At 44.1% G+C, this 55,274-nt stretch overlaps 6 protein-coding genes across 6 annotated transcripts; 1 reads left to right on the top strand and 5 right to left on the bottom strand.

Moving 5' to 3' along the window:
- Positions 1-7,058: 7,058 nt before the first annotated feature.
- On the bottom strand, positions 7,059-7,430 carry LOC308533745 (uncharacterized protein; the record flags this gene model as incomplete). The annotated part of the gene is made up of 1 exon (XM_081111844.1): positions 7,059-7,430. One exon carries the CDS (start codon positions 7,428-7,430, stop codon positions 7,059-7,061), a length of 372 nt encoding a protein of 123 aa, XP_080967970.1.
- A 9,659-nt stretch (positions 7,431-17,089) lies between these two features.
- On the bottom strand, positions 17,090-17,461 carry LOC308533744 (uncharacterized protein; the record flags this gene model as incomplete). The annotated part of the gene is made up of 1 exon (XM_081111843.1): positions 17,090-17,461. One exon carries the CDS (start codon positions 17,459-17,461, stop codon positions 17,090-17,092), a length of 372 nt encoding a protein of 123 aa, XP_080967969.1.
- Positions 17,462-25,834: 8,373 nt separating this feature from the next.
- On the top strand, positions 25,835-26,230 carry LOC308533743 (uncharacterized protein; the record flags this gene model as incomplete). Its single annotated transcript, XM_081111842.1, has 1 exon — positions 25,835-26,230. One exon carries the CDS (start codon positions 25,835-25,837, stop codon positions 26,228-26,230), a length of 396 nt encoding a protein of 131 aa, XP_080967968.1.
- A 6,632-nt stretch (positions 26,231-32,862) lies between these two features.
- On the bottom strand, positions 32,863-33,270 carry LOC308533742 (uncharacterized protein; the record flags this gene model as incomplete). The annotated part of the gene is made up of 1 exon (XM_081111841.1): positions 32,863-33,270. The coding sequence occupies one exon, from the start codon at positions 33,268-33,270 to the stop codon at positions 32,863-32,865; it is 408 nt and encodes a 135-aa protein (XP_080967967.1).
- Positions 33,271-41,593: 8,323 nt separating this feature from the next.
- LOC308534697 (uncharacterized protein) lies at positions 41,594-42,367 on the bottom strand (the record flags this gene model as incomplete). The annotated part of the gene is made up of 1 exon (XM_081113264.1): positions 41,594-42,367. The coding sequence occupies one exon, from the start codon at positions 42,365-42,367 to the stop codon at positions 41,594-41,596; it is 774 nt and encodes a 257-aa protein (XP_080969390.1).
- A 10,700-nt stretch (positions 42,368-53,067) lies between these two features.
- On the bottom strand, positions 53,068-54,774 carry KPRP (keratinocyte proline rich protein; the record flags this gene model as incomplete). Its single annotated transcript, XM_081111838.1, has 1 exon — positions 53,068-54,774. One exon carries the CDS (start codon positions 54,772-54,774, stop codon positions 53,068-53,070), a length of 1,707 nt encoding a protein of 568 aa, XP_080967964.1.
- Between the last annotated feature and the right edge of the window lie 500 nt (positions 54,775-55,274).

Raw genomic sequence — 55,274 nt, forward strand, 5'->3', positions numbered from 1 at the left:
GAGAAGCAGAAAGGAGAAGAGTCAGAGGGTCAAGCCTGCCGACATGTGGGGAGGATCCTGTGGAAATGATCCCCCACCGTGAGTGGAGGAGTCAGGAAGACCTTTCAGAATATGGAGCAGGTGGGAATTCACAGGAATCTCTAGGGTTACTGCTTTGTTACTACATGGCCACGGGGATCCAGAAGACTTTTTTTTATTTGAACATTTTTAGGAGATCAAGATAAAGACTAATATTAATTTGATATGGAGCAGGTACTTCTGCCATGTTGGCAGGGCAACATGGGGAGAAAAGAAGAACCCAAGTACTTAGAAGGAGGCTAATCACACCTAAGGGTAATTATGGGAAGAAAGTCTCCCTCCAGAAGTGTCCAGAATAATTTTACAGAGTCTGGAATAAGATATGGATTGACTCAATAATATCTCTATCTAAGTCATATGGGCAAGGAGGACCAATACCTTGTGAATGTATATCTGTGTGCCATGTGTGTTTTTTAGACTGATTACATTTGAAAGGTTATGAGTCTGTATAAATGCATGTAAACATAGACAGATATATAGATATACAAATACACACACATACACAGATATAGAATCCAGCTTTTTACTATTGGCTGCATCAGATCTCTCAAGGTGCATGGCCTTCCCTTAAGTTCCACTGCCTTCCATCTGTGTATTTTCCCTTTGATTCTCATCTTCATTGGGATCCAAACGTGTTCTCTCACCACCGTTGCCCCTTCCAGAAATCATCAGTCTTGACCTTTAAGGAATCCCCACCCAGGATTTCACAGTGCATTCAGAGTCAAGGACAGCATTTTTGGGCGACATTCAGAGTTCTGTGTGGTATGACTCTGAACAATTTCTGTTTTGCTTTCCAAGAGGAACTGACATATTAGCTGCATGGCAAACATGTCTCTCCCTACCCTACTCCCATGCCTTGTTGCCTGATATTTCCTTTCTGAGACAATTCAAGTCCCACTTGCTCCATTATACTTTATGTGACACGTGTTGCAAATGAGATATTAATAAACACTTTAACAACACATCTTGTGCCCTCTTCTTATTCCCCATCACCAACTACTGCAAGGCTGTGCACATATGGGTAGTTAATAGATTTTTTAAAATCCTTTCACTGCGTTAGCATTGACTTTACAGTTTACAAATAGTTATTCCTTATGAGCTATGTCATCCTCCTCAGGGACCACATTGTGAGACAGGCACAGAGAGGTATGATGGACACATCACCCTGAAGAAGCAGATCTGTCACTCTCTCAGCAGGCATTGCATTAGCTCAGGTTGTACCAATGGGTTCAGTTATGTGGGTGTGGCCAGGACACACATGCCTAGGCTCACACAGGAGCCCAGCTTCTGATTCCTAGAATGATGGGGTGAAGAGGTCATCTGGTCCATGCCTCTGCCTTCAGGCAAAGCAGCACCGAACTATCAATCTGCTTGGACTTAAGTGATGAATCAGCAGTGTGGCTATACCCATAGGATTTGGACTGAAATCTCATACATTTTCATTTAAGATGGGTGTTGGACTGACCTTTGGCCTTGGATATTAGTTATCAATTTCTTTGAAACCATTTAAGAAATATTTTTGACTATCAAAGGCTTTCTAAGGTCAACTATTCATCCTAGGGGTCCGTCTCTACATTGTCATTTTCTCATCTCAGGAGACTGGGGTGGGGGAGGCACAGCTGAGATCTTATAAGAAGTAACTCAGACCAAATTAATTTTCTTCTGTGTGTTTCCACTCTCCTTTCTGAGCTAAAAATTAACCCTCTTACAAATTTTAGGGTTATTTTTCTTCCCAGCAAATCTTTCTTTTAATTATGAAATATGAAAAATTACCCTAAAATAAATAGGAAATATAAATGAATGTTGACTAATAATTAAGTAGGAGAAAGTATTTTAAGAATGGTACAAACCCCATAGTATATAGAGAAATGAATTGATAAATTAAACTACATATGAATTAAATTTTATGTAGTATAAAGTATCACATATAAAGCAAAAAGACAAATCAACTAGAGAAAAACAAACACATGCTTATTAAGGAAATGCCATATCTAGTACATAAAGCTATCTTACAAATCCAAAAATAAATAATCATACAAAAAACATAATGGACAAAGGACATGGGTCTCTCTCTCTCTGTCTCTCTCTCTCTTTTCTTCTCTATCTCTTCCCCTCACATACACACACATTCACACCATGTTTTAGAGTTCTTCAGAGAAACAGAGCCAATAAGACATATGCCCATATAGGCAGATGTCTATTTTAAGGATTTGTTTCACACAGTTGTGGGAGGGGGCACGTTCAAAACCTACAGAGCGAGCTGGCAGGCTGGAGACTCAGGGGAGAGTTGATGTTACACCTTCACTCCCACGGCAGGCTGGAGGCAGAATTCCTTCTTCTTCAGTGCCTCAGTCTTCACTTAAAGTTTCAACTCATTGAATGGTGCCCACCCACATTTGGAGTATGTTTGCTTTGCTCAAAGTCTACTGGCTTAAATGTTAACCATATCTGAAAATATATTTTCACAGCTACAAGTAGGCTGGTGTTTAACTTAAAATCCTTCCTTCTTTTCAGTTGGGTCAAGTTTCTTAGCTTTCAAAATCTCCGTTTTCCAGCTAATGAAAAGAAAATGGGATTCTACCAAGTCTCCTATCTACCTACTCCAGGACTTCTGTGAGGAACAAATGAGATGAGGCATGGGAAAATGCTTTAAGTTAACACATAAAATTTACCATCACAGTTCACCTTTTGTCAGTTTGATACCAATAAGCCTTAAAATCACATTTAATCTCCAAATAAAAACTGACAAGGTCACACTTCCAGTTACCATGATAAAATTATCCTGAGTATAATTTTATACTCAGAAGAGGTTGTGAAGTCCTTAAACCTAGTGGCCTGTTGCACGTATTTGTGCACATTGAAAGGAAATTAATTAGAAGAAATATTTTAATATTTCTATTCACCCTTTCTCTATAATAGAAGTGTGTCAACCAAATTCACGATTGACAATGACAGATCGAAACACATACGTGTGATTGGCACCAGTGAGAGCTTTATATGTATCACACATGCATGAGTCAACTTAACCTTTTTATAGATATAGAATAAACTTGCTTCATTAGACCTGCTTTCTGATTTAGCTAAACTTTTCCTGCCCAGTGAAGCAGCACCCCAATCTCTCTTTCAGGTAATTGTCAGCAGCACAGGAGTAAATATCAACACAAAGCAGATTATTATTGTAGATCGCGCAGGGAGAACAAAGAGTAAAATTTTTAACTGCAGCAGTGTTTGACTATATTCTGAGCAGTGAGAAAACCTGAAGTCATTTTCAAGGTCCACCATTTCTTCCTTCTTTTCAGTTGGGTCAAGTTTCTTAGCTTTCAAAATCTCCGTTTTCCAGCTAATGAAAAGAAAATGGGATTCTACCAAGTCTCCTACCTACCTACTCCAGGACTTCTGTGAGGAACAAATGAGATGAGGCATGGGAAAATGCTTCACAGACATTTGGATAAAGTGTGAAATGTTTGTACCTGGCTATAAAGCAAGTGGTGTTCCTTGGCTGAAGTAACTGCAAGGAGGCTAGTTGCTAGGGAGAGGAAGCTGGACGTCGCTATGTGATGTCATTACCTGGATAGACACTTAGCATATTAAGCTTTTTATATATATAGATACCCTGTAAATTGTACACTTTGATGTAAAGTTGAATAATACGTCAGTTCATCAGACAATGCAGCTTATGTTATATGATAAGAGAATAGGAATAGGGGGAAAAACAAATATACTTGAGATAAAAATACATACATATTCATAACAAAACAAGAAAGAGATTCTCATATTAATAACAGTCTTGGTTGTGGTTCTTTTTACCTGGCAGGTTGACCCAACATTCATTCCTAAAAGTTCTTGACAATTAATATTGGATTTGAGTTATAGTTTTCCATTGATTTTAATCACAGAACATGGTACTACTAAGAGGCATCTTAAGGATTCTTCTGTATTTCAGACATACTATTCCTCACCCACATTGTGAAATAGAAGTCCAATTTCCCCTTAGTAATCAAGATCAATTACTCCATCATGCACAGTAACTTCCTTCTTTGCCTGTTGATTCAGGCAAAGTGGCTTGTGGAGGATGCCAAAGTGGCCTGGTGGCAGTCTTAACTTCCAGTTCAATGGAATCATGTCTCCTGGTGGAAGCATTCCTCCCTTTAAACTAAGACCTTTAGACTAGCAGAGTGTAAGTTCACAGGGGTACAAAGCAAACATTTTGCTAGTAGATCACTAGGAGTAATAGTGAGTGGTGTTATTCCCATTTCCAGCTTCTGATTCCTAGACCTATACATTCTAGCTATAGAAGAAACAAAACCATATATTGGATGCTGATATAGGGTATATACAGGCTTCTGAAGAGCCTTGCCCAAACCCGGCATGATATTAGGACCTAGCAGAGCTTGTAACTAGATCTTTAAAACATCATTCCACTGTTTCATCAAGCCAGCTGCTTGAAGATGATGGGGAACATGGAAAAAACAGTGCCTGCCATGAGCAGGGACCCTTGCCACGCTTTATTTTTCAGAGAAACACAAAACTATCATCTATTTATCTACCTATCTATCTATAATCTATCTGAAAGGAATTGGTTCATAAAACTAAGAAGCCTGAGAAATGTCAAGTTGGAGAACCAGGAAATCTGGTGGTATGATTCGGTTCAAATCTGAACGCCTGAGAACAAGAGGAGCCAATGGAGTAGATTCTAGGTTTTGCATTCCAGATCTGGGGAAAGAACCACAGGGTGCAGTCAGCAGCTCTGGGGCCCACTCTGAGATGCACCTGAGGCAAAAGTCCATTGATTACCTGACCTCCATAACCGCCTATCTGACCAAATTGGGGACAAAAGTGACCAAAATTATGTTCTAGGACTTCTGGAATCAGTATCAATTCAAACCCAGTTATTCCCCCAAGTCTGATTATTTCCTTTGCCCCCCTGGATTGTTACCCTGGGAAAAAAACATACACAAAAAACAGAAAAAACAAACAAACAAATGAAATACCTGTAGGTCCCTTTGGAGAAGGCTGGGGGGAGGGGAATTAACAGCATAACTTTTTTTGGCAGTGTACTTGTGTCCTTCCTCACGGGAACCAGGACTCCCCTTCACTCGAGGAGTTCTGAGTCTGTAAACTGACTCAAGTCTGACACTTGATTGAGGGACCATAATTATCTCTTTTTATGATTCAGAGTTTTGTTCACTTGACTTAGAACTCTTCTATTTATACGTATCAAATAAGAACTTAGCAGACTTGCCATCTATTTCACTTCTACGAGAAACATGATCAACTAGCCAGAACCATAGCTCTCTCTCTGTCAGAATATTGAGATTAGTGCTTTGACTCTGCTGTTCATTGTAGTAGCCACGCCCACTTAGCTTTTGGTGATTAAGCACTACCACTTGCCCCAGCCATCCTGGGATCTAATTATCCTTATTGCATTAGGTTTCCCAATTCTATGACAACATATCTCAATGTAATTTCTGACTGCAGGGGAAAACAATCACAGAGCTCTTTGAGCTTTCTGGGGTACCCTCAAAAATAGAGTCCTCATGGTCATGGTAAAAGATGAGTCCTCTGAACCCTCTCAAGGTCAGGTGAGCAGATCTTAAATGACAACTCCACTCAAACATTTCAATAACCCTAATCCTTTTCGTGGCTCTTCCTATAGCATACCAAGGCAGTTCTGGCATTTCATCTTCATTTGGTGTAAGTCATCTCTGATCCATGGTTCAGCCAACCAACCAAACTGTTAGAGCCTTGTCTAAGCTGCAAGTTATACCATTAAGTTTAGAATACATGCATACTGGATCTATCTCAATGAATTTGGCCTGATCCAACATTATGTCTTCTCCAAAATTATACCACACACTTAATATCCATTCCACATGTATTATGGAATTCCTGGTTTTATGTCTGTATAAATTAGAAAAAGACATGCAGTTCTTTTGGAGTGTAATGCATCTATTCATGGATTACACTGTGTACCTCATTTTTAGGAACATACTGAGATTTGAGTACATTTATAAGTACAGAAGAAAAGACAGATGGAGAATTGGGTCCTGAAGAGAAACTGCTGTGTCATGCAACACAAATATTTCAGGAAAGGTCATTATCGTTTCCTGGGTTAATCTCCTCAAATGGGGGTGGAATGGATGCTTATTCTGGCAAAAAAAGATTTGGCAGAGCTTAGAAATTCAGCATCCCACCTTTGTCAAAATCTTTTCAAACATCTTGATTCTAATTTTCAGGATCCCAGGAATGGCACAACTAGACACCATATGAAGTTTCACATTGGGCTCTAAGGACACAGCACCACTTCTGTGGGGTCCCTACACACATGCATAACTGAATCCGGGCAAGAAGAAACATCAGACAAACACAAATTGGATATTCTACAGAAACAAACCACTCTTTAAAAATGTTAAGGGCTGGAAAGCAAAGAAAGCCTGGAGGACTTATACAGATATGAGGACACCAATGAATCATAGCAACTAAATGAACTATTGGATCCTGAATTAGATTCTGAACCAAAGAAAATGTGCTTTGCTATAAAGGACTTAGTGGCACAAGTGGCAACTTTGAACAAGGTCTGTAGATACTGAGGCCTAAAGGGAAGCAGGAATTGAGGACAGAGTAAGAGAAAAACAATGTAGGAATAAAACTCAGGCAAGGCAAGTGCAAATTCAGAATTCTCCTTTTATTGTTTCACATCAGGCTGTGTGCACACACATAGCTGCACAGGGGCACATGTCTGTGCTCTGGAGTTCCCAGAGCAGGCACACATATGAGCATACATCGAAAGAAGCTGGAAGGTGGGTTTGGGGGAGAGGTTTGGCTCCAGGAGGTCTGGGTACAGGGATCCTCTTCAGCAAAATTCAGAGGCTTCACCCAGACATCACAGGAGCAGGGCAGGCCCATCAGGAGGAACAGGAGAAGGAGGTGAGTGGCCATTGGCTACATCCCAGTCAGCTCTTCTTGGCTCAGAGTCCACTTCAGCAGCAGCCTCCAGAGGACTGACTACTGCCCCCTCCGCAGCAGCTGGAGCCCCCTCCAGAGCCCCCTCCGCAGCAGCTGGAGCCCCCTCCAGAGCCCCCTCCGCAGCAGCTGGAGCCCCCTGAGCTGCAGCAGTCAGAGCTTCTGTGTCTGAAGTGGTGAGACCTGCGGTGCCTGTGGTGGCTCAGGCAGCAGCCCCCACCCCCAGAGCTACAACAACCACCACCCCCAGAGCCACAGCATCCCCCAGAGCTGACACTGCAGCAGGAAGACACTGGAGGGCACTTGGGGGGACACTTAGGAGGGCATTTTGGGGTGCAGCACTTGGGAGGGCACTTGGGGACACACTGCTGGCTCTGTTGGCAGGACATCTCGGTGGGCAGGCAAGCGGGTGTTCAGGAGCTGAGGGAGAGTCAGACAGCAATCAGTCCCACATCAGAGACCACCCCTGCCCCTTCCTGTCCTTTCAACATCATTTCTACCAATCACATTGAAATACCCTGCTTCTGATCAATCTGGGAAAACAAATCCCTTCCTCTTTTATCATTTTCTACCTCAGCTCACCCTTTTAGAGTAGGAAGGGATCATCATCTGTTTTATCATTTGGAAAATTGAGTCCAAATGATGTTAAAAAGTGAAAAGCAATTTTTTCACTTATGCCATCCAAACACTGAAATTGAGTACAGAGACTAAGTTAGAACTGAAATATTTCCTTCATGAAGAAAAATGCCCTGTAAAAATAACCATAAAAGTCATTTCATATTGTAGACACTTGCCTGATCAACATAGAAACCGATCGCGGCGATTTCCTGGCTGGTTCACTTTATTCAACAGGAAGCTGATAGGTCCCTGGACTCACAGCCTAGGGCTCTGTTCTTTTCAGAAATACCACCTCCTACCTTATAGCTTAGCCTGGAGATTATTCAACTTCTGTGTTTCTTTCAACTCTGGAGTTTTAACATGCATTCCAAGCCCTGTCCTAAACCCGCATGTGTAATAATCCCCCCAAGTGCCTCTGATCTGCTCCTTGTTTTGAGAATCGCTGTCCCCAAATCATGCCTTGCAGAGGTTACAGTGATATCTTAAAGATACACTTTTATTCTGAAACCTCTCAGGGACCTCAGAGCAGCCAGAGATCTCCATCTCTCCTCCTGGGATTCTCACACAGCTGCAGGCCAGTTGGCCCCTCAGAGCATCTGGAGTCTTTGCTAGAACCTGTTGCTCTTGCAGTATTCCTGTCTGCTCCTGGCTCCATCCTTCCATGCCTGGTCTCTCTCTACTAATATAAACCCCAACCCCCAGGCCCTGCCTTGCCCTCCTGCTCTGGACTGAGCGACCCTCTGTGGAAGGACCTGGTCCATTCCCAATGGACACTTACCGAGTTCACAAGCAGCACAGGGTCTATCACCACCTCAGGAGGAAGTGAATGAAGGTTCCCTGGTCCAGAGGCCCTTTTATCTTGGCCTTGGGCTCTGCCCTAGCAAGTGAGACAGGGCCTGAGCATGATAGGATTGCCCCCTGCCGCCCACATGGTCCTGTGACAGGTGATCCTTGGCAGCTCCTCCATCACCTCCCTCCATGAAACTCAGGACATCCTCAACATCAATGCTTCCTTCTCCTTACAGCTGCCTGGCTGTCACACCTCATTCTTCGACTCTGGCCTCCGAAGCCCTCCTGTCCTATTACCTGGATGGCTTTGAACTAAGACTTAAAGAAGCTTCTAAATGCCCAGCTTGTGAAAATCACCTCACTTTTCTCATTCTCAGTTTCTTCAACTTTAAAAATCACTCTCAAAGGTGCCCTGAGGGTCAGCAGAATCATGGAAGGAAAATGTCTAGAGGAGGTCCTGTAACAAAGTAGACCTTCATAAGTGGATTATCCATCCATCCTAAATGGGGACACGTCTTTTTAATTCACAGCGATTTTCCAGGATAGGCGCATCTGATCTATAAACAGCCATTTTTTCAACTGAGATGTTTATGTATTTTCATATACCAGCATCACTGTAGAGAAGCTAGAGAGAGAACCAGCATGGACTTGTACAGTAGAAGAATTGGTTTCCCAAGGCTCTTACACAGGGGAAGAGCGTGAGCCTTGGATGAGAAGCAGAAAGGAGAAGAGTCAGAGGGTCAAGCCTGGAGCACATGTGGGGAGGATCCTGTGGAAATGATCCCCCACCTTGAGTGCAGGAGCCAGGAAGACCTTTCAGAACATGGGGCGGGTGGGAATCCGCAGGAATCTCTAGGGTTACTGCTTTGTTCCTACATGGACACGGGGAGCCTGAAGTCTTTTTATTATTTGAACATTTTTAGGAGATGAAGATAAAGACTAATGTTAATTTGTTATGGAGTAGGTACTTGTTCTATGTTTGGAGGGCAATAAGAAAACAAAACAAAACAAAAACTAACCCAATTACTTAAAAGGAGGCTAATCATACCTAAGGGTAATTATGGGAAGAAAGTCTCCCTCCAGAAGTGTCCAGAATAATTTTACAGAGTCTGGAATAAGATATGGATTGACTCAATAATACCTCTATCTAAGTCATATGGGCAAGGAGGACCTATATCTTGTGAATGTATATTTGTGTGCCATGTGAGTTTTTTTAACTGATTACATTTGAAAGATTATGAGTCTGTATAAATGCATATAAACATAGACAGATATATAGATATACAAATACACACACATACACAGATATAGAATCCAGCTTTTTACTATTGGCTGCATCAGATCTCTCAAGGTGCATGGCCTTCCCTTAAGTTCCACTGCCTTCCATCTGTGTATTTTCCCTTGGAGTCTCATCTTCATTGTGATGCAAACATGTTTTCTCTCCACTGTTGCCCCCTCCAGAAATCATAAGTCCTGACCTTTGAGGACTTCACAGTGCATTCAGAGTCAAGGCCAGCATTTTGGGGCGACATTCAGAGTTCTGTGCAGTATGACCCTGAACAATTTCTGTTTTGCTTCCCAAGAGGAACTGACATATTAGCTGTACTGCAAACATGGCTCTCCCTACCCTACTCCTATGCCTTATTGCCTGATGTTGCCTTTCTGAGACAATTCAAGTCCCACTTGCTCCATTATGCTTTATGTGAAATATTTTACAAATCAGATATTAATAACACTTTAACAACACAACTTGTGCCCTATTCTTATTTTCCATCAGCAACTACTGCAGACTATGCACATATGGGTAATTAATAGATTTTTAAAAATCCTTTCACTACATTAGCATTGACTTTAGAGTTTACAAATAGTTATTCCTTAGGAGCTATGTCATCCTCCACAGGGACCACATTGTGAGACAGGCACAGAGAGGTATGATGGACACATCACCCTGAAGAAGCAGATCTGTCACTCTCTCAGCAGGCATTGCATTAGCTCAGGTTGTACCAATGGGTTCAGTTATGTGGGTGTGGCCAGGACACACATGCTTAGGCTCACACAGGAGCGCAGCTTCTGATTCCTAGAATGATGGGGTGAAGAGGTCATCTGGTCCATGCCTCTGCCTTCAGGCAAAGCAGCACCCGAACTATCAATCTGCTTGGACTTAAGTGATGAATCAGCAGTGTGGCTATACCCATAGGATTTGGACTGAAATCTCATACATTTTCATTTAAGATGGGTGTTGGACTGACCTTTGGCCTTGGATATTGTTTATCAATGACTTTGAAACCATTTAAGAAATATTTTTGACTATCAAAGGCTTTCTAAGGTCAACTATTCATCCTAGGGGTCTATCTCTACATTGTCATTTTCTTATCTCAGGAAACTGGCGTGGGGGAGGCACAGCTGAGATCTTATATGAAGTAATTCAGACCAAATTAATTTTCTTCTGTGTGTTTCCACTCTCCTTTTCTGAGCTACAAAGTAACACTTCTACAAATTTTAGGGTTTTTTTCCTCCCAGCAAATCTTTTAATTATAAAATATGAAAAATTACCCTAAAATAAATAGAAAATATAAATGATTGTTTATTGATAATTAAGTAAAGTATTTTCAAATGGTACAAATCCCATGGTATATAGAGAAATGAATTGATAAATTAAACTACATATGAATTAAATTTTATATAGTATAAAGTATCACATATAAAGCAAAAGACAAATCAACTAGAGAAAAACAAACACATGCTTATTAAGGAATTGCCATCTCTAATACATAAGGCTATCTTACAAATCCAAAAATAAATAATCACATAAAAACATAATGGATAAAGGATACAGATCTCTCTCTCTCTCTCTCTCTCTCTCTCTCTCTCTCTCTCTCTCTTTCTCTCTCTCTCTCTCTCTCTCTCTCTCTCTCTCTCTCTCTTTTCTTCTTTCACTCTCCCCCTCACATACACACACATTCACACATTGTGTTAGAGTTCTTCAGAGAAACAGAGCCAATAAAACATATGCCCATATAGGCAGAGGTTTATTTTAAGGATTTGGCTCACACAGTTTTTGAGGGGGCAAGTTCAAATCTGCAGAGGAAGCTGGCAGGCTGGAAACTCAGGGGAGAGTTGATGTTACAGCTTGATTCTCAAGACTGGTGTTTAACTGAAAATCTGGGTAACATAGCCTAGCCAAGTTAACACATAAAATTAACCATCATAGCTCGCCTTTTGTCAATTTGATACCCATAGGCCTTAAAATCACATTTAATCTCTAAATAAAAACTGACAGGGTCACACTTCCAGTTACCATGATAAAATTATCCTGAGTATAATTTTATATTTCAGAAGAGGTTGTGAAGTCCTTAAACCTCATGGCCTGGTGCACGAATTTGTGCACATTGAAAGGAAATTAATTAGAAGAAATATTTTAATACTTCTATTCGCCCTGTCTCTCTAATAGAGGTGTCAACCACATTCATGATTGACAATTAGAGATTGAAACACATGCATATGATTGGTATCATACATGCATGAGTCAACTTAGCCTTTTTATAGATATAGAATAAACTTGCTTCATTAGACCTGCTTTTTGATTTAGCTAAACTTTTTCCAGCCCAGTGAAACACCCCAATCTCTCTTTCAGGTAATTGTGAGCAGCACAGCAGTAAATATCAACACAAAGCAGATTATTATTGTAGATCACGCAGGGAGAACAAAGGGTAAAATATTTAACGGCAGCAGTGTTTGACTATATTCTGTGTAGTGAGAAAACCTGAAGTCATTTCCAAGGTCCACCATAAATTACTTCTTTTCAGTCAGGTCGAGTTTCTTAGCTTTCTAAATCTACGTTTTCCAGGTAATGAAAAGAAAATAGGATTCCACTGAGTCTCCTATCTATCTACTCCAGGACTTCTATGAGGATCAAATGAGATGAGGCACAGGAAAATGCTTCACAGACATTTGGTTAAAGTGTGAAATTTTTGCACCTGGCTATAAAGCAAGTCGTGTTCCTTGGCTGAAGAAACTGCAAGGAAGCTAGTTGCTAGGGAGAGGAAGCCAGGCATTGCTATGTGATGTCATTACCTGGATAGACACTTAGCATATTCACCTTTTATAGATGATAGATAGATAGATAGATAGATAGATAGATAGATAGATAGATAGATACCCTGTAACTTATATACTTTGATTTAAAGTTGAATAATACTTAAGTTCATTAGACAATGCAGCTTATGTTATACTAGAGGCCTGGTGCATGAAATTTGTGCACTTGGGGGCGGCGGTCCCTCAGCCAAACTTGCACCCCCTCACAATCAAACATCCTTAGAACTGCCACAGAGGCAGAAAAGGCTCCCGCCACCACTACTGCACTCGCCAGCAGTGAGCCTGGCTTCTGGCTGAGCGGTAGCCTCCTGTGGGAGTGCACTGACTACAAGGGAGTAGCTCCTGCATTGAGCATCTTCCCCCTGGTGGTCAATGCATATCATAGAGACCGGTCATTCTGCCATTCAGTCGATTTGCATATTATCCTTTTATTATATAGGATGATAAGGGAATATGAATGGGGGGGGACTAAAATACTTGAGACACAAATACATACATATTCATAACAAAACAAGAAAGAGAGTCTCATATTAATTACAGTCCTGGCTGTGGTTCTTTTTACCTGGCAGGTTGACCCAACATTCATTCCTGAAAGTTCTTGACAATTAGTATTGGATTTGAGTTGTAGTTTTCCCTTGATTTTAATCACAGAACATGGTACTACTAAGAGACATCTTAAGGGATCTTCTGTATTCCAGACATGTTCTTCCTCACCCACATTGTGAAATAGAAGTCCAATTTCCCCTTAGTAATCAAGATCAATTACTCCATCATGCACAGTAACTTCCTTCTTTGCCTGTTGATTCAGGCAAAGTGGCTTGTGGAGGATGCCAAAGCGGCCTGGTGGCAGTCTTAACTTCCAGTTCAATGGAATCATGTCTCCTGGTGGAAGCATTCCTCCCTTTGGAACTAAGACCTTTAGACTAGCAGAGTGTAAGTTCACAGGGATACAAAGCAAACATTTTGCTAGTAGATCACTAGGAGTAATAGTGAGTGGTGTTATTCCCATTTCCAGCTTCTGATTCCTAGACCTATACATTCTAGCTATAGAAGAAATAAAACCATATATTGGATGCTGACATAGGGTATATACGGGCTTCTGAAGAGCCTTGCCCAAACCCGGCAAGATATTATGACCTAGCAGAGCTTGTAACTAGATCTTTAAAATATCATTCCACTGTTTCATCAAGCCAGCTGCTTGAAGATGAAGGGGAAACTGGAAGAACAGTGCATGCCATGAGCATGGCCCCTTGCCACACTTTATTTTTCAGAGAAACACAGAGTTATCATCTACCTATCTACCTACCTATCTATAATCTATCTGGAAGGAATTGGTTCATAAAATTAAGAAGCCTGAGAAATGTCAAGTTGGAGAACCAGGAAATCTGGTGGTATGATTCGGTTCAAATCTGAACGCCTGAGAACAAGTGGAGCCAATGGAGTAGATTCTAGGTTTTGCATTCCAGATCTGGGGAAAGAACCACAGGGTGCAGTCAGTAGCTCTGGGGCCCACTCTGAGATGCACCTGAGTCAAAACTCCATTGATTACCTGACCTCCATACCCCTATCTGACCAAATTGTGACAAAAGTGGACCAAAATTATGTTCTGTGTCTTTTGGAATCAGTATCAATTCAGACCCAGTTATTCCCCCAAGTCTGATTATTTCCTTTTACCTAGTGGATTGTTATCATGGGGAAAAACAAGCAAACAAACAAACAAACAAAACACGCCTGTAGGTTCCTTTAGAGAAGGTTGGGGGCGGGGAATTATCAGTATACCTTTTATTGGCAGAGTACTTGTGTCCTTCCTCACGGGGACCTGGACTCCCCTTCACTCAAGGAGTTCTAAGTCTGCAAACTGACTCAAATCTGACACTAGATTGAAGGACCTAATTATCTGTTTTTATGATTCAGGGTTTTGTTCACTTGACTTAGAACTCTTCTATTTATACGTAACAAACAAGAACTTAGCAGACTTGCCATCTATTTCACTTCTAAGAGAACCATGATCAACTAGCCCAGTGGTTCTCAACCTTCTGGCCCTTAAATACAGTTCCTCATGTTGTGACCCAACCATAAAATTATTTTCATTTCTACTTCATAACTATAATGTTGCTACTGTTATGAATCATAATGTAAATATCTGATATGCAGGATGGTCTTAGGTGACCCCTGTGAAAGGGTTGTTTGACCGCCAAAGGGGTCGTGACTCACAGGTGGAGAAAAACTGAACTAGCCAGAACCAATGCTCTCTCTGTGTCAGAATATTCTGATTAGTGCTTTGATTCTGCTGTTCATTGTAGTAGCCATGCCCACTTAGCTTTTGGTGATTAAGTACTACCACTTGCCCCAGCCATCCTGGGATCTAATTATCCTTATTGCATTAGGTTTCCCAATTCTGTGACAGCATATCTCAATGTAATTTCTGACTGCAGGGGAAAACAATCACAGAGCTCTTTGAGGATTCTGGGGTACCCTCAAAAATAGAGTCCTCACGGTCATGGTAAAAGATGAGTCCTCTGAACCCTCTCAAGGTCAGGTGAGCAGATCTTAAATGACAACTCCACTCAAACATTTCAACAACCCTAATCCTTTGCATCTCTTCCTATAATATACCAAGGCAGTTCTGGCATTTCATCTTCATTTGGTGAAGTCATCTCTGATCCATGGTTCAGCCAACCAACCAAACTGTTAGAGCCTTGTCTAAGCTGCAAGTGATAACATTAAGTTTAGAATACATGCATACTGGATCTATCTCAATGAATTTGGCCTGATCCAACATTATGTCTTCTCCAAAATTATACCACACACTTAATATCCATTCCATGAGTATTCCCTGGTTTTATGTTTGTATAAATTAGAAAAAGACATGCAGTTCTTTTGGAGTGTAAAGCATCTATTCATGGATTACACTGTGTACCTCATCTTTAGGAACATACTGAGATTTGAGTACATTTATAAGTCCAGAAGCAAAGAGAGACGATGGAGTGGGTCCTGAAGAGAAACTGCTGTGTCATGCAACACAAATATTTCAGGAAAGGTCATTTTAGTTTCCTAGGGTTAATCTCCTCAAATGTGTGTGTGTGTGGGGGGGGGGGGGTGCGGGGGGGAATGGCTGCTTATTCTGGCAAAAAAAGATTTGGCAGAATTTAGAAATTCAACATCCCACCTTTGTCAAAATCTTTTCAAACATCTTGATTCTAATTTTCAGGATCCCAGGAATGGGACAACTAGGCACCATCTGAAGTTTCATGTTGGGCTCTAAGGACACAGAACCACTTCTGAGGGGTCCCTGCACACATGCATAACCGAATCCGGGCAAGCAGAAGCATCAGACAAACCCAAATTGGACATTCTACAGAAACAAACCACTCTTGAAAAATGTTAAGGGCTGCAAGAAACCAGAAACACCAATCAGTAAGGATATATGCAACCATATGTTCATAGCAGCACAATTCACCATAGCTAAGATCTGGAAACAGCCTAAGTGCCCATCAGTAGATGAATGGATTAGAAAACTGTGGTACATCTACACGATGGAATACTATGCTGCTGTAAAAAAGAAGGAACTCTTACCATTTGCAAGGGCATGGATGGAACTGGAGAGCATTATGCTAAGTGAAATAAGCCAGTCAATGAAGGAAAAATACCACATGATCTCACTCATTCATGGATAATAGAGACCATTATAAACTTTTGAACAATAATAGATACAGAGGCAGAGCTGCCTCAAACAGATTGTCAAACTGCAGCGGGAAGGCCGGGGAGGGTTGGGGGGCAGGAGGGAGGGGGGTAAGAGATCAACTGAAGGACTTGTATGCATTCATATAAGCATAACCAATGGCCATAAGACACTGGGGGGTAAGGGAGACCAGGGGATTGTCAAGGGTGGGGGCGGGGGGAAAAGGACACATATGTAATACCCTTTGTAATACTTTAAGCAATAAAATAAAAAAAAGCTAAAACAAAATGTTGAGGGCTGGAAAGACAAAGAAAGCCTAGAGGACTTTTACAGATACGAGGAGACCAATGAATCATAGCAACTTAATGGAATATTGGATCCTGAATTAGATTCTGAACCAAAGACAATGTGCTTTGCTATAAAGGACTTCAGTGGCACAAGTGGCAACTTTGAACAAGGTCTGTAGATACTGAGGCCTTAGGGAAGCAGGAATTGAGGACAGAGTAGGAGAAAAAAAATGTAGGAATAAAACTCAGGCAAGGCAAGAGCAAATGCAGAATCATCCTTTTATTGTTTCACATCAGGCTGTGTGCACACATATAAACTGCACAAGGGCACATGTCTGTGCTCTGGAGTTCCCAGAGCAGGCACACATATGAGCATACATGGAAAGAAGTTGGGAGGTGGGTTTGGGGGAGAGGTTTGGGCTCCAGGACACCCGGGAACAGGGATCCTCTGCACCAGAATTCATAGGCCTCACCCAGACCTCTCAGCAGCAGGGCAGGCCCAGCAGGAGGAACAGGAGAAGGAGGTGGGTGGCCATTGGCTACACCCCAGTCAGCTCTTCTTGGCTCAGAGTCCACTTCAGCAGCAGCCTCCAGAGGACTGACTACTGCCCCCTCCGCAGCAGCTGGAGCCCCCTCCAGAGCCCCCTCCGCAGCAGCTGGAGCCCCCTCCAGAGCCCCCTCCGCAGCAGCTGGAGCCCCCTGAGCTGCAGCAGTCAGAGCTTCTGTGTCTGAAGTGGTGAGACCTGCGGTGCCTGTGGTGGCTCAGGCAGCAGCCCCCACCCCCAGAGCTACAGCAGCCCCCACCCCCAGAGCCACAGCAGCCCCCAGAGCTGACACTGCAGCAGGAAGACACTGGAGGGCACTTGGGGGGACACTTAGGAGGGCATTTTGGGGTGCAGCACTTGGGAGGGCACTTGGGGACGCACTGCTGGCTCTGCTGGCAGGACATCTCGGTGGGCAGGCAAGCGGGCGTTCAGGAGCTGAGGGAGAGTCAGACAGCAAGTCAGTCCCACACAGAGGCCACCCCTGCCCCTTTCTCTTCCTTCTTGTTCTCAAAGCATCATTTCTAGCCCCCTTATTTTGAAATGTTTAAGTGGAGTCTTTGCTACCTAAACCCTGAAAGGTTTGTTATTTCTAAGAGATAGGAAAACACTCTCAGACTTCCTCCTTTGAGCCTCCCAACTTCTACTTAAGATAGGCAGGGATTAATATATCTCTTACAAAGAAGGAAACTGAGACAAAAGTCAATACGAAAAAACTGCCATCATTAAATATCTAGTAAGTGAAGGTCATTCTTTTTCAATCATTTCAACCAGAAGCCTGAAACTCTGCAGTTAAGAAAATAGTTCAGAGTATAAATATTCTCTTTTAAAAAGGAAATTCATGGTTATACCTTCCTAAGTCCTTTTGTTCTGTAAAGACTTAGGCATGCAGGTTGGAAATGGACTGTGAGGCCAGCTGCTTATTACTGCAAAAGCTAAAAAGCAGTAATTTTTGCATGTTTAGGGGATTTGAGCTCAGACACCCTGGCTCTGGCCTGATGCTCTAAAGTTCTCAGCAGACCAAGGCCTGGCACAAACATCTCGGCCCAGTGATTCTCACCTTATTGTGCCCAAATTCTCAAACAGAATCCCAGTTCCATTTCAGATCCACCGATAGTGGGTTTTCTAAAGCCTCAAAGGATCTCTGGTCAGCTCTCTCTCTATTGGTGGAGAACTACAATCCCCGGCATTTTTGCATGGAGGGTTGTGATCTTACTCTCAAAGGTAAAGGCTCCTCATGAAAATTTCTCACCGAGAGCCTTAAATTAAAGGCTTCAGTTCCTCTGACCTGAGAGCATAGCCCACAGGACCTACATTTGGTCCAGCACAAACACACAGCCACCCACTTCTCCCTCATGGCCCCAGTAGGTCCACACCCACCATGCGCATCCTCCCTCCGTCTTCCTCAGGCCCCTCTCCCTCTATCTACAAGGCCTCCAACACCCCTAGCTTCTGCCCCACCTGCCCACCAGCGCTGATCTGAGCCTCCCTCTGTAGAAGGCCCTGCTCCGTGCTCAGTGAACACTTACCGGGCACACAAGCAGCACAGGATCTGTCACCACCTCAGGAGGGAGTGAATGCAGATGCTCTGGTCCAGAGGCCCTTTTATCCTGGCCTTGGGCTCTGCCCTAGCAAGTGAGACAGGGCCTGGGCATGAGAGGACTGCCCCCTGCCACCCACATGGGTCCAGTAACCTGTGACTGGATGATGACTTGCAGTTCCTCCCCTGCTTCCCTCGAGGGAGCCCAGCACAGCTGCTTCTGGACTACATATGACCCAGCAATTCCACTCCTGGGTATTTATCATAAGAAAATACCAAATTACCAATTCAAAAAGTTATGTGTACTCCATGTTCATTGCAGCAGTATTTACGATAGCCAAGATATGGAAGCACCCTAAGTGTGCATTATAGACCAAAGGATAAAGAAGATGTGGTACATATAGAAAATGGCATATTACTCAGCCCTAAAGAACAATGAAATCCTGCTCTTTTTTTGACAATATGGATGGACCTAGAACCTATTATGCTAAGTGGAATAAGTGAGACATAAAGAGACAAATACCATATGATTTCATTTATGTATGGGATCTAACAATCAAAACAAGTGAATAAACAAAACAGAAACAAACTCATAGATACAGAGAATATATTGATGGTTGCCAGATTGGAGGGGGGTTGGAGAAATAGGTGAAAAAGTGGAAAGGATTGAGAAGAACAAATTGGCAGTTATAAAAATAGTTCAGCATAGAGATATAAAATACAGCACAGGGAATATATTCAATAATATTGTAATAACTGTGCATCATGTCAGATGGGTACTAGACTAATTGGGTGATCATGTCATAAGTTATATGAATAATCACTATGTTGTACACCTGAAACTAATTTAATGTTATATATCAACTTAAAATTTTAAAAATAAATTTAGAAAAGAAAATCATAAGGAAGAGAAAATACAAAACCAAACAGACACACAGTAATGTGTGGGAGAAAAATCCTACCCTCATTCCCTACCTCACTCATCCTGGAGGTTATTGCCTTGCTTAGTTTTAGGGCTTGAGTTCCCAACCTCTCTTTTCTTGCCTCCCAAATTTTAATTCAATGGCTCTGGGCAATCTCGTTTAAACCAAGTTTCACAGAATCCTCCAAGCCTTTATCATCGTATATATAAATGTGTGTGCATGTGCATGTACATGTACATGTGTGTGCATATGTGCATGTATTATAGCCATGAGGACCCTGGTTAAAAATTCAGACCTAATAGAGAATCCCTGTTCTGCCACCTATTCACTGTATGATCTTGTGAAAACTTCCACATCCTTCTTATCCTGTTTTATTGATCTACAGTAGAGATAATAAAAAATAACTCTTCAGGGGGATGTGAGAGTCAGTGAGCTAATGCAAAGAAAATCTCTGGCAGAGAGTTATAACATGGTACATTTTCTAAAAAAATGCCAACACATTCATTTAAAAAGTTATAGCTGCTTTCCAAGAAGAGCAGAACTGGTTAGAAAATTTGGAAAGAATTGTTATATTTATAATATTCCATTCCATCCAGACTCAAATATGGTATATGTTTATTTTTATATTCTGTAAAGTTTTTTTTAAAGAAGTCTTCTCATTTTATAAAAAATACTTAATACTAAAATTATATTTTACACATCATATATGCTATTTTAAATAGCTATTTCTTTTTTTTTAATATATTTTATTGATTTTTTACAGAGAGGAAGGGAGAGAGATAGAGAGTTAGAAACATCGATGAGAGAGAAACATCGATCAGCTGCCTCCTGCACATCTCCTACTGGGGATGTGCCCGCAACCCAGGTACCTGCCCTTGACCGGAATCGAACCTGGGACCTTTCAGTCCACAGGCCGACGCTCTATCCACTGAGCCAAACCGGTTCCGGCAAAATAGCTATTTCTAAAATTATATTTTAATATATATTGGTAGTCAATATAAATCAAATTTATTATGTATTCTGATCTTGTATCCTGCAACTTTTCTAACTCTTACTATTATTTTAATTTTCTGTAATAATCATTCTTATAATATATTTTTCTTTATTAAATTGTTTCTTCTTAGGTGACATTCTTTGAAGTTCAATTACTGTATAAAAGAGTATGCTAAATTTAAATTTTAACTTGTATACATAACAATAATGTTGAATAATGAATCATCAAATTTCCATTCAAATGGTTATGCCAATTTATATTTCCAATAACACAAGACCCATTTTTTATCACCTTTAGCAAAACTGAGTTTTGTTATTCATTTTAAGTCCTTTTCAATTCAATATAAAGAAATAAATCTAATAGACCTCATCCCTGAAAAGTCATCCTTGTTTTATATGTAGTTCTTTGGTTATTTATATATACACAAACATGAAGCAATAAATTTCTAAATTTATTGGTCATTTGTATTGGTCTTTCTAAGCTACTTGTCCATGTGCTTTGCCCATTAGTTTGTAGATAGCTTTGCTTATTTTCTATAAAATTGCAAGAACTTACTGTTTATTATGAGTTTTAATTCTATTAGTGACTTGTGTGTTTTCTTTTTCCTCAGCTCATGATTTTATTAAATCTTTTTTTATGATGCTTTCTACCATAAAGATATTTTTTTCTATATGGTCAAATTGATCAGTATTTTTGCCATGCTTAAAATATTTTACCCAAGTAATTATAAAGAAATGACTAGGTACATATTCTAGTAATTTTGGAGTGTAAATTTATTGTTGCTACTGTAAATAGAGAATTGTAAATAGTGCTGGCTTTGGGGCACAGAGTAAAAGTCACTGAATTTGAGTTAATTTTCACCAGGTCTCAGCATTCTTCCCTCCCATGCTTTGAGATTATGAGATCCCACTGACACAAGAATTATACTCTTCAGAAAATCAATTCTTTTCTAGTGCACATTGTTTAAATGGTACCCAAGCCACTGAGCTCTAACACCAGTCCTGAGGCTGTTCCATCATGTTCTCCCCTAAACCCAAGTCAGATCAAGTGACCATAGGTGATGCCCTCTATGGTGACAGAGGCATAGACAGAATAGCTCCGAAGTCTCAACACCTTTGGAATGGATGAGCTGGGCTCCTGAATCAGAGCTACCTGTGTGAGCAAAATAATCAATATTTGACTACACTCTCGTGAAACAACATGAGCCATGACCAGGCAGTTCAGTGGCAGAATTTTGCAGGGTGATAAGGCTAGTGCATTGTAATGTGAATACTCCAGAGTGAGAATTCTGGTGATGATGGCTTAAGTCATAATAGAAGTAAAGCTAATGCTAATATTAATAAATAGATTTTTAAATGGATTATCCATTGAATGCATAGCCCTGGATTAGGAGCTGCTGATAGACACAGAGACATAAGATCCAAGCCAGGGATTCAAAAGAGTTTATTATAAGTGTGTTTGAGACAGAGACTCATAACAGATACACAGCAAGTTATATTTGAGTAGCACTGTTTTTGAAGTGTATATATTATGGAATAAAGCAGGGAAGTTTGGCGGGAAGGAGCAAATTCAAAGTAAAGCACATAGCCCATGTAAGCTAAGGAGGAATGTTTCTAAAGGGAGGTAGCAAGGCCTAAACTGGAGATATAGCAAAGAGTCATATTGCATAGGCCTACAACATCAGTCAGTAGAGATGGGAGCTCATCATGAACCCAGTGGTGACCCCAAGATGAAACTTCCTTAATGATCTGGGGCAATTATTCCTGAGGGTGAGGGATGGAATCCAATGAGAAATATAACTCAATGAAGAGATGAAACCCAATGTAAATAGAACAAAGGAAAAATAAGGCAAAAAAATTTTTTTTCTCTGGGCAGAAATTTAGGGAAAGCTGGATACTAGGTGATATTGGATGCTGAGAGAACCATGGTAATGTGTGTGTGTGTGTGTGTGTGTGTGTGTGTGTTTGTTTAGTGTCTCCTATACGCTCTGTAATTTCTAAGTAGAATTATACGCAAGTACACACGCACATATCGCCGCTGCATACTAGTAGGGTTCGTACTGCACAACATGACCTAGATATTATGAAATCAACATCCATTCAGGCTCTAGGGAATTCCAGAGTTCATTCCCAAGCCTGGAGGCAAGTAGACTCTCTATGATAATTCTCCTTCATCTGATTATGTAGTTTAGTTGTTTAATAACCTTGCAACACTATAAACTAGGCTGTTATTATCTGACTTAATATGAACCTGAATGCAAACTCTGGCCCTTTCCCTTAATCTAAAAATAGGAAGTCTCAACTTTTTTTTCAAGGAAAGCCTGTGTTCATGTAGATAACTGAGTTGAGAGACTCACAACACAGACAACAAATCACATGAAGTGTTAGATACTGCTGTTCTTAAACATCCTCTGTCCCCCCCACCCCCTCCACCAGGGCTGCCTGCTCCTCAGCTGCCTGCTCCTCAGCTGCCTTACCTCCAGCAGTGCCCCCGGGACAGTCTCACTATCTCGTCACCACCTTCCATCCTTCCCATCTGTGAACTTGATCCCAGCCCTCCAGTATGATCCTTGAAAAATCTGAAGTCTCACTCTAATTAGCAGATCAAGTCACCTCTCACTTCCTCCTCTATAAAACTTCATTCCTGGTTCACATTTTCTTATTAAAAACCTAGCAAGAAAACAGGAAGGTCTTGATTTTCTAATCAGATCCACTCTGCTTAGAAAGCAGCTATAATTTTTTTTAAAAAATGAATACATTGGCATTTTTTAGAGAATATAGCATGTTATAACTCTGCCAGAGATTTTCTTTGCATTAGCTCACTGACTCTCACATCCCCCTGAAGAGTTATTTTTTATTATCTCTACTATAGATCAACAAAAGAGAGACAAGAAGGATGTGGAATTTTTCACAAGATCATACAGTGAATAGGTGGCAGAACAGGGATTCTCTATTAGGTCTGAATCTTTAACCAGGGTCTTCATGTCTATAATACAATACATATGCACACACACATGTACATGCACATGCACACACACTTACATATAAGGTAATAAAGACTTGGAGGATTCTATGAAACTTGGTTTAAACGAGATTGCCCAGAGCCATTGAATCAAGATTTGAGAGGCAAGAAAGGTGAGATTGGGAACTCAAGCCCTAAAACTAAGCGAGGCAATAACCTCCAGGATGACTGAGGTAGGGAATGAGTGCAGGAATTTTTCACCCTGATTTTCATGTTTTTACTGTCTTTTTATTTTTTATTTTCTCTTATGATTTTTAAAATTTTTAAAATTTTAGTTGACATACAATATTATATTAGTTTCAGGTAATCAACATAGTGATTAGACATTTATAGAACTTATGGAATGATCACCCTGATTAGTCTAGTACTCATCTGACACCTTACATAGTTATTACAATATTTTTGACTATATTCCCTATGCTGTATTTTACATTCACCCTTCTATACTATTTTTATAACTGCCAATTTGTTTTTCTCAATCCTTTCCACTTTTTCACCTATTTCTCCAACCCCCCTCCAATCTGGCAACCATCAATATATTTTCTATATCTATGAGTTTGTTTCTGTTTTGTTTATTCACTTGTTTTGATTGTTAGATCCCATACATAAATGAAATCATATGGTATTTGTCTCTTTATGTCTCACTTATTCCACTTAGCATAATAGGTTCTAGGTCCATCCATATTGTCAAAAAAAGAGCAGGATTTCATTGTTCTTTAGGGCTGAGTAATATGCCATTTTCTATATGTACCACATCTTCTTTATCCTTTGGTCTATAATGCACACTTAGGGTGCTTCCATATCTTGGCTATCGTAAATACTGCTGCAATGAACATGGAGTACACATAACTTTTTGAATTGGTAATTTGGTATTTTCTTATGATAAATACCCAGGAGTGGAATTGCTGGGTCATATGTAGTCCAGAAGCAGCTGTGCTGGGCTCCCTCGAGGGAAGCAGGGGAGGAACTGCAAGTCATCATCCAGTCACAGGTTACTGGACCCATGTGGGTGGCAGGGGGCAGTCCTCTCATGCCCAGGCCCTGTCTCACTTGCTAGGGCAGAGCCCAAGGCCAGGATAAAAGGGCCTCTGGACCAGAGCATCTGCATTCACTCCCTCCTGAGGTGGTGACAGATCCTGTGCTGCTTGTGTGCCCGGTAAGTGTTCACTGGGCACGGAGCAGGGCCTTCTACAGAGGGAGGCTCAGATCAGCGCTGGTGGGCAGGTGGGGCAGAAGCTAGGGGTGTTGGAGGCCTTGTAGATAGAGGGAGAGGGGCCTGAGGAAGACGGAGGGAGGATGCGCATGGTGGGTGTGGACCTACTGGGGCCATGAGGGAGAAGTGGGTGGCTGTGTGTTTGTGCTGGACCAAATGTAGGTCCTGTGGGCTATGCTCTCAGGTCAGAGGAACTGAAGCCTTGACCATCAGGCTCTGGTAGACGCGCTCTCACAAAGAGCATTTACCTTTGAGAATAAGAACGCAACCCTCCATGCAAAAATGCTGGGGATAGTAGTTCTCAACCAATAGAGAGAGAGAGAGAGAGAGAGCTTACCACAGAGCTGACCAGAGATCCTTTGAGGCTTTAGAAAACCCACTATCGGTGGATCTGAAATGGAACTGGGATTCTGTTTGAGAATTTGGGCACAATAAGGTGAGAATCACTGGGCCGAGATGTTTGTGCCAGGCCTTGGTCTGCTGAGAACTTTAGAGCATCAGGCCAGAGCCAGGGTGTCTGAGCTCAAATCCCCTAAACATGCAAAAATTACTGCTCTTTAGCTTTTGCAGTAATAAGCAGCTGGCCTCACAGTCCATTTCCAACCTGCATGCCTAAGTCTTTACAGAACAAAAGGACTTAGGAAGGTATAACCATGAATTTCCTTTTTAAAAGAGAATATTTATACTCTGAACTATTTTCTTAACTGCAGAGTTTCAGGCTTCTGGTTGAAATGATTGAAAAAGAATGACCTTCACTTACTAGATATTTAATGATGGCAGTTTTTTCGTATTGACTTTTGTCTCAGTTTCCTTCTTTGTAAGAGATATATTAATCCCTGCCTATCTTAAGTAGAAGTTGGGAGGCTCAAAGGAGGAAGTCTGAGAGTGTTTTCCTATCTCTTAGAAATAACAAACCTTTCAGGGTTTAGGTAGCAAAGACTCCACTTAAACATTTCAAAATAAGGGGGCTAGAAATGATGCTTTGAGAACAAGAAGGAAGAGAAAGGGGCAGGGGTGGCCTCTGTGTGGGACTGACTTGCTGTCTGACTCTCCCTCAGCTCCTGAACGCCCGCTTGCCTGCCCACCGAGATGTCCTGCCAGCAGAGCCAGCAGTGTGTCCCCAAGTGCCCTCCCAAGTGCTGCACCCCAAAATGTCCTCCTAAGTGTCCCCCAAAGTGCCCTCCAGTGTCTTCCTGCTGCAGTGTCAGTTCTGGGGGCTGCTGTGGCTCTGGGGGTGGGGGCTGCTGTAGCTCTGGGGGTGGGGGCTGCTGCAGCTCTGGGGGTGGTGGCTGCTGCCTGAGCCACCACAGGCACCGCAGGTCTCACCACTTCAGACATAGAAGCTCTGACTGCTGCAGCTCAGGGGGCTCCAGCTGCTGCGGAGGGGGCTCTGGAGGGGGCTCCAGCTGCTGCGGAGGGGGCTCTGGAGGGGGCTCCAGCTGCTGCGGAGGGGGCAGTAGTCAGTCCTCTGGAGGCTGCTGCTGAAGTGGACTCTGAGCCAAGAAGAGCTGACTGGGGTGTAGCCAATGACCACTCACGTCTTCCTCCTCCTGCTCCTCCTTCTGGGCCTGCCCTGCTGCTGAGAGGTCTGGGTGAGGCCTATGAGTTCTGGTGCAGAGGATCCCTGTTCCCGGGTGTCCTGGAGCCCAAACCTCTCTCCCAAACCCACTTCCCGACTTCTTTCCCCATATGCCCATATGTGTGGTGCCCTGGGTACCCCACAGCACAGACCTGTGCCCCTGCACAGCTATGTGTGTGCACACACCAGCCTGATGTGAAACAATAAAAGGATGATTGCATTTGCTCTTGCCTTGCCTCATTTTTATTCCTACATTATCTTTCTCCCACTCTGTCCTCAACTCCTGGGTTCCTGAGGCCTCAGTATCTACAGACCTTGTTCAAATTTGCCACTTATGCCTCTAATGTCCTTTATAGAAAAACACATTTTCATTGCTATAGGATCCAATTCATTAGTCTCCAGGCTTTATTTGTCTTGCCTGAACTCGACATGTTTTAAGAGTGCTTTGTTTCTGTAGAATGTCTGATTTGTGCTTGTCTAATGTTTCTTCTTGCCTGGATTTGGTTATGCCTGTGTGCAGGGACCCTCGCTGATCCTTACTGCCTGGTGCTAATTGGGCTCCCCTTCCCTTCCATATTGCTCTGGATTGAGATCCCTGTGTGGGGCTGAGACCCCACAATCATAAAGAGAGGGGGCTCCACTGCCTTAATATGCCTCCAACTTCCCAGCCGAGTAACTGCATGAGGGTGCTCACCCTCTCTGCGTCTCCTCCCCCCTCACCTCCCAGTCCCCTGTCCTCAATATTTCATATCAGCTACACTTCCACTGGTCTTTCTAGCCAATTGCTCTGCAGTTTAGCTGCAAGTCTGGTCGAGAGTTAGGAGCAAGCAGACGCAGCTTCCGGCCACTCTGCAGGCCATCTGGGAATCCCCCCACTGTTTTTTTCTTTTAATTAATAACTTAAGGGAGAGACTTTTATAACTTTAATATTTATATAACTATTTAAACACTTATAGCTTATTGATTATTTATTCTCCTTCTGGCTAATCTCTTATATCTAAATTTCTGCAATGAACATTATTGTACACGTTTCTCTCCTGTACGTATTTTTACTTTCTTAAGCTAAACTCTTAGAAAAATTATTGTGTACAAGGATATATTCATTTTAAATTTAAATTGATTATACACCAGTAAGTACAAAATGCCACCCAGAATAATTTTTTCAATTTATATTGCCACCCCAAATAAAAATGTGTATTACCATACATTCTCACACATCTTGAGCTTTGCTAGTTATTATAAGTATTGTTATTTTGAAACAAACAAAAACATGTATCTGATAAACTACATATCAAAATACAAGCTATTTCTTCATTGATTTGTTTGGAGTTTTTTTTAATGTTGATAACATTGAACATATTACCAAATTTTGTGTGTGTGTGTGTGTGTGTGTGTGTGTGTGTGTAAGAGAGAGAGAGAGAGAGAGAGAGAGAGAGAGAGGAAGAGGATGGCTACCCTTGCCCTTGTTCATTAGATTTCTTTGGTATTCTTATTTACATTTTAATTTATAACATATATTTTTATATTAGGGACATTAGTTCCGTACCTGGCACATGTGTTGTATTTTTCTCCAGTTGATTATTTGTCTTGTGCCTTATATGGGGTATAGTTTGCCATATAAAATTAAAATTCTATATAATTTAACTAACTTTTCCTTTATATATTATAGGATTTGTGCCATTTTTATTATTACTGGTTTTTACTCAATAAGCAATTACCACTTCTATATTCTTATAGAAGTTTCTTATAGAGTAGTATTTTATCATTTATGATTTAAAAGAAAGATTTGCAGGGAGAAAAACACCCTAAAATTTGTTAATATTCTAGTTCATAGCTCAGAAGGAAGGAGAGAGGAAAGACACAGGAAAATGAATTCAGTCTGGATTATTTCCCATAATATTTCAGCAGTGCGCCCTTTGGTTCCTTGCAAAGATGTCAAACTGATGATGTAAGAGACCCTTTGAATGACTAGGTGACTTCAGAAAACCTTTGCTAGTAAAAAAAAAAAAATGTTTCTTGAATGGTCCCAAAGCCATTGATAACCAATAACTAAGGCCAAAGGGTCAGTCCAACATCCATTTTAAATAAAAATGTGTGAATGATCTCAGTCCAAATGCTACAGTTATAACCACACTGCTAATTCATCACTTAAATCCAAGCACATTGATAGTTTGGTGCTGCCCTGCCTGGAGGCAGAGGTGTGGACCAGATGACTTCTTCACCCCATCATTCTAGGAATCAGAAGCTGAGCTCCTGTGTGAACCTAAGCATGGATATCCTGGCCACAGTCTCTTCGGAACCCATAGCAACAACCTGAGCTAATGCCATGCCCTGCTGAGAGAGTGGCAGAGCTACCTCTGCAGGGCGATGTGGCCCTCACACCTCTCTCTGTGTCAGAGTGTGATCCCCTGATGAGGATGACATAGGTCATAGGAATAACTATTTGTAAACTGTAAAGTGGATGCTAATGTAGTGAAAGAATTTTTAAAAATCTATTAACCACCCATATGTGCAAAGCCTTTTACTAGTTGCTGATGGGGAATAAGAATAGGGCACAAGTTGTGCTGTGAAAGGGTTTATGAAAATCTCATTTGTAAGATATGTCACATAAAGGATAATGGAGCAAGTGGCACTTGAACTGCATCGTCTCAGAAAGGAAATATCATGGAATAAAGCATAGGAGTAGGGTAGGGAGAGACATGTTTACAGTGGAGACAGAATACCAGTTCTTCCTGGGAAGCAACATAGAAATTGGGTAAGTTTTACAAAGTCTCGTATTTGCACATTGGTAGTTGTATGAATATTTCCCAGAGCGTTGGAAGTCAGTCAAAAATGCTGGCCTTGATCCTGAACACACTGTGGAGCCCTGGGTGTGGCTTCCTAAATATCCAGAGAAATTTAAAGGCTTCTGTGAGTCTTAGTTCAAAGTAGATTATCATCACCTTAAAGGTCATGGGTAATTACTTCTGTAGTGAGATGGTGAAGAGAGAACATGTTTGGATCCCAGTGAAGATAAGACTCAAGGAGAAACCACGACAGATGGCAATGAATCAGTGGAGTTTCAGGGAAGGCCAGGAACCTTGAGCTATCAGATGCTGAAAATAATAGATAAGGTGGATTATATATCTACTAGGGGCCCAGTGCACGAAATTCGTGCACTGGGTGTGGGGGGGGGGGAGTGTCCCTTAGCCCAGCCTGCCCCCTCTCACATACTGGGAGCCCTCAGGCGTTGACCCCCATCACCCTCCAATCGCAGGATCGGCCCCTTGCCCAGGCCTGATGCCTCTAACAGAGGTGTCAGGCCTGGGCAGGGGATCCTCATTTCCCCCCATCACTGGCTCTGCCCCTTGCCCAGGCCTGATGCCCCAGCCAGAGGCGTAGATCCCCATCACCCTCCGATTGCCTGATCGGCCCCATGCCCAGGCCTGACGCCTCCGCCAGAGGTGTCAGGCTTGGACAGGGGACCCCCATCTCCCCCCGATCACTGGCTCTGGCCCCCACCCAGGCCTGAGGCCTCTGGCCCAGGAATCATGCCTGGGCAGGGGACCCCCATCTCCCTCTGATTGCTTGCTCAACCCCCCGCCCAAGCCTGGCGCCTCTGACCCAGGCTTCAGGCCTGGGCAAGGGGACTATCATATCCCCCCAATCCCCGGCTCCGCCCCCCACCCAGGCCTGATGCCCCTGGCCCAGGCATCAGGCCTGGGCAGGGGACCCCCAGCCCCCCGCCCAGGCCTGATGCCTCGGCCAGAGGAGTTGACCCTCATCACCCTCTGATCACCAATCACCGGATCGGCCCCTTGAGCAGGCCTGAGGCCTCCGGCAGAGGTGTCAGGCCTGGGCAAGGGACCCCCAGCTCCCCGCAGTTGCAGGCTCCACCCCTGCCCAGGCCTAACACCTCTGGCCGAGGCGTCCGGCCCGGGCAGCGGGGACCCGCAGCTGCAGCGGCCCTGCGATCGTGGGCTTCGCTTTAGGCCCAGGCAAGGGACCCCTAGCTCCCGGGACTGCCAGCTTCGACCGTGCCCAGCTCCCATCGCTGGCTCCACCCCTACTTCCTGCTATCACTGGCCAGGGCGGAAAAGGCACCTGATTCTCCAATCATGGTTGGGGGGCAGGGCAAAGGCGGCCCCAGGGCCGCCTTTGCCCTGCCCCCCAGCTCTTAGCTCCCGCCTGGGTTTCCGATCACTGTCAGTGGCAGGGGGCTTCTTCCTGCTTTCCCTTTCGCCTCCCTGCATTGTGCCTGCATATGCAAATTAGCCGCCATCTTGTTGGCAGTTAACTGCCAATCTTAGTTGGCAGTTAATTTGCATATAGCCCTGATTAGCCAATGAAAAGGGTAGCGTCGTACGCCAATTACCATTTTTCTCTTTTATTAGTGTAGATATCTATCTATACACACACACATATATATATATATCTGTGTCTATATAATAATTATATACAACTATACAAATATATATATATATTTGGCTAAATAGTCAAAAATACCAGTAGTCATGTGTACACATATATTTCATGGGATATTGGTTATCCTTGCCCATTATGACCCACATGACACATTATTATTGTGTCATGTGTACCTCATCTCAGGCTCTGGAGAATTATTTTGTACACTTCTGAAGGGAAGACTTTCTTCTCATAAATCCCCCTAGGTCAAATTTGCTTTCATTTAATTATTTCCTCATTTAAAAATAATGTTGCCCTCTAGACATGGAAGGAGCATCTATCTACTACATACCAAATTAACACTAGTCTTAATATCTGAAAATGCTCAAATACAAAAATCCTTCAGGATCCCTGTGCCCAAGGAGGAACACAGCAGTGACGCTAGAGATTCCTACGGAATCCCAAATGCCACTGTTCTGTAAGGTCATCCAACCTGCTTGACCCAGAGGCTCATTTCCACAGAGTCCTCCCCACCACGTGCCCAGGCTTGACCCTCTAACAGTCTCTTCTCCTTTCTGCTTCTCATCCACAGGCTCACCCTCTCCCCCTCTTCCTCTTTCCCAAGAGCCTTGGGAAATAAATTCTTCTACTGTGCAAGGCAATGCCAAATTTCTCTCTAGTTCCTCTATAGCAGGGGTCCTCAAACTATGGCCCACGGGCCACAGGCAAATACAAATATTGTATGTGTTCCCATTTTGTTTTTTTACTTCAAAATAAGATATATGCAGTATGCATAGGAATTTGTTTATAGATTTTTTTTTAAAACTATAATCCGGCCCTCCAATGGTCTGAGGGACAGTGAACTGGCCCCCTGTTTAAAAAGTTTGAGGACCCCTGCTCTATAGAGATATTGCTATATGAAAATGTACAAAAGACGCAATGCCAGTGAGTTTTTGTTGATTCTTCCAGATTTTCTACACAGATGACTATGGCATCTCAGCAGTTTACTGCCTCCTTCCCAGTCTGTATGCACTTAATTTATTTTTCTCATCTTATTGTATTAGCTAGAACTTCCAACACCATATTGAAAAGGAGTGGTGAGAGGGGACATCCTTGACTTGTTCCTGATCCTAGAAAGAAAGCTTAGAATTTTTCACCAAGTTAATTTCCTATCCTCCCATATTTTTAATGGTGTTTTCTACCATTTCAAATTTAATTGTCAGCATTTAATGACATAGATTAAACATATCCACATTTTCCTCTATATATTACGGATGTTGTGTTATTCTTAAAACTTTCTCCAAATAATTATAGCCACCAAATACATTTTTAGGTGTTGATTGCATTTGTAGTTATATGACTGCATAAATTTGACAAAAGTCATTGAATTGAATATTGAAAATTAGTGAATTTTATTGCATGTAAATATACAATAATAAAAGTGATTTTAAAATTTTAAAAAAGAAGGATTTATTCACATAAGTGTAGGTGTGTAGTGTATGTACACACACATGCCCACATGCATGTTTGTTTGAAGAAAGAATCAGATGGAGACTGATGAAGAGAAGGGTGTGGAATGGGGAGTGAGGAGATAATGGTGGGAAGAAGGAGGAGGATGTCTGTCTCCTGGCCATGCCTGAGGGACAGTTGGACATGTGAAGGGAACCAAAGTGTAAAGGAGCAATGTGTGCAATTATTGCTGCTCCAGGATTTTGGTTAAAAGGGAAAACAAAAACATTAAAGAAAAATGCAAACATAGAAAATCACAAATTTTTCTCTCCTGACTCTTAACCCTGTCCTCTGTCCACTGAGGCCTCTGCAGCCACCAGCAGGGGAAGAGGAGAACAGAACAGTGATGCCAAAAACAGGAAATGAAATCAGCCCAAACCAAGTTAGTGAGCACATTCTGTATTTATTTTTCAATTCAAGCATCAGAATACAACAACATGAGCTTCAAAGGGACATAGGATCTGTGCTTTGGGAGTCCCAGGGCAGCCACAGATATGGGGAAGGAGGTCAGAAACCAAGCTTCAGAGAGAGGTTTTGGACTTCTGGATACCAGGGTAGAAGGAACTTCTAGAACAGAGTTCAAATTTTGCCAGGACCCCTCTGCCCTTACAGGGAACTCAGGGGGAAATTGAGGTCAGGATCCAGGTCAGCAGCAGCCTCCGGAGGACTGACTACTGCTCCCTCCACAGCAGCTGGAGCCCCCTCCGGAGCCCCCTCCGCAGCAGCTGGAGCCCCCTCCAGAGCCCTCTCCACAGCAGCTGGAGCCCCCTGAGCTGCAGCAGTCAGACCTTCTGTGTCTGAGGCGGAGAGACCTGCGGGGCTTGTGGTGGCTCAGGCAGCAGCCGCCACCCCCAGAGCTACAGCATCCACCACCCCCAGAGCTACAGCAGCCCCCACCCCCAGAGCCACAGCAGCCCCCAGAGCTGACACTGCAGCAGGAAGAGACTGGGGGGCACTTGGGGGGACACTTCGGGGGGCATTTTGGGGTGCAGCACTTGGGAGGGCACTTGGGAGGACACTTGGGAGTGCACTGCTGGCTCTGCTGGCAGGACATCTCGGGTCGGCAAGTGGGCGTTCAGGAGCTGAGGGAGAGTCAGACAGCAAGTCAGCCCCACACCAGAGACCACCCCCATCTCTTCTTGCTCTCTGAATATCACTATAGCCTCCAGAAGTTTTACTCCTTTGAGTAGTTTTCCCATTACTCTTGCGTCATCTCTTTGGAACCTGAGCGTACCCTTGTAAGTCAAACATGAACTTCCATCTACTGCTCCAAGTAGTAACGTTAAGACCAAACAATATTACCAAACACATCCAAGAGTCTAAAGCCTTATCAGTGGTGATAGAAGTGAATCCAGCTATGCCCTCCAAATCGGAAGCAGTTTTACTTATCAGCCACTTTAAGGGAATATAATTCCTTCAAGGAAAAATTCAGTGATCATTCCCTCTTGTCATTATCTCCATGATGACTTCATTCTGTAAGGTCAGCATTGCAAGGGGTCTTGGTGATGACCCACCTCAATAAGCTCACGGTAAACCTCTTGATTGCTCAGCTCCCCGGTCTCAAACCAGAGCTCAAGTCTCTGCTCCCTACCCAAGTTGATGGGGTGGCCTGGTGATTCTCAGGCTTGCTGTGTCCCGATCAACAAACTCCCAGAGCTATGGCTGTGTGGCTTTAACAAGCCCAAAGGAGCCCGAGCTTCCTTACACAGCCCTGCTCCTCCTTTGTGGGCAAGGACAGGCCTGTGTTTTCAAAGCTGAGCTCCCTCAGGGCACCTGCCAGAGTGGAGCACAGTGCTCCTTGCTTTGGTGTCCCTTCCTGAGAGGCCCACTCTGCTGCAGATCAGCTCCTTTCCTCTGGAGCCCAAGGGCACAGCCATCTAGCGTCTCTCTCTATGCCCCCAGTGGGTGCCAGACCCCTTCCTGTACCCCTCCCCCTAACTTCCTGAGCCCCTTCCTCTGACACAGTGGCCTCCCCCTGCCCAAGGTCCTGCCTATCTGCCCTCCTGCTCTGAGCCTCCCACTGTGGAAGGCCCTGCACCATTCCCAGTGGACACTCACCGGATACACAAGCAGCACAGGATCCGTCAGGAGGGAGTGGATGGAGGTGCACTCGTCTAGAGGCCCTTTTATCCTGGCCTTGGGCTCTGCCTCAGCAGGTGAGACAGAGCCTGGGCATGAGAGGACTGCTTCCCGCCACCCACATGGTCCTGTGACAGGTGATGACTGGCTGCTCCTTCCTGCCTCCCTCCATGAGGATCAGGGTACCCACCTTAGACTAGGAATAGGGCTGGTTAGAAACAGAAGTTGGGGGGGGGGTTGGAGGGATTTATTTTGATCTTCTGCCTCATCTCTCTGGGAAGTGCCAGCTTGGAGGCCTCTTAGCTCCTGTTTTTTTTTCACTTCGGACCCCAATAGCAGCTGATATAAACTCATTGGCTCTTGGCAGCCTGTTTTGGACTATAATTCAGAGATGGCTTCACGTTTCTCTACTTTAAGTTCAAGTCCAAATCACTCCACAAGGCTATCAGAGGCCATCGACTTTGATCTGCAGCCCAGGTATGCCCACTGTCTGTTCCGTATAGCCTTCAGGCTAAGAATGGCTTTATGTGTTTAAATGCTTGGGGAGAAATATCAAAAGGAGAATATTTTATAACACCTGAAAAGAATATTAAGTTCCAATTTCAGTGTGTTCATCTGTGCTCATTTCTTTGTTATCTGTGGTTATTTTCACACTGTGTTGGCAGAGTTAAGTAGGTGGGACAGAGACCCTATGCCTCCCACAGCCTAAAATATTTACTCCTCAGCCCTTTATCCAAAAATGTGCTGACCCATGCTGCATCCCAGTACTTTTTGGAGCCTGGAGTCACACAGACCTAGGAGGCAATCCTGGTTCAGCCACCTGGTAGCTGTGTGTCCTGTGAAAGTTACTTAATTCATTTCTAATTTTGTTCGTGTGCTTGTTTTCTCTAGTATAAAAACGTGAATAGTGAAGGAAATATCTCACGGGAGCATTGTGCCAGTCAGCAAGATAATATAAAGAGAGAGCCTATGATATGGTGGACCCTCAAATGATGACGCCTCTAGACTCATAAATAACAGAAAAAGGGGTGTTATTTTTAATCAGAGCGTTTTTCAAAGGAGGGTAAGTCTGGGTTTTGTTTTGTTTTCTACAAATTAGTTGCTTTATATTTCTATTGTAGGCCCTTTTGTTTTGTTAAACATCTTGATCTGTTTGACCATGAAAATATAGCCAAGAAAGAGTTTGTGGTGAGGGGCCGGAGGGCTCTGCATTGCACCACTTATTTAGACAAATCCGGGGCCAGTGGAGGGACCTCGAAGGGCTCTTTAAATCTCTTAAGGCAGTTTTGGATTATGTTCTTAAGTTTTTATTCTTGTTTTCTCTGCTTGCACAATTTGTCTACTCTGATGATTTCAGTAGATGAAGGGCTAGGGCAGGCGCTCACATTTGGTTCAGATTGGTGTACAGCACCACAGTGAGATTCTCCCAAAGTAAACTGATGAATTCAGTAGAAGAAGGCACATTAAAGCCTTAAGAACCCTGTGAAGAAAAAGCTTCTCTTTTCTGTCAGTGGCAGAAAAATTGGGGCAGAATCTAAAATTCCCCAGAGCCTAGAATAGAGTAAATTAGCAAGTCCTAAGGGGAAGAGCAAAGCCAGCTAACATGCAGTTGCAAATATAAATATGTTTGTGTATGTGCATTTGGATGTGCAAATAATATAGACTACATGTGTGCATGTTTGCATAAACATACACACATTCTATAGTGTGTGCGTGTGTGTGTGTAGGTACCTTCCTGGGGTTTTTCCCCTATCTCATCCACATTAAGATTCTTTTAAAAATAACTACCTATGACCATTGAATAGGGTAAGTGTACATCCCCATTTACCAGGGACAGTTTTGGATTATGCCCTTTGTCCCAACATAAATCATCATAAACCTCCTTTTCTATCCCAACTGTGTTTCAGTTTGGATAATGTATACAGTCACGCTACCATTAAATAAAGTCTTCTCGAGGGCCTCCACTGATTCAGGACAAAATCTAAACTCCTTGCCCCAGCATTCAAATACTATACAGTATGAACTGGGTCTGTTCCTACAGGTTTCTATTTGCTCTCTTATGCCTCTGCTATGAGACTGAATACTTCTTGGGAGCAAGAGTCTGGATATGACATGCTTGCACGCCCTCATCAGCATCTAGAACACAGATATGCATATCGTCACATCACCAGCATTTCATAGCAGCTGAGAGATTGCAAATAGCTTTTCCATGTGACTTAGGCAATGGGATAAGAGTTTGACATTCAGACATGCACAGTAATAAGTGCTGGCCATATCATCCAACAGAGATCTGCCTCGATATTACTCAGATGCAATATTGGTCCTCAGGTTGTTCCAAAGGGCTTAGTTATGGAAGGAGAGGTTGGGATATTGATTCCCTGCCTCACACAGGTAGTACGACTCAGAAGCCCAGCTCACAGATTCCTAGGATGATGTGGCTGAGATGCTATCGGGTTATCCCTCTGTCTGCAGGCAAGGCAGCGCCCAACCGTCAATTAATGTGACTTCAGGGTAGGTAACGAATCAGTAGCATGGTTGCAATACCATGAGGACTCCGTCCCCAGCCTTGGTTATTAGATTGCAATTGATTTGGCAACATTTAATAGCAAAAAATGTTTAATGGCAAGGTTTTCTGAGGTCACTTACTCATCAGAGGCGTCTGTCTCCCATGTGCTCTGTTACTTTCAAGGGATGAGAGAAAAGATTGCTGAGGTCACTGGGAAGTCACGAAAACTGTGCGAATTTCACTCTGTTCCCAGCTCCCTAAAGCCCCTGCTAGGCAGGATCTTATTACATGATTGAATTTCAGTTTGTTCCTCTCCCTTTCAAAACCTTTATTTTGTATTATAAATTATTTTTCAAAGCACACTAAAAGTATTATGAAAAATATTTATTATTTCAAATTCTTGAAAGAAATTATTTTGAATGAAAAAGAGGAAATGGAAATATGAAAGAAAAAATTGATAAATGTATATATTAAAAGTTAAAATTTTATATCAAAAATAGTACTGTAAATTATAAAATATCTACTAGGAATATAGAAAAAAGGCTCTTACAAATCAATAGGAAATATGCAAGCATACTAAAAAACAAATAGGATGAACAAAGAACATAGAGAGGCAATGCACACACCAGAAAAGAAATACAAATGGCAAAAAATAATTGAAAAATGTGTTCAATTTTACTACTAATCAAAGAATAAAAAAATCAAAAGCAAACACCTTGTCTTTTTATGTTACAGTGTCCATTCATTTTATACAGATTGGCAAAGATTGAGTGTTTAACAAAAGTTCAGTGTTGGAGGGGAAGCGAGGAATGGGCATTCATGCTTCATTGGTTTGGCATACTTATTATGTAAGACAATATGATGATTCATTCATTCAGTGCATACTTTATGATGTATAAATGAATTAAAATGTAAAATGAGCATACTCTTTTACAGCATTTGAACATCTCTGACTAGAGCCTAAGGAGATAAGGGAATGATAAGGAAAAATATATGTATAAGAATTTTCCCTGTAACTAATTACAAATAATAAGAGCACCGCAAATTACAATATATAATAACGCATAGTTTTAAATGAACAGGGCATTTATGTATAAAATGTTAAAGCTTTGTTGAAAATATTTTAAAATATCTAAGTAGAAATCTATAGCATATGTTCATGGTATATGGAAAGAAAAGTAAATATTAAGATAAAAATCCTCACCCTCTCCCCATGGTATTATATGAGTTTAATACAATGCCGGTCAAAACCCCAATAGCACAGTTTGCTTTGCTTCGTTTTGTCTTGGCTGTGTGGCACGTGACAAGTTTACCCTAAAAATTATACAGAACAAACTCTTGGGGTAATGAATGCTTGCCATAGAGTGAGTACTTAACAAATACTTATTATTTTACATACACTATATTGACTTCCTATTTTGTTTTGTTTACATGAGTTTTGCTTTCTATTCTGTTTTGTTTATATCATTTTTAACTTTATTTTGATGCGATCAGTTTATCAAAATTTCCCTTAAACACTTCTTCTGTTTTTCTTATACACCAAATTTGTTTCCATTATGAGTCTATCTTTGTATTCGATTTAAGCATTTAGCTCTTTAATCTACATGAAACTCATTTCATTATAGAATATGATATGTTGGTGTGTGTGTGTTTTCCAGTTCTATAGGACAGGCACCAACAAACACCATCCCAGGAGTCCAGTCTCAGACCCTTGGTGCAGTGACAGTGAACAGCGGAGAGGAGTGGTGGTGACTTAGACCAACTGTGACAAGTATCTTGAAAAATGCACTTAACCTCACTGGGCCTCAATTTCTGCTTTTGTAAACTGGGGGCTAAAAATGGGCCTGCTCCTAGCATAGCATAAAGTGAGCAATAGGCTAACACAGTACCTGACATATTGGAATTGCTCCATCATTGACAGGACAGTGTTCCCAGTCATCAGAATGCAGGACAATGCCAGAGTAAGAGCGTTTCTCAGGGATGCCCCAAGCTAGCTGAAGAGATTGGTCCAGGACAGTGAAGGAAGGTGATGTCTCTCCTACCCAAGCATTCATCTGATATAAAAACTGCTGTTTGAAATTTTAACCCTGCTATTTCTGGCTTCTGTAAATGCTTGCTGGCTTAAATAATAAGGAAAAGAAGACTACTCCCATTTCAGAGAGGCCATTAAACCTTCCCCAGATGAAGTTATCAGTGCTGGCGTCAGGCCAAGCCTTTGGTCCAGGTCTCAAAGCGCCAGCACATAGGGGCTCTTTAAGAACTTGCAAAGGGGACCGGTACAGAACCCCATATTTGGGAGACAATGAGGGTAAGATGGTATAAATACAGGAAACTTCCTGTGTGATTTTGCCCAGAATTTCAGAGACATTTTCCTCTGGGCCCGCATGTAATAATAATAAATGTAACTCCATCTCTCTAAGCGTTGCTTGGTTCTTCTCCGGTTTTGCTGTAACACCGCTGGTCTGACTGCCTAAGGCTGGGAGGAGGGTAGTCAGAGAGGGCATTCTGGACCCACTCCTGCTGTGGGACAGTGTGGTGATCCCAGCCTCAAACTGCATGAGAATTGTGGAGAATGTCCTGTGCGTAAGCAGGAGGGTGCCCGCATATGGGAAGCAGAGGAGAAATTAAGTCCAGCCACTACTGCTGGACACCAGTTTCTGGACTCATCGGAGAGGCAGGAGAAGGAAAGACTCACAGAGACCCTGCAGAAGTTTGTTTCCTTGTTTTTGAAGAGCTTTTGGCCTTGAAGCATCTGTCAGGTCCCATCTAAGTGTCTCTGGCTCTTAGAACTTAGAAAGAGCCAGAAAGAGGAAGAGATCATGTGATCTCTTCTAGAGAAAGTATTGTGTTTCTACCTTCCCAGGAGGAGCCCCATCCTAAGTTGAAGCAGTTTTCCCTGCCTGAGGGAAGCCACAGGAATAGAGGAAGCCCTCAGAAAGCCCCCAGTATGGTGTGATAGCCTATCCCCTGAACTTAGGAAGTCATTCACCTGAGGCCTGAAATTCTGCCTCTGACCTTTAATGTCCTTGGTCCTAACATGGAAACACCTAGTATTACAGGTATTATAATTTATAAGGATTCCAAGTCAGATGGGTAAAGAGGAAACACATCTTGGGAAGTCCCAAGAGAAAAAAAAAAGAAGTTATATTACAAGGAGAGAGGACAACCTGAGAATATTATCACTGGAGAACTGTAGTGTTAAAGTGGGCATGAAAGTAGAAGCATTAGGGCAGCTCCCTGGGAAAAAAGTAGAGGCTGATTTACATCCATCCAGAATCAAAACCTGCAGTCACCTCATTGGAAGGACCACCAGAAGCACAGAGGCAATTTCATCTCTCACAGACCTTGTTTCCAAGCTCTTAACACTCTTAATGAAGATTGTGTGTATGTGTCTATAATTTGTGATTCTGATTGTACTCTGTGACAATAGAAACTGTTTGAGGTCCATGTGCAGAAGTGACCTTGAAATTTTATTTGTAATGTAGCCGTCTACATTTTTTGAAGTATGAGTTATGTGGGGTCATTTTATAATTTTGGCTGAAGGGGGAGCATGGTGAAATGGTTTGAGAGAAGAGGAAGAGAGCAAGGGTATCAGGAAGGAGGAGTTATGGCTGAGTAGGACAATAGGTCCCCTGCCTGCTTCTGGGTACTGATAATTAGGTTTTTGTTACTCCACTTCAAGCCCACTCTTCAACATCTGGCTTTTGGATGTTAGTTAGGGTTGTCACTCTGCAAACCACCTTCCTCCTTTGCCAGCTGGCTTCCTGTAGTCTCTGCCAACAGGGGGAGCTATAAAGAGATGAAAGGTCAGGCAGGGGGACAAGGGCCAGGCTCCCTGCTGTCTGCTCCTTGTTAGTTTCCTGTATCTCTCCAGGTGCTCCCAACCTTACCTCCTGCCCCAGCCGTGGCCATTTGTTCCAGTAACATGAGTGGGTTCCAGGGTGCAATGTTCCCGGTTCTCACAGAGCCAGCCTTGTGCCCCTTACAGACCTGAGGACACCACCAGGGGGCACCTGCTCCTCAGAGGGTCCAACCACTAGGGCCTCTCATCTGAGCTCAAGGATCCCTGCATCAGTGAGCAGGGCCCCCTCCTCAGAGGCCTGAGTTTTAATTTCATGGGACCCCACCTCCAAGTTTCCGAGTTTTAATAATTTCAGCATCTCTCCCTGTCTCTCCCATTTATAGGGGTGGTAGTAGTTAAAGTTACTACCTCCATGAACACTTATCAACCCGGATGTGTCTTTTCAGTTCTCCAACACCAAGTCAGCAATTCTTTGGATACTGTTCTTGTTAAAGAAAATCCCGTAATTTTCATTTCCTGACCTTCAATGGTAGAGGGACTGGTTTCAGCTCTAATGACCGGCAGAAGTGGAAGGAATTGTGTTCGTGGGGACTCTCAGAGTCTTGAAAGCAAGCAATGCTGGTTCAGGGCCCAGGTGGCCAGGAGAGACAGAACCGAGACCAGACATGTTCACCTTTCCCAGAAAGTGTATAATAAGAGACAACAGTGGAGAACAAGTTGGGGAGCAAACTGTTTATTGTTTCCGTTCAAGAAGGGGCCAGCCAAAGAAATAATCTGGGGTTCCCAGGGCAAGCTGCAAAGGTGGGATCAGAGGTCGGGAGATGAGATGTTCGAAGAGGACACAGATTTCTGGATTCCCAGTCAGAAGAATCTTCCAGAACAGAATTTGAAATCTTCACTAAAATGTCTCAGCAACACAGGCAGGCCCAAGGAAGATGGTCTTGCCCCTTTAGTGCCTCTGATGCTGCTCTTCTTGGCTCCGGGTCCACTTTAGCAGCAGCCTCCAGAGGACTGGCCACAGCCCCCTCCATAGCTGGAGCCCCCTCCGCAGCAGCCTCCAGAGGACTGACCATAGCCCCCTCCATAGCTGGAGCCCCCTCCGCAGCAGCCTCCAGAGGACTGACCATAGCCCCCTCCATAGCTGGAGCCCCCTCCGCAGCAGCCTCCAGAGGACTGACCATAGCCCCCTCCATAGCTGGAGCCCCCTCCGCAGCAGCCTCCAGAGGACTGACCATAGCCCCCTCCATAGCTGGAGCCCCCTCCGCAGCAGCCTCCAGAGGACTGACCATAGCCCCCTCCATAGCTGGAGCCCCCTCCGCAGCAGCCTCCAGAGGACTGACCATAGCCCCCTCCATAGCTGGAGCCCCCTCCGCAGCAGCCTCCAGAGGACTGACTACTGCTCCCTCCGCAGCAGCTGGAGCCCCCTCCAGAGCCCCCTCCGCAGCAGCTGGAGCCCCCTCCAGAGCCCCCTCCGCAGCAGCTGGAGCCCCCTGAGCTGCAGCAGTCAGACCTTCTGTGTCTGAAGAGGCGAGACCTGCGGGGCTTGTGGTGGCTCAGGCAGCAGCCACCACCCCCAGAGCTACAGCATCCACCACCCCCAGAGCTACAGCAGCCACCACCCCCAGAGCCACAGCAGCCCCCAGAGCTGACACTGCAGCAGGAAGAGACTGGGGGGCACTTGGGGGGACACTTAGGGGGACATTTTGGGGTGCAGCACTTGGGAGGGCACTTGGGGACGCACTGCTGGCTCTGCTGGCAGGACATCTGGGCGGGCAGGTGGGTGGACGTTCAGGAGCTGAGAGAGAGTCAGACAGCAAGTCAGTCCCACACCAGATTCCACCCCTGCTCTTCTTGTCCTTTTAATTGATGTTCTAGCTCTTTTACTTTGGAAGTTGTGAGACCAGACATAGGAAAACCATCTCTGACCTTTTTATCAGGGTTATTAGTTTATCATGAGTCTCAAACCTCATTTGGATGGTTGTCATACAAAATCATCTCCAAATACATAAGGAAAGTTGATGCCTGTTAATATTTCCTAAGTGTTGGAGAGAAGACCAGGCAATAAATTTGCTTCAGGACAGCATTCATTCTACCATGTCATCAAGAATCTTGAAAATGTCCAATGTAGGATCATTTTAGAGCTAAAGCTTCTTTAAGAAAAAATCAAACTCATTCTCTCTGGAAAGGATTTCTGATATGGTTTGCTTTTGCAGAAGGCAAATTGAGAAAATTGTAACTGCAACGTGCCTTGGAGTCAATTGTTCTCAATCAATTCAATTTATAAATGAAGAAACGTCATTTATAAGTGAATTCACTGGCTCAATGCCTTTCACTAGCATGTCACAGCTCTGTTCCCAGGTTCCCTGATTCTCAACCTCACACTCTGTCCTTTATAGTCCTGCTCCCCAGGCCTGTCACAGGGCTTCGCAGCTCATTGTTTCCCCTTCTCCCATCATGGATCTTCCTGGAGTCTAGACCGATCCACACTGTTTCTTTCTGTTAAGTACCAATGTCCTGAGCACATTGTTTCTACAACTGGTTATGGCTGTAGCTCCAAAATTATATTCCCACTCTACAACCCATTCTAGCATAATCTAATGATCAATGTTTTTATTCTCTAAAGACAAAGAAACACACCCAGCAACTGCAAGCAATTTGGTTTCTCTAAACCTCTAGCACCAGCCACACAAATCTTCCCGGTTACCTTGGTCTCTCTCACCCATGCACCCTCGCTCTTCTTCAGATTTTCTGGGCTCTCATCCTTGCCAACCACAACTCCAGTCCCCAAGGCCCTGCCCGCCTGCCCTCCTGCTCTGGTCTGGCCTCCCTCTATGATAGGCCCTGCTCCATTCCCAGTGGACACTTACCAGGTGCACAAGCAGCACAGGGTCGGTCACTACCTCAGGAGGGAGTGGATGGAGATGCTCCATCCCCACGGCCCTTTTATGCTGGGCTTGAGCTCTGCCCCAGTGAGTGAGACAGGGCCTGGGCATGAGAGGACCGCCTCCTGACATCCACATGGTCCTATGACAGGTGATGACTGGCCACACCTCCCAGCCTCCATCCATAGGGCCATAGGGCTCAGGGCAGTTGCCACTGGCGAAAAAAAAAAAAAAAAAAAAACCTGCTTAAAATGTGGGATTGTGGTGAATAGAAATGAACATCATTGTTTCTCTGTTGCCTTATGTTCTATGGAAAATGGTTCTCCACTTATGGACCCTGGTCACACAACTCCTTTCCTGCCACCCTAGATATTAATTTTCCATCTGGACTTTGGATCTTTTTTGCAGGATCTACAAATTAATTAAGATGGCAAAAAGGAAATAGCAAGTAATATGCAGCACTTGGCAACATTTGGGAGATAGATACATAGATAGATAGAGAAATAGGTGGCCATATGGATTTTTAATGGACAGTGGGATTTTTTAAAGCCACATATACCTTTTAAAGTAGATGGATCTTGTTCAAACTAAATGATATGTTTCTCTCCTATATACATCAATGAGTTTTTGCTTCGTGAATGTAGATCCAGAATGAGTGACTAAAGCTGGGCATATTGCCCTAAATTATAACCTGAAAATAATTTACAGTCTTCTGTGGCAAAACTGAAGGGGTGAGGTAAAATAAAAATGGGAAGGGTTAAGAGAAGACAATGGCTTATTTTAGTGGTCATAAAGAGTGGGTTCAAGTGGTGTCACTGATATACTTAAGAACAGACATATTGATTATTCAAATTTAAATTGTTTGCATTGTTGCAATATAAATTCCCCACATTTCCCATGCTCAGAAATATGGCTGAGAACAGATTGGTTCCAGATTGTGGGGAGACTATTGTCATGGCCCATCACTGGGTTTTATTGAAAGTTCACCAGAAATCCACTGAAGGTCTTAATTTAATTTTATTATTATTACTTGCATGTGTGTCATTTTAGCAGGGTCAGAATAATTACATTAGTGTTGGATCCTAATATGGAAGGAGACTGTGTGTGGGAAACCGTGGGATAGAATATTACAGCAGTCGGCAATAGGATGAGATAATACTATCACCACTAATCCCCCAAATGTCTCTATAGACCTGCAATCCCTTATTCACAATCTCCATATCCAAAGACCTCTGAAAACAGAGATTCTTGTCCAGTTGTTGACAGTGAGGTCTCTTTATCTTACTGTGGATATTCATATATTCTGTTGTAGACATATTATTGGTTTCCCCAAGGGGTAGGAGTCCTGAGTTATGGGGTGTGGGGAATCTCGACTGCACACCAGATGTGGTAGACTCCTTGGTATGAATTCTTTAGTGTTGAGATTGGACATGGCCTGCACTGAAGTATACCTGTAGCATTGTTAATGAATTCTATTCACCATACTGTTGAAACTGAATCCAAGGTTCAGCTTCCTGCCACCACAAAAGCCAAACTCATGAGACAGGTATTGGTGAAAAAGGAAAGAAGTTTATTCAAGTGCCAATCACCTGAGAAGATGGGGGACTCTCATCCCAAAGCCCATCTTAGCATCATAGTGCAGACAGGTGTTTTTATAGGGAAGGAGGAGGAAAGCAGAACAAAAAGATCAGAGGAACAGGCTGTGGACATGCAGGCAGTGTCCTTGCTGGTCCCCAATTGGATCTTTAATGTCAGCATATTGGCACTGGTCAGTGCTGGCCAAATTCCTGCAGTTGGGTGATCTGCACCAACCAAAGTCATGGTCAAGGCCATTTCTTGTCCAAGGAAAGCTGGCACTGCTGATGCCTGCAATATGCTTATAAGGAAACTGTCAGTATGTAAGTTCCTTTTATCAATTTGCTAGTACATTTTATCCTAATTTCATTTCTTGGTTAGTCAGAATAGTATAAAGTTTGTATTCCCGGTTACACTGTCCTCCTTTAAAAAAAACAAAAGTTTTGAATTTCTTATGGCACCAAGGGTTTCAGATAAGGGATTATCGTCTCTGGTTTATAAATATTCTTAGGTCACTAGTGGAACACAGAACTCGAACATTTTTCAGTAACATCAATTTAACTCTAATTGTCACTGCTTTGCTAGGGCCTTGCTGTACCAGTCTGTCTACCAAAACTCACAGTTAAGCAAGCCTCAGGTCCTCCCCGTCTTTAACTAACACCTCAAGATTTTCCCTACTCAATCACACTATCCACCTTAATTCGTAATCATTCTTATATGGTGTGTTTTCTTTACTCACTCTCAATTACACCATTATATTCAGTGGAGGACCCAAAAGAACAAAAGTGTGGGCATGCTTATTGCAGGCCCTCCTAGGGTCTTTGTGCATTTTCCTCTCTTTTGTTGGGGCCCAAGACAAAATATATCCCATATATCCCACAATGGCATATTGATTAGCTTGCATTAAACTAATAGGCCCGCGGCCAGTGCCAGAAGGGTACCGTGACCCTCCCTTGTCTCCCTGAATGCAGGAAATATATCTCTCATGTGGAAGCTGTCCTTCCACATCCTGGAAGACACCCCCTTATTTCTAGAGAGAAACAACTCAGAGCGAAGAGTCTGTGTCATCAAGTTTTACTGCCTCCTTTCTAATTTACTACTTTGTTTCAGTTCCTCACTAATGAAGATCCAAACCTTCCTTTCTAAGGAGCACTACTATTTTTTTTTTCTTGTCAGTTTCTCACAAACGTATTGTTTCTTTGTCTAAAACATACAGAGGTGCCTGGTTCAAACGTTTCTTTGAGCCTCCTTTCATATGAAATTGTTTTTTCTCCTGCTAATGCAATCCTGTGTTACTTCTATTATTAGTCCAGTCATAAGAACTCAAGAAGGGTAAGGGGGAGGGGGGCAAGGTTCTCCCCCTCCCAACACTGCTTTTGCCTATAAACCCTATTAACTGATCGTCAGTACAAATTTCTTCTGTTTGTGTTACAATGTCCTGTGTTAGGAGTTTTCAAGACAATGGAAATTCCTGCTTATAATTTTTTCAGGTTGCCATGGGCATTCCTGTGCAGAGTTAGAAAGGGAGTATTTTGAGCTATTGGGTCAGTTTTCCAAATAATTATAATAAAGAGTCATAGATAATCTATTAGTCATAATAGCAGAGATCTTCCATAATCAGCACTCAGTCCCTTCAAGAGAAAAGTAAGTTCACATAGATCCTTAAAGCTGGAATTCCTTGGCTGTGTTTACCTGTGCTCCTGCCTTACTTTCTAGAGCATTGTTTTATTGCTCAAGGCTAAGGATCTCTGTTGGATTGGGAGTGCCCTGAGGTCAAGCTCTGATTGTCTTTCCTCTAACTCAGTGGGTGTCAGTGTAGGTGGATTTGGTACCTCCCACCTGCAGGGGGAGCATTTGACAAGGAGACACATTTAGTCCTCATAGCTAAGGGGGAGTGGGTTGTGCTTAGGCCAGGGATACTAATAACACCCTACTTTGCAACAAGATAGTGCTCCCAGAACAAAGAATTATCCAGCCCAAAATGTCACTAGTGCTGAGGGTGAGAAACCCTGCTTTGCTATAGGAGGCTTAAGACTGTACTCATTGGAAACAGCTACTGTATTTCTGATAGAACCAAACAAACCAAACAACCCTCTAAATAATGCTGATGAGATGCTATGGAAATAACTGCTTAATTAAATGATTGCTCAATCCAGCCTTTCCTAAGCTGGGTCAAGTCAGGTCTTGTAAAGATTAAGGGCCCAACCCAATTTAAGCCTAAAAGGTATTTCTGATCGAGAGCCTTCCTCCCTGGTACTTCCTGTCCCTCTGGCTGACCCAAGGAGCCCTGCCCAATGGCAAACTGGATAGGTGGCATCCATAGCAATGACCATTTGTGATCGCTGCTCACCTCACTATCCTTGAACCCAACATTAATCCTGGTATCTGAGCTTCTGGTCCCCAAATCTTATAATCCTCTAGATTCAGCATTTTGCCTGAACCATTTTCCTCACCAATCACCCCACCTGTTTCCTGTCTGCCATTCCTTGTCCCTTCACTCCTTCAATTCCTCCTCCTTCACGCCTCTCTTGACTTGCCCCAGATGACTACACTTATTCCTATTTGTGCCTCCCTTCCACTCATCCGGCCTCTGCTTGGGCCTCAACTTGACCTGCCTCTGTGGCCCAACCAACTCATCAAATGGGCAGTTCCCCAGGACCCATCATCATCTTTTTCATCCACTTCTTCCCTTGGAGATGAGGACCTCACTATCAAAAGCAAATATACTTTTAGTGTTTTATAATACACAAAGTGTTTTTAAATAACTTACCTAATTTCATCCTCAATGTGGCCCAGGCAGGTATTGACCTTTAAACAACACAGGGACCAGGAAGAATGGTCAAGTCAGGAGGAAATACTTCACCTGGGGCTGTCTGTCATTGTGTCCATTATGTTGACATTATACCTGCTGTTAACTCTACCAGAACACTCTCCTCTTTCCTCCCATTTATCTTTCATATCTGTGTTTGTAGTTGCCTTCTCTAGGCACCTGACCCACTCCAGTGTCTTTTCTATGGGCTGCCATGATACCATATGCCTCCCAGGTGGAAACTCTCACAAGCTCTGTCTCTCAGACTTCATGTTAGCAACACAGTGTCTGCCTTACTCACCATTGTATTTCCAGGACCAAGTATACCCAGTTCCCGGTAGATTGTCAAATAAATGGATGTGTTAATACAAGTTGGTAAGTGGTTTTCTTCCTGACCAATATTATACTAGAGAACAGAGGGAAGCTGTTAACCCAGCTCAGGGCTCCTATGATAAGATGTGGTAAGGAACATGATGGGTGGCTTTGGCACAGCTTTAGTTATCCCTAGGCTTCTAGATACTTCTAGTTTAGTCTTCTAGGTCAGAAAGTTTCTTCTTTTGGAGGAATGAGTTTGATGGCCCTTGGGTTTGATGGTGATGGGGAAGCACATGGATCATCATGCATCACCCTGTTTTCCCAACTAGTTTCAGGCCACAGGCATGTGGATCCTCTGGGATGTCCAATCATGCCAGAAATCAGGAGTATGCTAGTCTTGTTAGAAGTCTTGGTCACCACCTGACTATTCTTCCATGCATCAGTGAAATATCCACATATGTGCGGCCTGTCTTCTGGTTACCTATCTATTCCATTGTAAAGAGCTGAGCTATTTTCTTATGCATGACAGTTCTATTTGCTTGTTCATCAGGACTCTAGTTTGTAGGACAAACTATGGGTTGTGGAATTTCTCCCCCTTAATATTTGGGTAGTCTTAAATAAAGGAGAGATATACCAAAATGAGGCCCTCCATCTCCCAGTAAAAAATATCTGTAACATGTACCAGACAACCCCTCTACATCAGTCACGCACAAGCACCCCATTCTGGGTACTTTTGGTGGCCTTAGGGCTGAGAATTTAACTGAGAAAAAGAAGAACCTCCTTGATCTTGAGGTACCTCTAGACTAAAGAGTAGAAAAATTTAACTTCACACAGATAATTACATAAAACCTCCCACAAAAACAGTTACAGACCAGCTCCATTTTGCAACAACATCCTACACATGCTATAGCCACTGCGTACAAGTGTCAACTCTCCTTTAGATCTTGAGCAAGCTCACACACCTAGGTATTCGCTATAGCAATGGTTTCTACCTCCAGCTGATCATAATAATTTTCAAATGGATTCCCGATTCTCTCTCTGGAAATTCAAATTAAATAGGTCTAGGATCACTTTTGGGATTAGATGTCTTTAAGTGGGTTCCCAGGTCATTTCACCCTAGCCTAGTGCCACGACAAAGAGGAAGGAACCTCTGAGAACATCTAGAGCAATTCCCTCATTCTACAGTGAGGATGCTAATCCCAGAGAGGGAAGTTTAGAAAGAGAGAAAAAATAGAGAAACACAATTCCAAGATAGGAAGCATGATCTTAATCTCTCTTACAATCACTTGGACTTGGCCTTCATCTCTGGAAGCCAGGCCCTCCTTTCTGGCATAGTGGAATGTCAGGTGTGAGAGTCTGGCCACCTCTGTCTCACACTCTGTGACTTTGCCAATGCATTGACACTTCTGGGCAACCGTCCGGCAAACTGAAATGAAAACAATACTACACAACCTGCGTATAGCCTCAGATTACTGTGAGATTCACAGGGGAGTCTCTCACAGATCTTTGAGCACCTTTAAAGAACTTTATAAATGGTATTTTTTTTTTCATGTAATTTTGAATTCTCAGCCTTGGTCCTCGGGCAGGGGTGGGCAACCATTTTTGTGAGTGCGTGCCAAAACCAGCAAAATCTCTGACTCAAAATTCTTCTGCATGCCAACCCTAATTTTTTGAGAACATGTTAAGCCTACTTGATATCTCTTAAGGTATATGTATGTGAAGAACCATGAAGAAATAATAAAATTCATTCGAGCGACAAAAACACAGTATATGATGATGAAAAATACATTTATTTTTAATGTATATATGTACACTGGTAGTCCGACAGAAAACTTTATGACTCCGTTTGATATTATCAGTGGGACTTTTGCTGCTGCATCACTGATGACAGAGATTTTACGTCAGGTTTATATTTTGTGACCTTCAGAGATATGCACGAGCTACGCAGAGATATGCATCCGTCAGACTACTCTTATTATGAGACTTAACAAAATTCATCACTGAGAACAAAGATTCACAAGCGTATGTGGATGAAACCAAAACACTGGTCAGATCTAGGAAGGCAGGGAGAGTTAAGGCAGAGGCATAGAAATTGCTCTTCCCCTCTCTCGTCAATTCATGTCTATGGTCTTTAAGATAACTTGTTATGTAAAATTATTTATTTATCTAAGATGCACCTACACTGAATTTATCTGAAAAATAAAAAAGTCGATATTAAGAAAAAAATTGTAAATGGAAGATTATAAGAGAGGGTTTCACGTGTGCAAAAGTTACTGGTGTGCCATGTTTGGCACGCATGCCAGGGGTTGCCCACCCCTGTCCTAGGGACTCTAACTTTTGTTCAAATCTTGACATGAAAGGAAAAGGCAGAGAGTGAGCTGGAGGCAGGTGGTCAGTAAAAGGGTAGCGTGTGGGGATGGAAAGGATAACGGAAGGGTCACCCAAAGTCAGTGTTGAAGGACTGTAGGGTATCGTAAATGATGCTACTGAGGTCACAGTTCCCATTGCCAAATGCATTTTAAACCATCCCCCAGCTTTTAAAGCATGCAGACAGAAACAGTAGGCACATGGGCTCACACAAAGAAACATGCAAAGCCCACAAAAGGACATGTAGACACACACACTCCTGGGCACGGTTTCCTCTGAACTGCTACAAATAGGCTGTAACTTCTCTCTGTGGGCCTGTCTGGAGGCTCAGAGCTGGACATTGTCAGAGGAAGTGGAACTTTGAGGCCAACTCGGACTAATCCCAAGAGAGACGAGTGTGGGCCCTGAGCTTCTCTGGCCTCAGAGATGGCACTGAGGCTTGCTGCTGCACTGCCCCGGCCTGTGAGGAGCTCCAGGCCATCCGGGGCTCCCTGGCTCAGGCCCAGCCTGACTCACCTAGGCTCTGTATCAGTAGGTCTGGGGTGACACATTTGTATTTCTCACAAGGCCCTAGGTCAGTGGTTCTCAGCCTTCTGGCCCTTTAAATACAGCTCCTCATGTTGTGACCCAAGCATAAAACTATTTTCGTTGCTACTTCATAACTATAATGTTGCTTCTGTTATGAATCGCAATGTAAATATCTGATATCGTTCGACCGCCAAAGGGGTCGCGACCCACAGGTTGAGAACCGCTGCCCTAGGTGATGCTGACGCTGATGCTGCTGGTCCAGGTACCACACTTTGAGCACCAGTGTGCAAGGCTGCAAGCTATCAGAGCAAACAAGGGTTCTGTCTGTCCCTTTTACCAGTGCCTTCCTAGCAAGTAAGCAGTGACTATTCATCAATCAATCGATAAACGAATGGATTTCACAGGAAAAGCCTCAATTTTTCTTTATATAACACAGGTAGTCTCCCGTGTCCTCCACCATTGATATTGCATCACTAGATCCCTGGGGCAAGGGAAAGACATACTCAGAGCCAGGCCCTGTATTTGTGGTGCCTACTATGGTGCTGGAACTGTGGGGCCCTCGGGGGTTGTGGCCCTTGAGGAGGAAGTCACTGGATCAGACCTTCAGGACCCAGACTAGAGCTGCCTCCCTTTCATCTTGGTGGCCTCAGGTACTCTCTCCCTCTGGGGAAGGGATCTCCTTGGGAACATTAGTTCCCCAACCAGTACTTGTCATCTGAAGGGAATGTAAGGAAGCGACACCCCTGGCTCTCCTGCCCCTCCAAGCCCCACCTTCATGCTGCCAAGACCAACATGCCTAATGGGATTTGGGAGCAATAGAGGAATGAAGAGTCAGCCTCAGATGCTCCCTTTTCTAGTATGTCCCCAAAACACAGCAGATAGTTTATTCTGAAATACAGAAGAGTGTATCCTGTGCAGAGTATCCCAGAGAGCCTAGCGGGGATCCCTTCTCTCTGCCTCTGACTCCATAGAGGTCACATGGCAGTGACTACGGCCCCAGAGCACAGCTGGGTGACCTGGCCAATTCGGGCTTGAAGATCTTTACCCCTCGACTAAGGAGCAAGAGCTATCTTCCTAGATTCCTCATTCCTTGTGTTTTTTCATCCATCCTTTCTCAGCAGGGGCCAGGGACACTGAGGGGACACAGAAAACCCACAAAGCAGACCACCTGGTCTAGTCTAAGGAAAGTTCAGCCATGGGTAACAATAAACCCAAGAAGAAAAACAACAAAGAAAAGAAAAAGAAAAGTTTATCCCAGGGAGTCAGGATCTGAGTGTAGCAACACCTTTATTGTTACATGGAGTCTTGTCCCAGGCTTGGGGTTGCCCATCAGGACAGATCATGGCTCAAGCTGCCAACCAACAAACCTTAATGAGTAGCCGCCTGCCCTAGGAGAAGCCAGGAACTTTAGGGATATTCTGACTCCACTCAGATGGGAGTTTACAATCTAGCTGGGCAGGTAAGACAGACAACAGACACACCTGAAAAATAAAATAGTTCAAGAGATGTTGCAAGGCACTTGCCAAATGGATGGGGTGGATGATGCAGTGCGTTCTAGGAAGTCAGCGCAGGCTTCTGAGAGTAGGAACAAGCAGAAAAGGCTCCAAGGAAGAGGTCTTGAAAGATGGGTTGGGTTTCAGATACTGGGAGTAGCGGAGAAGTGGTCCAGGGGGAAATGGACAGAGGCTTGGAGGCAGGGATGGCTATGGTATGTCCTGGGGAACACCCAAGATGTGCCCTGGTTGTGAGACTGGTCTGGCTGGAACAGAGGATGCTTATGGGAGTGGAGTCTGAGGTGAGGCTGCAGAGGTGTCTGAGACCCAGGTGTGGGTCCTGTGGTGACATGCAAAGGACATCGCCTCTGCAGCAGGGAGCCTCGGACTATCTTTGGAGCATTGCAAACAAGAGCGCGGAAATGGTGACTGCTGGGAAAGGCGGAGCCGCGTTGTCAGGGCAGGAGGAGCAGGGACGTTTCAGCTGGGCTTCCTTTAAAAGTAGGCGCTCTTTACTCCAGCATAGTACCCGCCTTTCGCTCCAACAGAGGCACCTCCTTGGTCTCCACAACCGCCCAGACCCCGCGGCTCTGGGAACACATCACAAGGTCCATGGCTAGCATCACCCTCTCCGCACTGTGTATAAGCAGCTGGGCCGCAGCTGGGGGCCTCCATGTCTAGGCGGCCTGGGGGGGACTCGTGACAGCCGAGGTCTCCGGAGCCCGGCATTGGATTTGGGCCTGAGCAGGGGCTGGGGCAGCGCTGAGGCTGCACACAGGGCTCTGGGCTTGAGCAGCGTGGCGGGAGGGGAATGGGCTCCCGACAAGGCTCTGGAAACTCACACCGCGTTGGGCCAGATCGTGGGGCTGGACGCGGGGCTGGACTTGGTTCCGGACACAGGCAGGGCTCGGGAAAGCACGGCGCTGGGCGTGATGGGCGCGGGGCCGGACGTGGGCCCCGCGGCAGTGACGGCTCTGGACATGGGTCAAAACTCCGGGGTGGGCAGAAGCTTGGGAGTGGACGCGGCTCGGCACGTGGTCTCAACTCCGGGCAGGAGGTCCCCCAGGAGGGTCGTGGAGCACAACTCTCAGAGCAGCGTCCTATGGGAGGGATCTGAACGGGACACCGCTGCGGGGGCACCTGCCTGGGGCAGGAGGGCGAGGAAATCTCTATGCGGCACCTGGGCCCACGTCTCTGAGCGCAGCTGGAAGTGGGGCGTGGAGCACCGCCGCTGTGATAGATGGGCTCAGAGCGGCGGGGTGGGGTGCAATAGTTGTAGGAACCCGAAGCACATCTTGATGGCATGCAGCTGCTGTAGTAGGGCTCGGAGCGCCATGGAGGGGAGCAGCTGCGGTAGGAAGGCCGCATCTGGCGGGGTGGGGAGCAGCTCTGGTAAGAAGGCCGCATCTGGCGGGGTGGGGAGCAGCTGCGATAAGAAGGCCGCATCTGGCGGGGTGGGGAGCAGCTCTGGTAAGAAGGCCGCATCTGGCGGGGTGGGGAGCAGCTGCGGTAAGAAGGCCGCATCATCTGGCGTGGAGGGAGGCATCTGCTGGTGCTCCTAGCGCGACGCTGCGTGGGGAAGCCCCCATAAGAGCCCTGGCTCTGGCATGGGGGTGCATAAGTGCGATATGAAGCCCGGGACTGACGCTGGGAGGCGCAGCTGCCGAAGGAGCCCTGATATTGGCATTGGGTGGAGAATCTTCCTTGAGTCTGGCATGCTGAGGGGTACGCTACATACCTCTGGACAGGCTGGGGAGCTGGGTAGGGTACATAGGTTTGGACGGGGCATTCCACGTAGCGAGTTTCTGTATAACAAGCTGGAGCACATTCTACAAAGCAGGTCTGAACGGGGCAGGGGGCTCCACACTGCACGTAGCAAACCTCAGGCTGGCATGCAGCCTGGCTGATCACCTGCGTGGCCTGGGACGGGCCTGGAGCCTGACCCTTCACGCTGGCGGTCTGAGACTGGCCTGAAGCCTGGCTGCTCACCTGAATGGTCTGGGACTGGCAGGGAGCTTGGCACTTCACCTGGGAAACTTGAACTGGGCATGGTGCAGGGCACTCCATGATTTGCATCCCACAAGGGCCTTGAACTACCACCTGGCCCTGGGGAGAAGGGTACGGGGAGGGGAAAAAGGAGGAACCCTTCACACAGCACTGGGGGACTGGCAGGCAGCACGGAATCTGTTGCTGGTCACACATGGTTCCGGTGCAGATGTGTGAGCAGTACCTGAAGGGTAGAAAGACCAGCTTTAAGAGGGTGAGATTTGGGGAGGAGGGCCCAAGACTAAGGGAAGACACCCTGCTTCCTCCCTGGCCTTTCTTCCCCAACCCTCGACCTTCGTTCCAGAATACTTGCTGAGTTGTCTGGACCCAAGATTACTCACTGTTGCCCAAGAAAGCTGCCTTGGATCTACTGAAAGACCTGACGGAGGACAGCTTCAAGGGCACAGCTTCAAGGGCACAGCCAGGGTTGCCTGTGTCTGGCCTCTTTCACTGGAGGCTGGGCATACCAGTGTCCAGCACAGGAGGGCGCTAACAACAGGAAGTTTCCCATCACCGCCTGGTTCCCCAAGTGGTGGGAGGGAGCTCTACAGAAGTGGAGGCCACCCATGCTCCCAGGCTGTCGTCCAAAGTGGGGATTCCCCAACCATAGGAGCTTAAACTACTCAGACACATGTACTGTCCACACATGAAAAAAA

The sequence above is a fragment of the Myotis nattereri genome (assembly GCF_964212035.1).
Source record: "Myotis nattereri genome assembly, chromosome: 18".
Taxonomy (NCBI): Eukaryota; Metazoa; Chordata; class Mammalia; order Chiroptera; family Vespertilionidae; genus Myotis; species Myotis nattereri.